Source organism: Pongo abelii, chromosome 9 (genome assembly GCF_028885655.2).
Source record: "Pongo abelii isolate AG06213 chromosome 9, NHGRI_mPonAbe1-v2.0_pri, whole genome shotgun sequence".
NCBI classification, from domain to species: Eukaryota; Metazoa; Chordata; class Mammalia; order Primates; family Hominidae; genus Pongo; species Pongo abelii.
The window spans coordinates 11705387-11761831 of record NC_071994.2 but is presented as its reverse complement, the minus strand read 5'-3'; the positions used below and the strand labels follow the sequence as shown (position 1 = coordinate 11761831).

Genomic DNA, 56445 nt, shown 5'->3' with positions numbered 1-56445 from the left:
TTTATGATTCAACATAATACAAATAAAAATCACAGAAGTTTTCTTGGTAGAAATGTACAAGTTGATTTTAAAATTTATATGGAAATGCAAAGCATCCAGACTAGCCAAAACAACTTTGAAAAAGTTGAACAAAGTTAGAGAATCTACACCATCTGAGTTCAAGGCTAATTACAAAGTTACGTCAATTATGACAGTGTGGGATTTATGTAAAGACAAATAGATCAATGGAACAAAATAGAGTCTGGAAATAGAGCCACACATACGTAGCCAATTGATCTCCAACCAAGATGTTTAGACAATTCAATGAGGAAAAGAAAATCTTTCAACAAATGGTGCTGGAACAATTGGATATCCATATGCAAAAAGCAATGAACCACAATCTGTTTACCTCGTATCATTTACAGAAATAACTCAAATTGGATCATAGACCCTAAATATAAAAGTTAAAACTATAAAACTTCTATTAAAAAAAGGAGAAAAATTTCGTGTCCTTGGGTTTGGCAAAGATTAAAAAAAAATAAGACTCAAAAAGCATTAACTATAAAATCAGTAAACTGGACTTCATCACAGTTTAAAAACTTTTGTTCTTCAGAAGTCACTGTTATAAAACTGAAAAGGCAAGCTGTAAACATGGAGAAAACATTTGCAAAACACATATCTGGCAAGGGGCTTGTTTTTGAAATATATAAAAAGTTTCCAACTCAACAATATGAAACAAACAATCAAAATTTTAAAATGTGCAAATTTTTTAACAGACACCTCACCAAAGAAGAGGTCTAGATGGAAATAAGCAAGTGAACAGTTGCTTTAGATCATTAGTCTTCAGAGAAATGTAAATTAAAACTACAATAAAATACCAGTACACATTCACTAGAATGGCTTAAGTTAAAAACAGCAATCAGACCAGGCATGGTGACTCATGCCTGTAATCCCAGCACTTTGAGAGGCCGAGGCAGGTGGATCACTTGAGGTCAGGAGTTCGAGATCAGCCTGGCCAACATGGCAAAACCTCATCTGTACTAAAAATACAAAAAAATTAGCTGGGTGTGGTGGTGTGCACCTGTAATCCCAGCTACTCAGGAGGCTGAGGCAGGAGAATTGCTTGAACCCAAGAGGTGGAGGTTGCAGTGAGCAGAGATCACACCACTGCACTCCAGCCTGGGCTACAGAGAGAGACTCCATCTCAAAAAACAACAAAAAAAGCAATCATACCAAGTTTTGACAAAGATGTGGAACAACTGGATCTTTCATATACTGCTGGTGGGAATATAAAATGTTAAGAAAATTGTTTGGCTTTCTTTTTGTAAAAATTTGGCTGGTGTGATAGCTCATGCCTATAACCCCAGCACTTGGGGCCAGGAGTTTGAGGTTAGCCTGGGTAGCACGGCAAGACCCTGTCTCTACTAAAAACATGGTTTAAAATTATTTATTTATTTTTATTTTTTAGAGACAGGGTCTTGCTATGTTGTCCAGGCTGGTCTTGAACTCTTGGGGTCAAGGGGTCCTCCTGCCTCAGCCTCTTGAGTTACTGGGATTACAGGTGCGAGCCACCACACCTGGCTGTTTGGCTATTTCTTAAAAAGTTAAACATACACCTTACATAGTACTCAGCCATTCCACTCCTTGATATTTAAGGATAATATAATGGAAAAATGAAACTAATCTGGGCAAGAGAATCTGGTTCAAGAGAAGTAGAAACCTATGTCTAGAAGGAGCATGAGAAAACTTTTGGTGGTGCTGGATATGTTCATTGTCTTGATTGTAGTGATGGTTTCATGGATGTATGCATGTGTTGAAATGCACCCGATTTTACACTGTAAATATGAGCAACTCCGCCTGGGCATCATAGGGAGACCCTGTCTCTTCAGAAAAAATACAAACATTAGCTAGGAGTGGTGGCCCTTGCCTGTAGTCCCAGCTATTCAGGAGGCTGATGTGGGATAATTGCTTGAGCCCAGAAGGTTGAGGCTGCAGTGAGCTGTGATCGCACCACTGCACTCCAGCCTGGGGCCAAGAGCAAGAGCCTGTCTCAACAATACCAACCATCACCACCACCACCTGAACAACTAATTGTCTGTCTGTTGTATTTCAATAAAGCTGTAAAAATATAAGATATCTTTGACCACAAATCACAGAAAAATGAACTTACACTGGCTTAAAGTATAAGGAGGACTTAAATTGTTACCCTTAACAATCAGAGTAAAGGTAGATGGTGCCAGTGTTGATTAAATCGGTGGGGTTAAATCATCAAATGCCAGATTAGTTCCATCTTTCCATTATATTATCCCCATTGGTTGCCTTAGTCCATGCTCTGGTTTCCCTCTGGGTTACAAGATGGCTGCCACAGTTCTGGACATCCGTCCAGATTCAACGTTGTCTGCCACCTACATCTAAACCCTGCATTCAGCCCTTACAGGCTGCTTGGTCTCTTCTATGGGTGTGGCTCACATGGCACTTAGTATTGCTACTGGGGTGCAGGATTCTATTGGGGCAGGGGTTTAGGAGGAGCAGACCTCACTAGAATGGGTCAGGGAAGCTGAGCCTCAAGTTCATCTAGCTTATTACTGCAGAATTTTTTTTTTTTTTTTTCTGAGAGGAGTCTCGCTCTTGTTGCCTGGGCTGGAGTGCAGTGGCGCGATCTCAGCTCACTGCAACCTTCACCTCCCAGGTTCAAGCTTCTCCTGTCTCAGCCTCCTGAGTAGCTGGGATTACAGGCAACCACCACCACACCCGGCTAATTTTTCTACTTTTAGTAGAGATGGGGTTTCATCATGTTGGCCAGGCTGGTCTTGAACTTCTGACCTCAGGTGATTTGCTCTCCTCAACTTCCCAAAGTGCTGGGATTACAGGCATGAGCCACTGCACCCGGCCATCACTACAGCATTTTTGCAGTAGAGTCCTCCGCTGTTCTATGACTATGACATGAACCACATGGAGACAGTCACGTCTCAGAGAACATCCAAACGGTTTTCTTGAAAGAGGAGGTGCAGCAGGGCAATGGAGTCTACCCAGTCAGTGTTTTCCTTTTGTTTCCTGCACCTATGACACAATTTTCCTTTCACAATTTTTAAACACAAGGAATGGTAGTGGTGGGAGTGTAGCACAGAGCAGTCTAGGAGTCCCAAACTTAAGTGTCTACAAGGGCTAGTGGCTAATTTAGACTCTGTGAATCTGACAAGCTATAAGACAATAGGGAGAGGTGAGGCCTATGATGATCCAGACATTACAACCCATCCCTACAAAAATTATAGTGCATGGGAAAAAGAAAATCTCCAGGGGCCTCCCTGGAGGAATCTAAGAACAAGGGATGCATATCAGTTTCATATTGCTGTTGTTAACAAACTGCCACAAATTTAGTGGCTTAAAACAGTACAGATTTGTTCTCTTGTAATTCTGGAGGCCAGATGTCTAAAACCAATATGTCAGTGGGGCGTGGTAGCTCACGCCTATAATTCTCGAACTTTGGGAGGGCAAGGCAGGCGGATCACCTGAGGTCAGGAGTTCGAGACCAGCCTGTCCAACATGGTGAAACCCTGTCTCTACTAAAAATACAAAAATTAGCAGGGCATGATGGTGCACGCCTGTAGTCCCAGCTATTTGGGAGGCTGAGGCAGGAGAATCACTTGAACTCGGGAGGCAGCCTGGCCAACATGGCGAAACCCCATTTCTACAAAAAATACAAAAAGTAGCTGGGCATGGTTATACATGCCTGTAATCCCAGTTACTCGGGAGGCTGAGGCAGGAGAATTGCTTGAACCCGGGAGGTGGAAGTTGCAGTGAGCCAAGATCGCGCCCCTGCACTCCAGCCTGGGTGACAGAGAGAGACTCCGCCTCAAAAAAAAAAAAAAGAAAAAAAAATCAATATGTCGACCCAGCTGTGTTTCTTCTGCAGGCTTTAGGGGAGAATCCATTTCCTTGCCTTTTAGAGGCCATTTGCATTCTTTGGCTGGTGGTTCCTTCTTTTTTTTTTTTTTTGACAACACCAAATGCATTTACTTAGTGGTTTGAATGATAAGTTATTCAATGAATTGAGGTTTCTGGTCTCTGTTTTGACTTAAATGTGTTTTTTAAAAATTCTTTTTGGTCCCTTCTTGCTTCACTCCACCCTCTTGCTTCTGTTGTCTCATCTACTACCCACTCTGATCTCCTGCCTTTCTCTTATAAGTACTGTTGTGACCACATCGGGTCCACCCAGATAATCCAGGATAACCCACCCCCGATCTCAAAATCCTTAGTTTAATCACAACTGCAGAATCCCTTTTACCATGTAAGGTAACGTACAGGTTCCAGAGATTAGGATGTGGGCATATTTGGGGACCATTATTCAGCTTCCCACATGATATGAAATTTAGCTATTTGGGCATCTGCTGTATACATGACCCAAATGGGTCATGCAAACTCCTGGGAAAGGGGAGAGGAGAGCCTAAGGGAGGGGCTTGGAGTGGTGTGAAACTGGGGCTGTCAAGGTGGGACCTGGGATGATGGCATGGAGCCCTGAGAATGTGGCTTCTGGTGAGCACTCTACAGGACCAGGCAGTTGAGGATCCTCCTGAGTGTGCCAAGCTGGCCAGGAAACTGAGGGTGGCTACAAGGCCCTGCCAAGCTGGCTGAGGATAGGACCTGTGGTCAAAACTGGAGATAGGCCGGGCACAGTGGCTCATGCCTGTAATCTCAGCACTTTGGGAGGCTGAGGCGAACGGATCACTTGAGGGCAGGAGTTCAAGACCAGCCTGGCTAACATGGTGAAACCCTGTCTCTACTAAAAATAGAAAAATTAGCCAGGTGTGGTGGTGTGCGTTTATAATCCCAGCTACTTGGGAGGCTGACATTGCAGCGAGAATTGCTTGAACCCGGGAGGCGGAGGTTGCAGTGAGCTGAGATTGTGTCACTGCACTCCAGGCTGGGCAACAGAGCAAGACACTGTCTCAGAAAAAAAAAAAAAAAAATGGGGAGAGCATCTGAGGCCGCTCTGGTGGGGCATGACAGTGTCCCAACTCAGCCTCAGGGCCAAGGCTAGAGGATGGGATCTGAGCCTGTGTTTGGGGCTGACTCCTTGGGGAGGCAAGGTCAGAAGTCACTTACTGGTGACTTAGAAGTGGGAGGAAGGTAGGGTTCTCTTTTGTCAAGGGCACAGGATGAGTATAGGAAGTCTCAGGCCAGGAGCTGGGGGAATGGATTCTGTGTGAATGGTCTGAGCTGGCTGAATCAGCACCCAGGACTTGTACCAGTTGGGGTGCAGCTGGGGCAGGCTACAGCTGGCTCTGGGCAGCCTTGCTGAGGCATCTGCAGATACCAGGTGATCTGAGCACAGAGATGAGAGACTTGCAGGAGGAACCAGGGCATGTCAGAGTTACTGGCAGGGTCTGGAGCCAGTGGTAGGCCAAGTCACTGGTCTCAAAACCCTGGATCTGCAGAAGCAGGGTTAAATCCATGTGTTCCGACTCCCAGTCTCAGTCCAGACACTCCACGAGGGTCAGCCATGAGGGCAGTGCTGCCTGAGAAACTGCAGGATGAGTGGGACTGGTAACCCTCAAGCAACCAATGGGAGCATGAGGAGTTTCAGCACCAAGGGGGAACACCAAGGCTCCAGATGTTCCAGGAGGTGAGGTGGGTTGTGGTGATTTCTGCTGTGCCCAGATTTGCCCTGAGAGTCCTGTTGTCTGAGTTGCTGTGAGCTCTCCCTGGGCCGTGTGTTTTTTTTCAGGGGATCTTCAGGCCAACCCCTCTTTCCAGATTACCCTAAGTCAACCCGAGCCCCTGGGGTCCCACCTGGCAGGCAGTGTGTACAGCTCAAGGAATGAATGTGGACTTTCCCCCGGGAGATAAGGGGCTGGCTCGGGGGCCAGGTTGGCTGCTGGGGATACGGTTCCAGGCAGTGTGCCAGCGAGCATTTATGGCAGGGTGCAGCAGGCCTCACTCCTGCCACCTGTAGGTGTGAACAGGGCTGCATTTCTTGGGCTGCCCTTCTCGGGCTGCCCCAGGCTTCCCTGAAGTGAGCTGCTTTGAGGACACAGATGCTGGACATCCTGGTCTTTTCCTGACTGTAACCTTTAAATTGCCTTCCCCCCAACTCCTTTCACGTGGTTCCTCCCATGATCATCTCCCTTTCTCCCCTTCTCATCGTTTTCTTTTCAGCCCAGAAGGAAGGAGGAGAAGCTGGGTCCTGGGGGTGAAAGAGGCTAAAGTTTCAGTGCCTCACAGCTCCTGGCAGCAGAGGGGTCAGGCACACATATCCTGGTGCCAGATTGTCTGGATTCTAATCCTGACTCCACAATTTACCAGCTGTGTGAACTGGACAGGTTACTTAACCTCTCTGTGTCTTGATTTTCATATCTGTAAAATAGGGAATAATTGTAGTAATCTCCAAGGGTTACCGGGAGAAGTAAATGAGTTAATATAGGCAAATGGCTTAGGACAGTGCCTGGCACATACTTACCACTCAGTGCTGGGTCTCACTGGCTATGTTCCCCACTCCCCCTTCCCTCTTCTCTTCCCTCCACCAGCCCAGAGCCCACAGGAGGCAGAACTACCAAGAGAGCTCAGATAGTGCAGCAGGCAGGATTAGGTTAGCTAGCAGGCTAATCTAGAGTGGGTTTTGAGTCCAGACCCTGCTGGAATCTAGAGATTCCATCATCCTGACCATGCTGCAAAAGGGCCAACATCCTGAAGTCACAGCTGTTGTCTTATTTATTTATTTTTTTTAAATAGAGGCAGCATCTCGCTATGTTGCACAGGCTGGTTTTGAACTCCTGGCTCAAGTGATCCACCCGCCTCGGCCTCCCAACATGCTGGGATTACAGGTGTGAGCCACCACACCTCATCAGCTGTTGTCCTTTTTCTTCTCCTTTGCTGTCAGAGGTTCCCACCCGCTCTCACAGAGTGGGAGGAGCTTGAAATAAAGCCTCTGATTGGCTGCTTTCATTTCAGCCTGTCATTTCAGCCCTTGTCAGTTTCTAGCCTGACAGGGAAGGGAGGAGCATTAGATATTTAGCTAAATCTCACAGAAATATTTGAATAGGTTAGAGGATGGGGGAGGGAAGAGGGAGGGATAGAGAGGGGCAAAGGCAAGAGTCTTTTCTAATTTTCTGGGATGGTTTGTAAAGTCCTGGGGATGGAGTGGGTGTGAGGGGACTGTATGGCCTCTTGGGCTGGAAGCTGACTAAAATGGAGTGGCCATTCCATTTGAGACGAGAGACACGGAGAGATGGTGCACAGTCAAACCTTTTAATGATGTGGTTCTGGTGGGGTCTATAAAGGGAGGTGGACCCCTGGGAAGGTGCTTTCCTGAACCACAGCCCCCACACTTGGGTCACCATTTCCTCTTCCTCCTCCTTGTGTGGGTGGCCGGAGACCTGTAGGACCTTCCCTCCCTTTAGGGTTCTGTAAGGCCCCTTCTCAGTCCTCAGAGTCCATTCTTCTCTTGTGCTGAGGCCTGCAGTGGGACCATATACTTCTGGTGCTCTTGTTGCTGTCGCGTCTGTTTCCCTTTCCTGCAGGGCGGCAGAAGAATGGCACTCTGGGTATGCAGCCTCCAGGCCAGGGCCGGGATATGGAGGCTCCCAGGGGGTCTCCGCTCAGCTGTGCCTGGACACCTGCTTTCTGCCCCAAATACCTACTGCTCCCTGGAGCTGGGATCCCCAGGAAGGATTCTAGGAGAAGCTCAGGCAATTGGGGACAAAGGGACACAGAGCTTTGGGCTAGAAGAGGAAGCCTGGGCTTGAGTCTCAATGCCACCCCACCCTGCATGTGTGACCTGGGATATATCCCTGCTTCTTTCTGAGTGGGGGCCCACCTGCTCTCCAGGTCCTGCACCGTGTCCGGCAGTGGCTGGCCCAGGGTCTCTGGCAGGAGGACAGTGACAGCACTGGCGGCCACGGGAACAGCACCATAGATGAAGAGAGGCATGGAGGGGTAGAGCTCGGCAGTCATGCTCACCAGTGGGCTCACGATGCTGCCCACTCGGGCCATGGTGCTGCCCATTCCCATGCCTGTCTGCCTGCAGGGCCCGCAGCAGATGGGTGTTGGTTAGAGTTCCGGCATGAATGCCCACATGCTGGTCCCATTTGGAGGGTGGCAGCTCAGGCTCAGCCCCCAGGACACTCCCGGTACCTCCTCTGTTCCCCATTTGATTAGCAAACCAATTTGGCTTTTTTTTTTTTTTTTTTTTTTTTGTAGAGATACGGTCTCTATGTTACCAGGGCTGGTCTTAAACTCCTGGGCTCAAATTGTCCTCCCCCACCACAGCTGTTGGTGATCTTTTGAAAAAGAGAAGTTGGAAAGGGTTCTGGCCAGAGAATAAGGAGACTTAAGGTTGAATTTTGGCTCTGCCTTTAACTTGCTGTGTGACTTTGGGCAAACCCCTTTCCCTCCCTGGGCTTCAGTTTCTGCAGCTGTAAAATGATTCAGTTGTGTTACACCTGTGGTTCTCAGATCACCTGGAGGAATTGTGTTATAGTTGCAACAAGCCAACATACACCTATTGGATTAGAATCCCTAGGGGGAGGGAGCTGGAATCTGCATGTTAAGAACATTCTTCATGAGAGAAGAGGTTAAAAACATTGACTCAGGAGACATACTGCTTGGGATTCAAATGCATGCTTCACCATTTGTTTGTTAGCTGTGTGATCTTGGAGAAGTCACTTAACCTCTCTTTGCCTCATCTTTCACGTTTGTAAATGGGAATAATGATAGTGCCTACCACAATGGCTTGTTATGCAGATTAAATGAATTAATATTTGTGAAAAGTTTAAGACACTGCCTGGTACATAGTGAGTGCTTCGAATTATTGCTATTTCATCTGAAATCTGGTAAGGGCACAGGACCATGACCCTCAGGGTTCCACTTTGTAGACCTTACAGGCGCACTCCAAGTAGCCCAGGGAAGCCTGACATTTCTTTGTTATCTCATGTAAATTTTGCATCCCATTCTTGTTTATTTTATTTATTTTATTTTTATTTTTTGAGACAGAGTCTCGCTCTCTTGCTGGGGCTGGAGTGCAGTGGCGCGATGTCAGCTTACTGCAACCTCCGCCTCCTGGGTTCAAGCTATTCTCCTGCCTCAGCCTCCTGAGTAGCTGGGACTACAGGTGTGTGCCCCTACGCCAAGCTAATTTTTGTATTTTTAGTACAGACGGAGTTTCACCATGTTGGTTAGCCAGGATGGTCTTGATCTCTTTTTTTTTGTTTTGTTTTTGTTTTTTGAGACGGAGTCTTGCTCTGTTGCCCAGGCTGGAGTGCAGTGGCGCTATCTTGGCTCACTGCAAGCTCCGCCTCCCGGGTTCACACCATTCTCCTGCCTCAGCCTCCCAAGTAGCTGGGACTACAGGTGCCCGCCACCACGCCTAGCTAATTTTTGTATTTTTAGTAGAGATGGGGTTTCACCTGTTAGCCAGGATGGTCTCGATCTCCTGACCTCGTGATCCGCCTGCCTCGGCTCCCAAGGTGCTGGGATTACAGGCATGAGCCACCGTGCAGGGCCCCCATTCTTGTTTCTTAATGCAAAAATACTGCCCCCCATCTTAGGACTCAAATAAGCAATACTATATTTATTCCTATTGCTGAGATATTATCAGGAGTGAATCTTGAGATAGGAAGTTGCTTTCATGTTTGTGGTCTTTGCTTTCAGATATATCACTTGGTTTATAGATGGAATGTAGATTTGGTGGCAGCTTCTAATTTGGGTTTTGGAGATTAAAGGAAGACTTCAATTTGTTGCCTCTGAGATGTGTCTTCTTGGTTCCTTACCCTGCCCCAGTTGGTGGCTACTTTTGAGATCTTCTAGGGTCCCATAAGGGCTTAGAGGACAGTAACACCTGTGTTAGCTAGGCCATGAGGTGTGTACTCAGTGGCTACTATGTGCCTTGCAATGATGAGTGTTGGGAGGGGCCTTTGGGCTGGAATGTACTTGATTTAGCTTTGGGGTCCGACCTGTGCACAGAAGAATGTCTTTCCCCAGGAAAAGCCTGTCATTCTCCCATTAGGCTCCCACTCACCGGATCATTGTGGGATACAGTTCCCCAGTGTACAGGAAGATGCAGTTGAAGGAGGCAGCCAGACAACCCTTCCCCAGCACAGCAAGAGAGGTTCGGACAATGGACTGGTCTAGAAAGAAAGAAGGGGGGATAGCAGGAGCTTGGGAGTGGAGGCTAGGAGGAATTGGCCCCCTCCCTTCTGAGATGTTGGGTTATGTGTGGGGATGGGGCTGAGGAGAAGGGCCAAGGTGCTCGTGGGTGCTCACCCTGGGGTATCACCCCATTGAGCAGGATGCAGATGCCTGCCAGCAGCAGTGCAGCCATCTGGGCAGGCCGGCGACCCAGGGAGTTGATGACAAGGAAGCCCACAAGCTTGGCAGGCAGGTCCACAGCACCAAAGATCACCTGGATTAGGTAGATGCTGACTCCAAAGCCCTGCAGGTCCATGACCAGCCCATAGTATGCAAAGCTAGTGGCAAACCTAGCAGACAGAAGAGAGGGGTATGGAATTTGTTAGGAAGGCTTAAAGTGGGGTACTCTTTCAAAACAGTGGGGGAACTGCATTGGGTACCCTGCTTAAGGAGCTGGAATCTGCCTTGGCTAATATTTCTTCATTTAACCATATAATTAAACTGCAGAGTTTAAGTATTGAGGTAGTCCTCTAATACTCCAAATTTCCCAATCTTGTGATAACTAGGGTTGCAGTTAATTGGGGGAATTTTCACTTAGTTGCTGGGTAGGATTTACATAGGTTTAGTTCTCATCTTATCAATTGATGCTGGACTGAAGGAGGGCAGGTGCATACCCAAGCCATCTTCAGGGCCAAGGCAGCTGGGAGAGTACAGAGCCTTCTGGGACCTGTCCATGGTCCTGGGATGAGTGTTGTGCTTTTTAAGATGTCAAGAGCTCAAAAAACGAAGCTCAAGATTATTGGCTAGAGCCCATGACTGAGAATAAATCCCAAATTGGAAGCAAATAATTCATTGGCAGGATTGTTCCTTCTGATTATGTTTCCCTTAACTGTCACGGGATTGCTATGGAGATGGGAAGGAAGGATAATGGGGAGTGTTGCAAAGGGAAAGGAAGATTTTCTTCGTTCTTGGCCAAAGTGTTCTTTGGAGATGAGTTTTAGTTATCTTGTTGCCTGTGCCTATGTTTCTGGCAGGCACCATCAGGCCAGTAAAATCTATGAATATTTTGCAAACCAGACTGGTCTCTGCCTTCATGATGAAAGTCTATTGACTCTGGAGCCCACTGGTCCTGATGAGGTGTCTCCACATTGGAACAGGGCTAGTGAAAGGACAAGATGGGGAGACTGGTGTCCCGTGTGGAGACTGGGACTGAGTCGAGGCTGGGGGGCATCTGGTTCCTAAGGATGATCCCTAGTGTGGGGTTACTGCTTCTCACAGCAGGTCTGCTGACCTTCCTGCCCTCTTCTCTGGCCTCTTTCACCCATTGTGTCTCCTCCCGCCCCAGCCAGCCTTTTGTCTCAGTCTGTCTGTCTTTCTGGGCCTACCACAGCATGGAGAGGCAGAGGAAGAGGTGGCGGAGGGTGGGGCAGCGCAGCAGCTCCATGGCCGATGCCTGGCCTTTGCCCATGGTCAGCTCCTTCTGCAGACTGGCCCGGAGTACCTGCTGGGACCAGCAGAGCTCAGGGCCTGGGATCCTCCCAAGGAGCTCCTCTCAGCCTAATCCCTTACTCAGAGGAGTTCCCTGGGCCCTGGGTCCTGGGTTTGGGGTTTGGGGGTGAAGCCCTGGGAGGTTATCATGGGAAGTCTCAGGGGATCTCACCTCCATACTCAACTTGGCTCCTTCTTCCCGCTTCCCATTGATCCGGGCGACTCTCTGCAGGGCCCTCAGGGTGAGGTCCAGCCTCCCGGAGGAGGAGTGCCAGCGGGCTGACTCGATGAAAAACCTGGGAGTGGGGGTGGGGGTGGGTGTCAGCATGGCTTCAGTTCCAGTCAGCTGGGTGAGGGGCTGGGGCTGGGCTTTCTAGGGGCCTGCGATGGGATTTTATTTAAGGTTGGGAACCCAGGGGTCTTGCCAAATCCCTCTCTCTAGGACCACGAGGCAGTGCCCAGCTTGGTAATGACATATTCCCCAATCCAGAAGCTCAGCTCTTGGTTGCTGGTAGGGGGAGCAGAGCAGGCAGGCTGGAGAACTGAGTGGGGGAAGCCAGAGAATTTGATATCCTGGGGCAAAGCCTTCTCCCCACAGCCTTGGTTTCCCTATCTGTCACACGGAGGCATTGGACTGGATTTGACCTTCTCTACATTTTTGGGATGGGATGTGTGCTGAGCTCTGGGAGATGTCCTGTCTCTTGCAGCCTCTGGGCTCCTGTGGCAACCACCTCCAACCCTAGGCCCCACGCACCAGGAGTAGATGAAGAAGGCAAAAAAAGGAGCAGAGACCAGTAGCTGCAGGTGGCGCCAGTGGGGCACAGCGTAGGCCACACCGGCCAGGAGGAACTGGCCCAGGCTGTAGACATAGCCAATCAAAGTGCCCACGCAGGCCCGTGTGTGGATGGGCATCCACTCCACATCTGGAAAGAGGGTTAAGACAGGGTGCTGCAACTACCTGGGCTGCTGGGTTAGTAAAGACCCCTCCCTCCATCCAAACCTTGGTCTGTCCCAAGGCTCAGTGGAAAATACATTGAGTAAGTTGAGTGCCAGGGTGATGGGAGTGGGGGAATTTCAGTGGAGGTATGGATGAGGAGCTGGGTTCAGAATATCTGGGAACTGCCCCCTCTACACTCTTGATTTTTTTTTTTCTGCTCCTCCTCAACCTATTCTCCTGGCTAGAGTTCCTTCTCCATTGAGAGCACCTCTGGCCACTCGGTCTGTCTTCAACAGCAACCATTCCTCTGGTCTTCTTCAGCTATGAGATTCTACTCTCACTGGCCAGAGCATCTTGGAGGCAGTGGCTTTTCTCCGTCCTGGAGTCTTGAAGTAGGAGTGGGACCACCTCTCTGGTGTGGTCTGGAGAGGCCTACCTCCTGTCCAGTTGGGCTCCCCATTGGGCTGCTGGGACAGGGACTTGGATACTTAGGCTGGACTTGGGGGTTGGATTTCTTAGGTGTCTTGCCCAGGCTCTAGCCCAGTCCTGGTTAATTCCTCTAGTCCAGAGAATCCCAAATCCCTGGATTCCCTTCTGTGGTTGAGGAATGCCCTTAGGTAAATCCTTTCCCTTCTTCTTGGCCTTGGATTCTTCATTTGGGAAACATGGGGTAAAGGAGGGTTGATCCATCAGAGGATGCACATCAATGGCCCATGGAGAGACCACACTCAGTCCACAAATGTGTCTTGTCTGCATGATGCTGCCTCATCCTATGTTTATTATTAGAGTTAATTGCAAACATGAAAAAAAACTGGGATATTTTACATTAATCAAAGAGGAGGGGGAAGCTATGACAGCCCTAGGATCTCCTGCCTGGAGCAGCTGCATGCCTGTGGTGTCTCTGGATGAAGGTGTCTCTCCTTTGGATACAGTTCTCACCATTCCCTAATGCCTCCTGCACCTGGCCCTCTTACATGATCTGCTGGCTCTAACAATGGAGTTTGCAATCCTGCTTTTTTTTTTTTTGAGATGGAGTCTCGCTCTGTTGCCCAGGCTGGAGTGCAGTGGCACAATCTCCGCTCACTGCAAGCTCCGCCTCCCAGGTTCATGCCATTCTCCTGCCTCAGCCTCCCGAGTAGCTGGGGCTACAGGCGCCCACCACCACACCTGGCTAATTTTTTGTATTTTTAGTACAGATGGGGTTTCACCGTGTTAGCCAGGATGGTCTCCATCTCCTGACTTCATGATCTGCCCACCTTGGCCTCCCAAAGTTCTGGGATTACAGGCATGAGCCACCGCGCCTGGCCCGCAATCCTGTTTTTAAATGAGGGAACAGTGTGGCATGAGCCTGAGAAAAGGTTGTTCTATTGGCAGGAAGGTGAGACCCGAGAGAGGCTGGAGGGCAGGCAGGGCTCAGGAGGGGCAGGCTGGGAGGGGAGGCTGGAAAGGGGTTGCTGGGCTGAGTGGCCGGAGGGGAGTGGGCCGGTAAGCATCTCTCACTCAGTGTCATGCAGTTGAGGGAGATGCCAGCCAGAGACATGCCCGAGAGAAGCCGGAAGGCGCAGTAGATGGAGAAGTTGGGTGCGAAGGCTGTGCAGGTCCCTGACACAGCTGTTTGCAGGTAGTTCAAGATCAGTACCTTCCGGCGGCCTAGCCTGTGGGAGGAGGGGAGACCTGTAGCAGGGCCCTGGAGACTGATGGGGGTCAGGCTGAGCCAGGAGAGGAGGGCTCGCCCTGGACGATGCCTGGGCTGGGGTCTTTTGAGGACCTCTGAAGTATTATGAGGCTGGTGCTGTAGATCCTCAAACCAGCCCCGGCTGGCAATGCCAAGCTCCCACCTAGACACCCTGAGCCCAGCTGAGCCCCTAATCCCAGCCCAGCCCCTTGACCCTACCCAGGACTGACCTGTCTGCAAGGTAGCCGAACACCATGGCTCCGAGCAGCACCCCCACCATGTACAAGGACTGGGCCAGCTGGCGTAAGGCCCTGTGAGAGCACACGAGGTCCCACTGTGGGGAGAGGAGCAAGGGTCAGGCAGAGATGAGCTTGGCTTCAGAGAATCCCCTTCCCCCCCTTCAGCTGGTCCTCTGGGTTCCATGTCACCCTCTTTCTCCGGCACTTTGCCCTTTGCCTCTCTGGTCCTGACAGCTGAGAGCATTTTTCTTTTTTAACTCAGCAGTTAATTTCTCCATGTACATTTTTTTTTTTAACAAAGGCCCCCATCTTCCCATCTTGGCCCCTGGATTGGGAGCCCCAGGTGCTCACCTCAGTCACGATGGTAGATGGGAAGGTGCTGTTGTCATAGATCCAGCCATCGGTGCAGGGCTCTGTGGCCCCTGTGCCATTGGCTTCTGTGCCATTGGGAAAGGGCGGTCCCCACTGCGGGGAGGTGAAGCGGAGGCAGGACTCAGGCTGCCCCTTCCTGTCCCGGGGCAGCCAGACCTCCAGCCCGCCATTCTTGCTGAGGTTGGCATCGGCAGGCGGGCGGCAGTGGTGGGTAGGGATGGCAGCAGTGAAGTTCTGCAGGGTGTTGTGAGAAGCCATCAGGAGCAGAGGGAGGACCACCAGGGTGACCTGGATCTGCTGGAAGCGGCCGACACCCCCCACCTGCTGCAGGAGGTCATTAAAGGCCATTGGACCAGGCCCAGCCCAACGGCTGGGGGCTGAGGCCTTCCAGTCTCAGGACCTCTGTCTCTCTGGCTGCCTGCCGTCCTTTGCTGGAGGAGCAGCACTGCCGTTGCCTCCGCAGCTGGGTTGCTCCGGGAGCTGAGTCCGAGCTGCTCTGTGGGGGGACAGCAGCCTCCTTGGCTGCTCCTCCTTCTTCCCCGGTCTCCCTGATCTGTCCCTCCCTTTTCCCTTGCAGCTTCTCCTCACTTTGGGGGTCAGGGCAGCTCAGCTTTCAGGGTCTGCTGGAGACCTGACCCTTGCATGGGAAGTTTTTAATCCTTGGCCTGGAGGCAATGAGTTAAAGTGTGACTTAGTATCAGAAGGATTAACCCTCCAAGGATTCCTTGTGTCAGTGGAATTTCTCCAAGTGGTTACAAAGGGCAGGAGAGGGTGGACTGAAGTAGGAGAGGGGAGAGGGGTGTATTGGGGGGGCATCTGGGCATCTGGGGGCGGGGGGGCCAGAGTGGGATCTATTGGACCTATTTGTCTTCCTTTTAGGAAGGAGACTGGGCTCTGGGAAGTGTGGTGGCCTCTTGAGGAGTTTCTGCCCTTTTTAGTGGATGAGATCCAAATAGTCTGCCTTTGGGAAGGGTTGCCAGGGAAATTACAGGGTGCCCAGTCAAATTTGCATTTTAGGTCAATGAAGAGTTTTTAAAAGTATGAGTATGTCTCTAATATTGCATGGGACATACTTATACTAAGCAATTCTTCATTGATTTGAAATGCAAATTTGACTGGGCACCCTGTATCCTTATTTGCTAAATGTGACAACCCCAGTCTTTGTTCTTCTGGGGACAGCTCACATCTTATAGAACCATGGGTTTGTTCATTTGGAAGAAACAACAGAAGTCAGAGGCTGCTCTTGGAGTGGGACCTAAGACCAACGTCATACACAATGTCGGGTGATTCTTCCTGTGATTCTTCTGACCCTTCCAAGGGTCAAATTTTTCCCTTAGTCATATTGTCTTCCATCCATAATGTCTTTTTTCTTTTCTTTTCTTCTTTTCTTGTTTTCTTCTCTTCTCCCCTCCCCTCCCTCACCTCCCCTCCTTTTCTTTTCTTCTTTTCTTCTCTTCTTCCCTCCCCTCCCCTCCCCTCCTTTGTCACCTTCCCTTCCCTCCCCTCCTCTCTACTCCTCTCTTCTCCTCTCTACTCCTCTCTTCTCCTCTCTTCTCTTCTCTTTTCTCTTCTCTTTTCTTTCTTTTTGAGACACAGTCTCACTCTGTTGCCCAGGCTGGAGTGCAATGCTGCAATCTCAGCTCACTGCAACCTCTGCCTCAAGTGATTCTCATGCCTCAGCCTCTCAAGTAGCTGGGATTATGGGCATGTGCTACCACGCCTGGCTAATTTTTGTTATTTTTAGTAGAGATGGGGTTTCACCATGTTGGCCAGGCTGGTCTCGAACTCCTGATTTCAGGTGATCTGCCCGTCTCAGCCTCCCAAAGTGCTGGGATTATAGGTGTGAGACACCATGCCTGGCCTCTTTAATTTATTTTTGAGATAGGGTCTCACTCTGTCATCCAGCCTGGAGTGCAGTGGCACAATCTTGGCACACTGCAGCCTTGACCTCCCCGGGCTCAGATGATCTTCCCAGTTCAGCCTCCTGAGTAGGAAGAACTACATGTGTGCACCAGCACACATGTATTTATTTATTTATTTTTAAGAGATGTGGTTTTGCCATGTTGCCTAGGCTGGTCTTGAACTCCTGGGCTCAAGCAATCCACCTGCCTCAGCCTTCCAAATGGCTGAGATTACAGGAGTGACCCACCGCGCCCAGCCATAGTGTTATTTTTTAAAACAATGAGCATGAACAAACTGTGTTTTTAGCCACAACTCTAAGACAATCACGTGAATTCCTCCACCAGAGTTTTGGCTTCTGAGTTACATGTGATCAGGGAAGTGTGGAGCTCTGATTGGATGGGTTTCCATGGGATCCAGTTGGTTGGATCCCAGATTGAGGACACTGAGAGAGAGTAGATGGCAGCTTCTTGTTATTAACTTATGCAATTCATATTATATAAAACATGGACTCAGGAGTCAGTCTACTTGGACCCACACCCTCACTCCACACTTACTGACTGTGGAACCAGGGGCAAGTGACTAAACTCCTCTGTACCTTAGTGTCCTCATTTGCAAGATGGGGATAATAGCTATGTTGGCTGCCTTGAGTTTTTGGAGCATTAAATGAACTAATATAGGTAAGAAGCTTAAAGTAGCTCAGATGCCCTGTAATTCAGTGGTTACGGGCTTTTCTTATTTGTTTCTGGTGAAAAGGTGAGACTATCACATTGATTTTAGAAAGAAAATGTGCCTAAGTATATCTTATCCTAAGAACAGTGATTTTTGACTGGCGGTGATTTTGCCCCCAGGGGACACTTGGCAATGTCTGGAGATATTTTTGGTTGTCACGACTTGGGATGGTGGTGGTGCTACTGGCTTTTAGAGGGTAGAGGTTAGGGATGCTGCTGAATATCCTGCAATGCACAGGACAAGCCCCCACAATGAAGAATTATCTAGACCCCCAAATGTCAGTGGTGCTGAGATTGAGAAACGCTACCTTAAAATATGTTGCAGGCTGGGCGCGCTGGCTCATGCCTGTAATCCCAGCACTTTGGGAGACTGAGGCAGGCATATCACAAGGTCTGGAGTTCGAGACCGTCCTGACTAACATAGTGAAATCCCGTCTGTACTAAAAATACAAAAATTAGGTGGTGTGCGCCTGTAATCCCGGCTGCTCCAAGAGGCTGAGGCAGGAGAATTGCTTGAACCTGGGAGGTGGAGGTTGCAGTGAGCCAAGATCACGCCACTGCACTCCAGCCTGGGCGACAGAGCGAGACTCCATTACAAAAGAAAAAAGATGTTGCAGAGTTTGTGTGTGTAGTAATCAATCCTATACCTGCTTGGCCAAGGAAAGATGACTCCTATCAAAATATTTCCAAGAACCCCCAGGATCTCATTTGAGTGAAGAAAATGTTTTGGAAGGCAAGGAAGAGACATTTTCCTCCTCCTTGTTCTGCTGGAGGACAGCTGGATAGCCTGGCCTCCAAAGACCTGCAGCTCTTTCCCAGCCTGGGCCCACCCAGCCGCTTCCACCACTGGGGTGGCTGAATCAGGAAACTGATCTTCCTGTGTCTGCTCTAACACCCTTCTCCACTATATCCTAATTTGACTGTTGAGCTTGGCTTACCATGCTGGACTCTTCCTTGCCCTTTATGGTGTGTTTCCATTTTGGGTCCCTAACTATCCCTCTAGGTAATCTGGCTCCTGCTGACTGCCCCCCACCTAGCTTCATCATTCTCTTGGCATGTGTCTAAACACGACGGATGATTAGGGTTCCATCATTTTACAGAAAGCACTCCAGGCCCTATACAAATTAGCCGATGCCAAGGGTCATGAGAAGAAAGGATGTTTCTCAATTCTTCTGGGAAGAAATCTCCAAGTCTTGCTGTTGAAGGGATGTAGTTTGATGTCCAACTTCTCTTGTTAGAAGTCGAGATGCCCTGTTAATGTTGTGCAGTTTATTGAAACTACAGCCTTGTGCATGAAGCTGCAAGGGTATTTATCATTCATCAGGACTCTGAGATCCATGAATCTTTGATTGGTTCAAACCCATTCTAACTTCAAAGCTGAGTTCTTAACTGCTGCTGTTGAGGTGTAGACTGCCCAGCCCAAAGGGTTTTGGAAATTATCTGGGCTCATATGTACAAAAGAGAAAAGGGGAGGCCCAGAAAGGTATGTAACTCAGCCCAGCCTTCCCCCTCCCACCCGTTGTTGGTTCTGGGCTGGGACCCAGTGGGTGTCCAGATGCCTGACAACATTCTCCAGGCCAAGATACATAAGAGTCCTGTGGTCTGGGGATGCGAGGACAGCTGGACAAACAGCTTGGGGACTGCGGGGTCAGTCTCCTGCCAGGACCTGGTGCCCTCATGGGGGAGTGGGCGGAGTGCTGAGGGCAGCGGGAGATGGTGGGCCCCTACAAGCACCCTCCCTCTCTAAGCCTGTGCCAACCCCATGTTGGAGAAGAGCTCTCTCCTGACTGCCTGATGAGCTCTGAGCCTGGCTGAGTCTAGAAAAGACTCCATTGCAGACTCTGGGCCTGGAATTGTGTTTGGGTCCTGGGATCATCTGAGTGGCAAGGGATTCCCCAGCAGCCTCCTGGCTCATGGGGAGTTTCTGGATGGGCATACTCTCGTAGCAAGTGATTTTCAGAGCCAGGAACTGTCCCTTAGGGGAGCCTTCTGGGCCACTAAAACCTCACAATGGGACTTCCTTGTGCTGACTGGAATGTAGACTTAAATTCTGGTCATGCTCACTGAGAAAGGGTCAAATATGGGAATCTCTGATTGGCCCAGAACCACAGAACCACATGCCATCTAAGTTGAATGCCATCACTCAGGTAAAAATGTCTCATTGTACACATAAGGAGACCAAGGCCCAGAGCAGGCAAAGGATTTGTCCATGATCACACAGCAAACAAGTCTGGAACTCAACTCTTTGGACTCCATTGTTCTTCCTACCATGCCAGCAGCCGTCATATATCCCAGATTTTCTGGGATAAGTCCTGATTTTGTATAACTTTATTTCATTTTATAATTTGGATTTAAAGTGTGGGACTACCTGTGATTTTTGTTTTTATTCTTTTGTGAGATTTTTCAAATACATAATTTACAGATCATATAAAACACTGTTACTTAGATTACATGTCCTAAGCATGGGTTTGAAATGATTGACTTGGGGAGGAGTCCAGCAGATTCCAAGTGTCTGCCAGGCCCCTCGCAACATTCTGAGTAAGGAATTCTGAGATACACTGTGAGCTTTGTGCCTTGTGGCCTGACTATCCTGGCTGATGGATGGTGCAGAAATTAGAAATTCATCCAGCAGATTCCAAGTGTCTGCCAGGCCCCTTGCAACATTCTGAGTAAGGAATTCTGAGATACACTGTGAGCTTTGTGCCTTGTGGCCTGACTATCCTGGCTGATGGATGGTGGAGAAATTAGAAATTCATCCAAAGACTTCCATATAAAGGCTGGACATGAGGCCAGTGACCTGTGAGTTGACGCAACATGAGGACTCTGCCCAAAAGTGGTGCTCCATATTGGATCTCCATGCACCGAGCCAGGTGGAGTCCCTGCTTAGAGACAGAAGGGAGGGAGTAGAAAAAGCAAGCAGAGCTGGGGTTGTAGAGGAATAAGCAGCAATGGAGAGAAGGAAGAATCCAGAATGGGGATTTGGGGATTGCAAAAAGAATGGGTCTTGTGAGTGGCCAGTTTGTCCTGACCAACATCTCAGTTCACCATGAGTCCTGACCATGTACCTGGAAAGCATTTTCCTGGGTGTCTTTCCTTCATGCGTGTCCTTGCAATAAGCACCCTGAAGCAGCACAGGAATAGTCATGGCCAGGACATCCTGGCAGCCACTCAGAATTCCGGACAACTGAAAGATGGGGGCATGGTGGGGTCAGTATTCCTCCCTGAGCCTAGTCCTTCTCCCTCCAGGTTGAGACCCAGTCAAACCAAGGGGAGGCATTGCTGGCTCTGTTGTCACCTGATCCTAGGCTCCACAGTAGAAACTCTATAGGTAGAAACCAGGTTCCAAGATAGAAACTAGGTGGCTTCTCCCCGTCCAACCCCATTGCACTCTCAGCATAAGGGCCAGATCTCAGGGGGCAGTGTAGCACAAGGCTGGTCCTAGGTGCCAGCCCCAGGTTATCTACAGGTTGGCAAGGGGGGAGTCCTGCATCCAACATGATCATAAATGGCCAGTCCCAGCAGCTTCCCACATGGCTGGGTGACAGATGGGCTGGAATGGGAGACCCTTCTTCCCTTCTCATTCTCTTTCCTCTTGCCTCTTGATTCTCTTCCCTGACTTACTGCCTAACTCCCCTACTTATGCTTTCTAGGATCTCCTGCCAAATAATCTATGGTACTTGGACTCAAATTCTTGTCTTGGAGTCTGCTTCCAGGGAAACACCCACTAAGACACAACTGTGATCACAGTTCATTGTCTGATAAGCAGGGTGCCCAACCCAGGCTCTAGGGCAGTGTGGCGGGTGGGGGGGGTGGGCAGTCACAGAAGGCTTTTCAGAGGAATCCATCCAAGCTAGGCCTTAAGGATGGGTTGGCGTGAGCCAAGTGCTGTGGAGTTGGATGGGGAGAAGCCAAGTGCTGGGCATGGTGAAGAGCAGGGGCAGTCTAGGATCTGAAAAAAATCAGTTGAGGCTGGATTTCTGGGTACAAGGTAGAGAGTGTTAAAAACCAAAGCTGTTGAGGCAGGTTGGGCCTGGTCATGGCAGGCCTTGTGAAAGACTTTAGATTTTATCCCAGTGGGAAGTCACCAGAAGGTTGATGCAGGGGTACAATACCATCCCTTTCACATTTATTAAGCTGTCTCTCAAATATCTAAATACAGATTTGAGAGTAATTAGCTCTGTGGCTGATAATTAAAGCCCTGCAGTATATCTGAGTTGTCCAAGTAGCCAGTGGCCACTACTGAGTGCTTGAATTGAGCTAGTCCAAACTGAAATATGCTGCTAGTGGAACATACACACCAGAATTTGAAGACTTAGTCTGAATTTAAGGTTATAAAATATCTAATTAATAATGTTAATATTGATTAATCCTGAAATGCAATATTTGAATATATTGGGTCAAATATTATTATATTATGTACATAATATATTCAAAATTAATTTCACCTGTTTTCTTTTAGCTTTTTTAAATTTTATTTATTATTATTATTATTATTATACTTTAGGTTTTATGGTACATGTGCGCAATGTGCAGGTAAGTTACATATGTATACATGTGCCATGCTGGTGCGCTGCACCCACTAACTCGTCATCTAGCATTAGGTATATCTCCCAATGCTATCCCTCCCCCCTCCCCCACCCCACAACAGTCCCCAAAGTGTGATGTTCCCCTTCCTGTGTCCGTGTGTTCTCATTGTTCAATTCCCACATATGAGTGAGAATATGCGGTGTTTGGTTTTTTGTTCTTGCGATAGTTTACTGAGAATGACGATTTCCATCTTTTAGCTTTTTAAAAATGGCTACTAGATGATTTGGAGTTACATACGTGGCTTGCTTTCTATTTCCACTGGACAGTGCTGGGGAAGGATGTTACAGGAAGAGTTCCTAGGAAAGCTTCCTGGGGCACATCAGTGTTGAAGAGATGATAGAGCGAGAGGAGCTGCTTTTGGAGCTGTTTGGTTACAAGGAGCAGCCCATCAAGTTAGCTTAAACAGAAAGGGGAATTTATTTGGAGAATTCAGGGATATTTAATAGAACCCCAGGGTAAGAAGTGCATCCAGGGCCGATGAGAACCAAGACCTGGAATTCATTAAGAACCAATGGAAGTCACCTCACCAGCTCTTATTATCTGGACCCATGTGGTCTCTTGTTCTCTTTTTCTCTGTGCATCTGCCTTATTCCCTTGCTGCAACTGGCTTTCTCTGCTCTCTCTGCATCTGGGCCAGCCTAGCCTCATGCTAACTTGCCTTCCCAGGGCAAGGACGAAGAGATGGATAAGAACCTCTAAGACCTCAAATCCTAGCCCAGGAGAGAGTATGTGATGAATGAGATTTGGATCTGGAGTGCCCTTGTGATAAATGAGATTTGGATCTGGAGTGTCCTCTGGTCTAGCTGGTCACCACCAGAGATGGCAGGTCATGGAACTCTTCAGTTGGCAGATTCTGGGGATGCAGATCCTTAGAAAAGGGATGGGGGCAGGATAGGCAAAGTGAACACTCCAGCATTTATAGAATACCCCAGAGGGGCCTGAGAAGGAGTAGCCAGTGTGTGGGAGGGAGCTGCAAACACGTGGCCTCTCAGAAACTAAGGAAGAAGAGAGTGACCAGTAGGACCAAATCTGCCGAAAGGCCAGTAAGAGGAGGGCTGAAGAGTGACTTATGGATTCAGCACAGGGAGGGGATGAGCGTCCTTGGTGAAAGCAGTTCCAGGGAGGGAAGGGGTAGGAGCTGGAGTGCAGTGGGGGAGATGTATGAGGCTAGAAGTTGGATACAGGGGAGGCAGATAGCTCCTTTATGAAGTCTGGCTTCAAAGGGGAGAAAGAGCCAGTGTGGCCCTTGGAAGGAGATACAACATCCTGGCATGTGTTTGTTTTGATTTTTGTTAAGTTGGGAGAAGCCTAAGCTTGCTTAACTGGTGATGGGCAGCAGCCAAGACAGAGGGAGTGGGCAGAGACCCCAGAGAGAAAGGGATGGCTGCTGGTGGAGGGATTGGCTGTTCTGCTGCAGCTGGAGGGAACTGGGAACATGGCAGCAGATATTGACAGCGGTCAGCTACCATTGCGTTTTTCTCAGTTAACACGAGAAAAACTATCTGCTGGGCATGGGGCTGAGACATAGATCAGAGATTTGGGGTGATCAGGGGAAAGGAATCAGGATTGGAGGGGCTCTGGCTTCTGTCTGCAGCCACTCTGGGCTTGGTCAGTCATCTGCTCACATGCATGCTGGGACATGTAGACACACACATGTATTTTCATGCACAGGTGTGGTGTACACACCTCAGAGCACTCACATGTGCTTGCTCATGTTCACGTCAGTCCAGCTTGCATGTAACTGTGCTGCCTGTACACAGGCCTGTCGTACATGAAGTGTGGATGGACAGATGTGCATGCTCACGTGTCCACACAGTGGCCAGCTCCCATCCCACTCCCATTCCTGAACATCATGGCTTGAGTTCTTATCGCTGTTTATTGAAACCTCCCGTCAAAGAAAAGTGTGGGAGGCAAGAAGGGGAGGACTTCTCATCTTGTTAAGACTCAGTCTTGTTAGAACTGAGCCAGGGGATATCAGGGGACCTCAGGGGAAGAGGACCGGGCCAGTGGGGGGAAGGTGGCCAGTGGGGAAGGGCTAGACAGAAGAATGGCAGGGCCTGGGTTGCAGGGAGAACAAGGGCAGGGTTGGGTATGGAAAGGTCGATGGCTGAAACTTTGAACTGGCCAGGGCTGGGCAGGAGGCTCTGGTGGTGGTGGTGGAGACACCTTCACCAAGCTCTCAGAAGGCTTCATCCTATGAGGATGGACCTATCTGGGGCCTCCCTGTACTCCTAAGGTGCCTGGCTAGGATCAGTCTCTGGAGGGCAGGGAAAGGGGGTTCCGTTGTCCTCAGCTGGAGCCCAGGCCTGGTCCGTGAGGCTGCAGAGGGATCCTCTGGGAGGCCTTTTCCACCTCTGGCTCCTGCTTTGGCTTCTTTGCCCGCAGGGACCTAGGGACAGAGAGCTCAGGAAAAGCCCTAGGCCCAGACCTGCTTCCCCAGGGAGGAGCACTGATGGGGCCAGAGGCAGTGACTGACCAGTTTTCCAGGTCTTCGATAGTCTCTGGCAAGGGCTGATTCAGGGTCTCAGGCAGGAAGAGGGCAGCACTGCCCCCGAGGAGGGCGGTGATCCCATAGATGATATTGGGGATGAAGGGCTGTACCTCACCCGTGATTTTCACCAGTGGGGACAACATGCTTCCCACGCGGGTCCACAGGTTACTTACGCCCATACCTGTTTGCCTGCGAGGGTTCAGAGTAGGGATTGGTAGCCTGTGTGTGGGGTTCATAAAGGATGGCTCCCCTGGGCAGAGGACAGGACAATGCCACAGTCCCACCTGACCTGTGTCCTCTGGCTGGGCCTGGCCCCAGGTCCAGCACCTACCTGATGACTGTGGGGTATAATTCACTTGTGTAGAGGAAGAGGCAGCTGAAGGAGCTGGATAGGCATCCCTTCCCAAACACAGCCAATACTGTCCTCACGGTCTGCAAGTCTGCAGAGGGAAGAAAATGTGGTGGGCCTTGGAGTTCAGGAGCACCTAAGAGTTCTCACTCCTTAGCTGATCTTGTCTCCCTTTTCGCTTTGGCTTCCAGGAAGCTCAGATCCAAACTTAAAGCTGAGTAATGCTTTGCATGCCTGTGTCCTGCTATGTTTGTGTTTTTCCCTGCCTCTGATCCTCTATTTCCATTTATATTTTGTTGTATATGTTCTTGTTCTTGTCTTAAAATACCTCAAGTTCTTTTGGAAGGGTATAGGTGTATCAACCAACTAACACCCATATAAAATAAACGTAGCTTTTCCAAGGTCATGATGGAGTAAGTTGTGGGGTCTTTCTTGAGCTTGAGCCCTGTTGTTTTACCATCTCAGCTTATCCTCTACAGTGATGTCACTCAGGGCACTCTCAATACCTCAAAAATTTTCACACTATCCAGATACCACCATACTTTGCCCAGTCCAAGTCAGATCTGGAAAGGAGCTTTGATGTCATCTAGCCCAATTGCGTTATTTTCTAGATGAGAGATCCTGAGCCCCAGAGAGTGCAGGGACCTGCTCAAGGTAACACAGTGACTTAGAGGCAGAGCCAGCAGTGAAGTCCCTGACACCCAACCTGACAGCCTCTTCCAGAGGGTTCTGGGGTAGCCCCAGTCTCTCACCCAAGGGCACAAAGGTGAGAGCCAAGATGGCCCCTCCTGCCAGGAGCAGGGCAGCGGCCTGAGTGGTATGCCGGCCCAGATAGCTTAAGGAGAGGATGGTGATGAACTTGGCTGGGACATCGACCCCACCAAAGATGATCTGGAGGATGTAGAGGTTGACTCCAAATTCTTCCACACCCATAGCCAAACTATAGTAGGCAAAACCGGTAGCAAACCTGAGAGGCAGAGAAGGATTGGTTAGCACCTGCGGCCAGGCAGAGGCCACTCCCCATGCTGGTCATTGGGTCACCAGGATGATGAATAGCTTCACTTCTTGTGCCAACTGCAACTGATGATAGGGGCTGCTTGAGTGTCCTTTTGAGGTTTCTGAGATCGTGTCTGGGCTCAGGGAGAAAGCGCTGTGATTGATTGGTCATGTCTGACATGGACATGGTCCAGAGTGTGGTGGCAAAGACGCCAATAACTGACTCTAGAGAAGATCAGGACTGGAGGGAATCTTGGAGACCAAAGGAGGCAGTAAATGATCTCTCCTGGTTGGGCAGCAGTTTAACATCCAGACTGGCGAGGTGAGCATTGAGCTGTATGCCTGGGTCAGATGTTTCCCTTCCTCTCTCTGAACTGTGGGATCCCTTTGAAGGGTTCCTGGACAAATTGAATCCTATTCACAAAGAAATGGCCAGGATGGGAAGCAGAAACCAGGTCACAGAAAGGGCTTTCAGGGAGCGGGAGAAAGTCAGACAGAGGAGAAAACTTGAGAGAAATAAAATTTTTGTCTTCGAGTCTGAAACCCATTGGTCTAGCCTTGCTCTGTGGGGTTTCAGAGGGCAGAGCTGACCCAGAGGTGGGCAGTGACAGAGAGGGAGAGCACGGGGAAACTGAGCGGCAGGGATGTGAGCTGGGGAAGGGGCCTGGAGCATTTGTCCTGTGGGTGAGGGGTGGGGCATTGTGACCCCAGAGGGAAGCAGACCCTGATGGCTGGACCTGGGTGTGGGGCAGGAATGCAGCAGATTTCTGGGGTTGGGGCTGGGCTGTGGTGGCCCAGGAGAGGGGATTCCCTGACTTCTCTTTCAGATGCCCTAGGCCTTGCCCTTAGGTGAGCCTACTGGAGGCCTTGTCTATCACCCCTTCCTTGGTAGGGTGTGGGCAGGGAGAGGGTGGGTTACCAGGCCAGGGAAAGACAGAAGGTCATGCGGCGCAGCATGGGTATCCGGAACAGGTCACTTGCGGTGTACTTGGCCTTGGCCAAGGCGATCTCCTTCTGCAGGTTGAGTTTGAGCTCCTTGGGGCAGAGGATGGGGAGGGGTGCAATTAATGACCAGCTGGTGGGCCAGAAGAGAGAGGGAGATGCAGGCCTGGTGCCTCTAGAGGAGCTCAGGGAATCAGATGTGGTATAGGCTGTGAGCCAGGGAAACAGAGGCAAGGGGAGGGGCCAGCCCAGGAGTGGAGCACAGGGGTTCTGCGCCCAGACTGTAGTCCTCAGCCCCTACCTCCAAGCTGAGCCTTTCTCCCTCTTCCTTCTTGCCATTGAAGGCAGCCACCCGCCGGAGTATCTTCAGGGCCTTTGAGGACTTTCCAGACAAGACCAACCAGCGTATGGACTCTGGTGTCCACCTGGGGGCCAGAGACCAGTCACAGTGGCTCCTCCCACTCCAGAGCCCCTTTTGAGAGGCTGGAAGAACATCAACAGCCAGGGCCAAGGGGTACGAGGACCAGAAACCTGAGCTATCTCACTGCAGATTTCATGGAATTTAAACTTGGACAAACTCTGCACCTGGGCTGCCTGCAGCCAGCACAAATTCCAGTGTTCTCTTCTTCCCCTTCCAGAAGAGCCTTTCCTCTGCCCCCCACCTGGGCCACTTGTTGTTGTTGGGTGTCTTCCTTAACTAGGAGCACCAAGCTCTAGGCCAAGGCAGGTGGGGCCTGGGGAGGGGACGGCATGTTCAAGGCTGGACTGCTGGAGGGTCCTGCACATCCACCTCCCCAGCCTTCCTCGGGCTGCATTCCCAGTCTCTCTGGAGAAGAGAGGGCAGGGCTGCAGCCACAGGGCAGCTTGGGAGGGGGATGGAGGCTAAGGTGAGGTCAGGGACTAGGCTTTGGGACCTTCAAATTCTCCCTGCAAAGGACTAACTCTGCTGGGGGAGTTGTGGGGAGGGAGTGAGCACAGCATGGGGTCTTGGGATTGGCAAATAGGCAGTCACCCCCACTCTCCCTTGCCCCCAGGCTATGCTTTTGAGGTTGGCTCATTCTGAGCAGTCCCTGAGGGCACCAGGATAACAGGAAAGGAAGAGGCTGAGATGTGGGGAGAAAGGAGTGGCGTTTGGAGAAGTCTGGTCCAAGGCGAGGTCAGCTTTAGCTGTAGCCCCTATGGGTGACCTGGATCCAGTGAGGCCCTCAGGGAGTGGACATTGATTGCCTGGCCTCAGGCCACTGCCCCAGCTGATGGTGGCAGCTTCCTGGGCCCATCACTCCTCCTGCCCTGACAGTCTTCTGAGCCTGCTCTTACCAAGATTATCATTGACTTCCTCCCAAAACCATGGCAAGGGCCTGCACTCTATCCTCCTCTTCCCGAGAATTATGGCAGGAATGGCTTACACTTAGTGAGCCTTCCTGTGTACCAGGCCCATGAAACTCTGGGTGATAGGCAACATTATCTTCATTTTACCTAGAAAAATATTTTTCTTTTTTTTCCTGTGTTTGAAATGGAGCCTCGCACTATCGCCTGGGCTGGAGTGCAATGGCGCGATCTCTGCTCACTGCAACCTCCACCTCCCGGGTTCAAGTGATTCTCCTGCCTCAGCCTCCCGAGTAGCTGGGATTACAGGCATGCGTCACCACACCCGGCTAATTTTTTGTGTTTTTAGTAGAGACGGGGTGTCACTGTGTTGGCCAGGCTGGTCTGAAACTGCTGACCCCGTGATCCGCCTGCCACAGCCTCCCAAAGTCCTGGGATTACAGCCGTGAGCCACTGCACCCAGACACCTAGAAAAATCTTGATGCTCAGAGGGCATGAGACTTACCCCAAGTCACACAGTGAACTGGCCCAAGCTCTTAACTGTGCTCTGCTGATCGCCCACCCTTATTTTGCCTCCTGACTCTGAGTGCTGTCACCCCCAGGTTGCCCATCCCCTCTGGGAGCTGCTATTCTCATTTCCGAGCTGAGGTTCCATCCCAGCTTTGCATCTTTTTGTGTAACTTTGAGGAACTGCTTCACATCTCCGAGCCTCAGTTTCCTCATCTGTCAAATGGGGACAATAATGTCTTCCTCACACAGAGAAGCCATGAGGATCAGAGACGACGTAGGTTGATGCCCAAAACGGGCCGTGCACATAGCAGATGCTCAATAAAAGGTCGCTCCAAGACTTCACTTCTTTTCCTGAGCTCCTGTGGGATTTCCTGCTCTTTGGCTCTGACTACGTTTTATTTTGAGACGAAGTTTTGCTTCTATTGCCCAGGCTGGAGTGCAGTGGCGTGACCTTGGCTCCCTGCAACCTTCACCTCTCAGGTTCAAGCGATTCTCCTGCCTCGGCCTCCTGAGTAGCTGGGATTACAGGCATGCGCCACCATGCCCGGCTAATTTTTGTATTTTTAGTAGAGGTGGGGTTTCACCATGTTGGCCAGGCTGCTCTCAAACTCCTGACCTCAAGTGATCTCCCTGCCTTGGCCTCCCAAAGTGCTAGGATTACAGGTGTGAACCACCGCGCCCAGCCAGCTCTGACTACCTTCTAAAGACCCATTTCCTGTCTTTCAGTGTGGCCTCGGGTTCAACATGTTGGTAATGAGCTCTCTGCCCACTCTGGGTCTTTGACCCAGGCACCTCCATTTTCCCAGGTTCCCAGGCTCAGGCTCCTCTTTGAACTTTCCTTTGTACTTCAACTCCAGCAGTCCCCAATTCTCCAGATTCTTCCTTCAAGGTATATCCCAGATGAGTCTCCCAGAATCCTCCTCCCAGCACCATCCCCTCCCATCTGTCTGTTGTCCCCACTCAGCTGGGTCTGTCCTTCTGGGCTATTATTTCACAAATGGAAACTTGATCAGGCCTGTAGCACCACAGACTCTTTCCGTGGCTTTCTACCTCCTTCCACATGAAGTCCAGGCCCCCCCCAGCTTTCCGTGCTCTCCCAGCCAGTCTCCATCCCGTCCACCTCCACTTACCTTCTTCTTCAGCTGCAGGCAGGCCCTGCTTCCCCACGTGCCCCCATCCCTGCTCTCTCCTGCAGCATGCATTTGTTTATGTAATTACTCCTCCCTGGAGTGCCCTTCCCGGACTCTGGGACTGGGTGCCCGGGGACACAGAGTTGGCCAGCCTGGGCAGGTATGGGCTCCCCTGTTTGGCCCTGGGGCACCTAAGGAAACAGATGAAGAGGAGAGGGCCACATACCAGGATGATAGGAAGAAGATGAAGAAGGGAATGGACACAGTTAACTGCAGCCAACGCCACTGGGGGATGGCGTAGGCCAGGCCGGGCAGAATGAACTGGCCAAAGGTGTAGCAGTACCCGAGTGCTGTCGACATGATGGCCCGCATCCGGGTAGGCACCCATTCCACATCTGTGGGAGGAGTCCAAGCACCAGATTAGTGTTCTGCCAGGTCCCAGGCACCTCCCCATGAAGGGGCACCAGCTTCTGCATCCCCACGGCTACTGACATCCTCCCCACGTACGCTGTTGATATCGCCCTCCGTTGGGGCTTCCTGCTGTTCTGATGCTGACCCTAAGTTCATCATCCCCATTTTACAGATGCCACAGCTGAGGCTCAAGGCGATAGGACTCAAACCTAGGTGTGTCTGTTCCCAAACTCATGCTCTTAACCACTGCTTCTCCAGTGGCAAGTAACTTTCCTTGTTCTGCCTCAGTTTCCTGATCTGTAAAATGGGAATAATAGTGTCACTTACTTGCAAGTGTTATTGAATGAGATTGTGTACCTAGCAGAGTGTCAGGCCCAGGGTAAGTCCTCAGTATTGACAGCTGCCATTACTGTGCTTGTTGTCATTGTTAAGTTTAAGTGAGGCGTCTGAGGTCCTGAGAGGGGGTGGCACCTTGACCAAGGTCACAGGGAGCCTGTGGTTGAGCCAGACCCAGACCCCATTCACTTTTGGCTTCTGGATGGTGCTCCCCAAAGCCCAGCTCCCTGCCCCACTGCAGCTCACTCAAGATGACGGTGCTCAGGGTAATGCCTGAGATGCCAAAGCCACACAGGAAGCGGAAGACCATGTAGATGGGGAAGGTGGGGCTGAAGGCTGCACCGGAGCCGCTGGCTGCCAGCAGCAGGTAGCTGCAGGTCAGGATGGGCCTGCGGCCAAACCTGTGGCTCAAAGGAGAGGAGGGGCCAGATTAGCCACAGTGTGCCTGCCAAGAGGAGTGACTCTGCATGCTGTGGGGCAAAGGGCTGAACCCGACCCCCAACCTTTCCCTGTGGGGCACATAAAGCTCCCTCCCCAGACAGAGCTTTCTTGGTAATTGCTATTTTTGACAAGTTTGCAGTTAGAGGTTTGAGTTAATGAGTGATCTCCTCTGCATCCGCCTCAGCTTAGTTGACTGAGCAGGGGTCAAAGGACTGCCCATCTCTAAGCAGTCCATCTCCTCTGCCTCCACTGCTACACACCCACTATGCTGTGTCCCAAAACCTGGAGGCTTTTTCCCCTGGAAGAAAGGAAGGCTGGAGGCCAGACACAGTGGCTCGTGCCTGTAATCCCAGCACTTTGGGAGGCCAAGATGGGAGGATCACTTGAGGTCAGGAGTTCGAGACCAGCCTGACCAACATGGTGAAACCTTGTCTCTACTAAAAATACAAAAATTAGCCAGGCGTGGTGACACACGCCTGTAATCCCAGCTACTCAGGAGGCTGAGGCAGGAGAATCACTTGAATCTGGGAGGTGGAGGTTGCAGTGAGCCGAGATTGTGCCATTGCACTCCAGCCTGGGCAACAAGAGTGAGACTCCGTCTTAGGAAAAAAAAAAAAAAAAGGAAGGCTGGAAGATTCCAGTTTGTAAGGGCTTTGGGGTGGAGAGAAGGCTGTGGTCCAGAAAGGTAGTGAGGTTTGCCCAAGGCCACACAGCAAGAGCCATCCCACCTTCCCCCAACTCTTTGCCTCTTTGGAGGTGCGTGGGTGGGGCAGAGTAGGGAAGGGTCGTCCCCAAGGGTCATGCTTCCATGGGCTGTGCCCCCATGTCTCACCTGTCAGACAGGTCTCCAAGCACGAGCCCTCCAATCAGTATACCTGCCATGAAGATAGACTGGGCCATCTCCTTCAGTTTGTTGGAGTTGCACACCAAGTCCCACTGCACAAGAGAAAGGTAGGACTAGCCTAATTCAGTGTAGACAGCCTGCTCAGCCTGTGCCCTCATACATGTGGGCTTCCTCTCCCAGCGCCCTGACTTGGCCCCTACCTCCCAAGGACCATTTCCTTTTTCAGCCCGGCTCAGAGCTCCTTGGGTTTGTCTGTGGCTCTTCGGCCCCTGACCTGCATCCCTCAGGCATGTGTGGCCTGTCGTATGGCTCTCAAAGTCTACTCAGCTACCACATCCAGGTCTGGCCTCAACTTCTTCCTCCTCTCCAAGTTGCCTGCTTCCTTGTTTGCCTCCTCCCTGCCCCTCACATAGCCCAGGCCAGTCCCTCTGCCTACCTGCTTGAGCTTGCCTTCTCTCCTCTACAGGGACGTTCCTCTATCCTTGCCACCTCTCTTCATCCTGCAGATCCAATCTCTCTCTCTCTCTGCTCCTCCTCATCAGTATTTAGGTGTGTCCAAATCTCTCCATCTTAAAACCTCTTTCCTTTCCTCATTCACTCCATTTCTCTCTTCCCTTCAAAGCCAAATCCTTTGAACAAGGAGCTCTACTTGCTATCACTCCATCCTCATCTCCTTTTCATGTCTCAATTCTGCCCCAACGCGTCCACTGAATCTGTGCTTATCAAGGTCACCGAAGTTTCATTTTTACGGCGCACAACGGAACGTCCCGAATCCTGGCCTGGCTTGCCCTCGGGCAGATGTGGATGCTGCTGATCTCGCCCTCCGTCAGGCTTCCTGCTGTTCTGCACTCCTCTTCTCCTTCACGTCTCCTTTCTCTCTGCCTAGCCCTTGAAGCTCTCCCAGGGCTCTTCCTGAATCCTCCTCTCTCTCCACTTTCCCCAGGCGATGCCATCTGTTCCTATGGCTTCAATTCCTATTTTATGCTGAAGATTCCAAATCTACACCTCCAGCCCAGCCTCTCTTCTGGCCCACAGAGGAGTAGATTCAGTGGTCCCACTTGAGAACTCCACCTGGATAAAGTCACAGGCACATCCCAGATTCAATGGGACTTATCACCCCACTTCTTATTAAAGTCCCAATCTCAGAGACTGGTAACTTTCTCTTTTTAATTAATTAATTAATTAAATTAATTTTTTTTTGAGACAGGGTCTCACTCTGTCACCCAGGCTGAGTACAGTGGCATGATTGTGGCTCAATGAAGCCTCAATCTCCTGGGCTAAAGCCATCCTCCTAAGTAGCTGGGACTACAGGTGTGCATGACCATACCCAGCTAATTTTGGATTTTCTGTATAGACAGGAGCTCACTATGTTGCCCAGGCTGGTCTCTAACTCCTGGCCTCAAGTGATCTGCCTGCCTTGGCCTCCCAAAGTACTGGGATTACAGATGTGAGTCACCACATCCAGCCTCTTTTTTATTTTTATTTTAAAAAAATTATATTATTTTTAATTGGCAAATCATAATTATATTACATATATGAAAACAATGTGGTGTTTTGATATATGTATGCAATGTGAAGTGATTAAATCAAGCTAATTAACATCACTTCATTTACTTGACATTCTTTGTGGTGATACTTTTGAAAGTCACCCTTCTAGTTATGGTCAAATAAACAATACATCATTATTCTTGACTGTAGCCATCAGGCTGTGCAACAGATCTCAAAACGTATTCCACCCATCTAGCAACTTTGCACCCTTTGATCAGTAACTCCCCATTCCTTTGCCCCAGCCCCTTTCCCCTGAGCTTTTGGTAACCATCATTCTACTCTCTACTTCTGTGAATTGGACTTTTTTTTTTAAGATGCCATATATAAATGAGATCATGCTGATAACCCTCTTGATTCTTTCCTCCTTCTCCTACTCCACAATCACTTGATCTTCAAGATTCTAGCTTTTTGATATTTCTTGAATCTGGATTCTTCTATTTCCACTACTACTGCCTTAGTGTAGGCCTCATCATCTTGCACTTAGATTAATAAGGACAACTGATATTTATTGAGGGCGTTCTAGGTACTGGGCACTGTTCTAAGCTCTTTCCGTGTTTTAACTTTAATCTTCACAATAACCTTATTATGTAGTTGCTAATATCACCCTATTTTACAGATAAAGAAACTGAGGCCCAGACGAGGCTGCTGCAGCAACCTCTTGACAGGTCAACTGGACTTGGGCCTCATCCCTTCCTAGCTATTCTTTCCCTGATAACCTGAAGGGCTAAAACGCCACTCAAATCTGGTGCCTGTCTTGCCTAAAGTGCTCACTGGCTTCTCCTTGCCCTTTGGGTAAAGATAATGCCCCATTAACACGGGTTTATGAGGCCCTCCATGCTCTGGCCCCTGCCTACCTGTCTGGTCTAATCTGCTAATCCCCAACATGCACCCTTTGCCCCAGCCATCTGAATTACTTGTGCAATGAAGTGGAGAATTTAATTTAATAGAAATGCCTCACAAGAATGTTTTGGAAGCAAAACATTCCAAAAGGTAAAGAACCACACATTTCAGGGAGCTCTTTCTCACTTTCCTCAGTTGGAAGTGAGGGAGAATGGTGGTGGATGGAGTCTCCAGGTCCTGCAGCTGTCTTAGAGTGGCCCAGCATGGCCAGCAAGCCTGGTGGTCCGTTTTAGTTGGGAAGGGGGCCAGCATGGTATGTGTGTTGGGAGGAGATGGAGGAGGGACAAAGGTAAAGGAAGAAGCAAGGGGGTGTGAGGTGGAGGAATATGCAAGGGGGTATCTAGAGAGACTTCTGGTACTTTGTGGCATGCTGTGTAAAGTCCCTTTAGGAAAATCTAAAGGAGAGACCTACTGTTCACCTAAATTCATTCACCCCTTCTTCCATAGTAAATAGCACATTTCCCTGATGACCTTGTACTGGGTGGGGCCATGTAGTTCTTGACAATGGAATGTGAGTAGAAGAGATGTATGTTACTTCCACCTCATTTGCTTAAGAGGGATTCCCTAGTCTGGACTTGCATGCTTTCTCCTCTCCTGTTAGTGGGAATGGAGACAAGTAGAACAACTCTGGAGAGTTGCTGTTAGTCTGGGTCCCTGAATGACTCTGTGGAGCAGAAACACCCATTGGCCTAAAATGCTACTCACCTTAGAACTGTTACATGAGAAAGAGAAACACTTCAATATTCTTCAAGCCATGAATTATTGTTGTTATAATAACCTAGCCTATCCTTATACATCCCATAAGAAGTTGCAAATGGAAATTAAATTTTTATCCCAACCTCCGTGATAATTAGTGCCTTAGGAAATCAATAATCTGTTTGGATCATGAGAAGGTCAATTGTCAGACCTTCTTGGAATAGTTTCAGGCTGCTGTCCTGCTCCATCATCTGAGACCAGATCTGCTGGATCTTGGTTTCTACCATGATACTTGTGATCATGTAGGCTTTAGAATAACTGTCATGAGCTGGTTTCTACCAGAAAATTGAGCAATTTACAGAAAATATCATTCCTGGAATAAACTTTTGAGTCCTGTTTAGAATATGCCTGAATCCTTACAATGGCTCATGAGGCCCTCGAAAATCAGCTAACATCTTTATCCGTGTCACCTCTCTGCTCTCACCTGCTATTGCCCTCTCCCTCACATACTCCACTCTTGTTGAATTGTTCGCCTTGCTGCTCCGTAAACATTTCAAGCATGCTCCTACTTCAGAGTCTTGACGTATGTTGTTCTCTTTTTCTAGAATGTTCTCCCAGATAGCTACTTGACTTGCACCTCCTTCAGATCTTTGCTCAAATGTTATCTTCTCAGTGAGACCTCCCTATTTACAATTATAACTCCCAGCAGCCTATACCTCTCTACCCTACTTAATTTTCTCAGTAGTACATGAGAATGCTGAATGATTTTCCATCTTTTTGGTTTATTGCATGTTTCTCTGCCAAGAATATCAGCCTGATGAAGATAAGGCTTTTAGTCTGTTTTGTTTACTACTGTACTTTCATTATCAAGAACAGTATCTAATACATACTAGGCACTCAATACTTGTGGAATTGAATGTGTGAACATTTCACAGAAAGAACAGAGGGATTGAGAGCCTTAGAAGTTAGAGATCTGCCAGTGTCTACATGAAAGGTCATAGGGCCCACACTCCAAATGCTATGTGGAGTACTGCCTCATTTCACCAGAATGAGTGCATGTCAAGATGGATAGTGTCCAGGCTGTATATGCTGAGGATGCAACCACATGCCAGTGAGCAGGAGAGAAGTGTTTTTTCTTCACAGTCAGATTGGAAAACCTACTATGGAAAAATTGTCTACTGGAGGATTATCATCCTTCAATGATGTTTCGAAGTTTGGAAGGAAGAGTGATTTGTGATTAAATATTTTTAAAAAATTGAACTTCAATTGCACTCTAAATTGCTCCCAGAGATTTCATGGTTAATGAAGCACATCCGAACTGATGAGAAAAATATGGCCATGGCTTCCCTAAAGATCAACACAAATCTATTTTCCCTGAAGACCAACACAAATCTTCCCTGAAGATCAGGAGAAAGCTTTGCAAATAATGCCATAATAACCTTATAAAGTAGGTACTCGTGTTATTTCTTTTTATAGACAAAGAATCTGATCTCACAGTGTAAGTGGCTTGCCCAAGCATGGCTTGGTTCATTTCAAGACAGAGATTGAAACTCAGATCTGAGATCTGCAACTGTTATGGGTTGACTTGTGTCCCTCCAAAAAATACATTGAAGTTTTAACTCTTCGTGGATCATATTCCAAATACGACCTCATTTGGAAATAGAGTTGTTGTAGATGTAATTAGCTAAGTTATAATATGATGAGATTATACTGAGGTAGAGTGGATTCTTAATTCACTATGACTCGTGTTCTTATAAGAAGACAAGAGAGAGACACACGGGGATGTTATGATCCACAGAGGCAGAGGTTGGACTGATGCATCTCCAAGCTGGGGAATGCCAAGGGTTGCCAGCAACCACCAGAAGCTGGCAGAGGCAAGGAAGGATTCTTCCCTAGAGCCTTTGGAGAGGACACACCGATACCTTGAGTTTGGATTTCTAGTCTCCAGATCTGTGAGACTATAAAATCTGTTGTTCTGAGCCACCCAATTTGTTGTGCTTTGTTATGGTAACCCTAGGAAACTAATATACGGCACGATTCCTGAATATTTGAAGGAACTGCTGGCTTTATAAGGGGTGATCGGGAGAGGATTGGGACTAGACAAGCATGGTAATGAGGGAACCAGATGTGGAGCAAATGGGAGAGATTTTTAAAGGCATCCTGGAATTTCTGGGAGAGAGGAAGGTATTTAGAGAGAATTTTGGCATGCTTTCTGTGCAAAGACCTAAGAAGGCCCTTTTAAGAAAACTTAGGCTAGGTGTCTTATTACTCAGGGTGTCATGAGTGTGACTTGTGTTTCCCTTGACTGTGTCTCCATGATAGTCTGAGCCATGCAAATCCTTGGATTTAATCCGGTTACACTACAGAAGCTCCATGCTATTGCATTTCTCTTTGCCTTGGTGCTGGTTATGATCCCCTTATTCTAGTAGTGTTGGCAGTCCTTTGAAACTCATGTCAATATCATCTTTTTGGAGAGCCAGGAACTTCTTTTATGGTCGTCTGGCACAAACAGGTGGTCAATAAGTGTTTGTCAGTTCGATAAATGGATAAGAGTGTCTAGCCGCCCAGGGTAGGTAAGGTGCTCCTTATTTCCCTTTCTTGTTCTTACCTCCAACAGGGCACCTATTACATGGCATTCTAGCTGCTTATTCACTTGTTTGCTGTCCTGTATTCTGTAATCTTGCTGAGGACAGAGAATGTCTCATTTGAGTTTTTTTTTTTTTTTTTTTTTGAGACAGAGTCTCGCTCTATCGCCCAGGCTGGAGTACAGTGGTGCAGTCTCAGCTCACTGTAACCTCTACCTCCCAGGTTCAAGCGATTCTCTTGCGTCAGCCTCCTGAGTAGCTGGGATTATAGGCATGCGCCAGCATGCCTGGCTAATTTTTTTTTTTTAGTAGAGACGAGATTTCACCTTGTTAGCTAGCATGGTTTCGACCTCCTGACCTCATGATCTTCCCGCCTAGGCCTCCCAAAGTGCTGGGATTACAGGTGTGAGCCACCGCACCCAGCCTTGAGGTTTTATCTCTAATAGCTAGCAGAATAGTTGCTACATAGTATATGTTAATGTTTCCTCAACAAATAATTAATGAGTGAACAGGGCTGGGAGAATTTTGGCATGCTTTCTGTACAAAGCCCCTGAGGAGGCCCTGTTAAGAAAACCTATAGCAGATGTCTTGATTATTACTCAAAGTGTTGAGTGTGACTTGTGTTTCCCTGGACTGTGTCTCCATGCATAGGCTGTGCCACTTGGAGTCCTTGGATTTAATTATCCTTATTTTACTGAGGAAGCCCAGAGAGGGAAGAAAGGCAACTTGTTGGTTGAACACAGCCAGTTACTCAACTTTCTGGTGGTTCTGTTTAGTCCTCGACATGACCTTGGCTGATCCGTCTCATCAACTTTTGGCAATTCCACATAATGTTCTTGCTCCCAGTATTCTAGTTCAGTGTTCTTTTTTTTGTCACTCTGTCACCCAGGCTGGAGTACAGTGGTGCGATCTCGGCTCACTGCAACCTCTGCCTCCCAGGTTCATGCGATTCTCCTGTCTCAGCCTCCGGAGTAGCTGGGACTGCAGGCACCCACCACCATGCCTGGCTAATTTTTGTATTTTTAGTAGAGATGAGGTTTCACCATGTTGGACTAGGCTGGTCTCAAACTCCTGACCTCAGGTGATCCACCTGCCTCAGGCTCCCAAAATGCTGGGATTACAGGCATGAGCCACTGCGCCTGGCCTAGTTCAGTGTTCTTGACCATCTTTTTCCTTTCTTGGAATGTAGCCGAGCCCCAGGGGAGCTGGGTTCTGGAAGGAAAGGGTAGGAAACTCACTGCCATGCCTTTCTGTGTGGGCTGATGCATCAGGAACATGGTGGGGAAGAAAGAGAAAAGCACGATGCTCAGGAGAAAGCTTTGCAATTAACGCCATAATAACCTTATAAAGTAGGTACTATTGTTATCTCTTTGTATAGACAAAGAACCTGAGGCTCAGAGGCATAGCTTAATTCATTTCAAGAAAGAGACTCAAACTCAGGTCTGCTGGACCCAAGATGCTACCCTTGGCCCTGAGCACAGCTGCTTGATGCCTCCCTGCGTGCCGTGCTCTGAGGCCTGGGCTGCTGAAGGAAAGGCACCATACACGGGAGCTGTTACTGTGAGCCTCTGTAAGACAGCATAACCCAGCATAGGCTGGGATTGTGGTCAAGGAGGCAGTCAAAGTCAGAGCCAGATAAGCTGCTCTGACATCATATCCAAAGTGTGAGCAGCAAGAAGTGAGGCTAGGTGGCCCCTTGCAGAGCATGAGGCAGAAAGTGGGCTGTAGAGAGTCGGGACGAGCCATTTGTGATCAGGACCATGATCAGCAGGATGGGGCCCTGCTGTGTGTGTGGGGAGCTGGCTCTGCCTGGAACCACATACGTGGTTCCTACCCCCTAGAGCAGGAACAAGGAAACAGCCTGCCTTAGTTCAGGGGCCTTTTGGAGCTAGGTCAGATCTAGCTTAGGGGAGAATTGCTGCTGCCCATGTGCATTCCTGGATCCCTGAAGGAACCTGTGCTGGGGCACAAGGACCAGAGAGGATGAGCCAGGTATCTTGGGGACAGTCAAAAAGACATCGGTTTCCAGCTCTGCCACTTAGGAGCCATGTGTTCTGGGGCCAATTACTTAACTTCCATGTGGCTCAGCCTCTTCATCAGTACCCACAGGTACCTAGTACCTGCTTCTCAGGCTTGTGAATGACATAGGAATGAAATGCACCCAGCACTTATACCTGGAAAACAATAGGCACTCAATTCACAATAGCTCTTATTATTATTGTCACTATTAATGTCATTAAGTCATTGTAAGGCCTGTGCTCACAGGGACAGGTAATGCAGTAGAAAGGGCATGGATTCTGTAGTCAGGACCTCCCAACACCCCGCTTCTTCTATAAAAGCTTGACCCACCATCATGTCTGGGAAGGCCACCTTCTGGATCTGAGCCCAGTGTATTCCTCTGTAAAATAGGGACAATAGTGCCTGATTTGCAGGGTCACGAGAGAAGGGATGCAAACACCATCCCAGGGCCCTGCATACAGTGGGTGCTCACTGGTGAGTTCCTGATCCTGGAGAGCTCCCAGAAAGGTCCCACCTCCTCCTGCGCACATAATCAGGGGCTTTCTAGGTCAGGGCTGTCAACAGGGATCAAGCTGGCTTGAAAAGTGGTTTGGGTGGGGCTCTCAGGCCTTTTCCCAGGAGTCAGATTGGAGGCAAGGAAAGAGATGGAGGAGGACGAGCCCCCGGCAGGGGTGAGGGTGGGCAAACGGGGGTGTGAAGCAGAAGTGCTGCTGGAGATGAGAGATGGGCAACTGGGGGACTGGGGACTGGGATGAAGGAGGGTCAGAGGCAGCTGACCAGAGACCCGGCAGGGGACCCTCCCCAGGTGGAAGTCTGTTCCCAGGAGGCCTCACTGGGCAGCCTCTCTGCTTCTCCAGCAGCTGACCTGGGGCGTCGTTGGAGCAGTCTTCCACCCTGGAGAGGGTGGCAGACGAGCTTCTTGCAGCCCTGGAGACAAGACAGGGAGGCTCAAGGCCCAGAGAGGAAGCCCAGGGCCCTTAGAGAGATGGGTCTTGCTCATCCATGGCCAGGCCCAGGCCCTGAGGCCCACAAGCTGAGGTTCAGTGGTGTGGACTATGGGGTACGTGCCTCTCCAGGGAGCCCAGAGTCCAGAATTCGTGTTCCCATGCTTTCTAGACTTAAAGGCCTTTGTTTCTTCTTAATGTCCTAGTAAAGCTCATTCTGAAAAATCCTGACCTTCTCTGCTGCACCAAGAGAAAGGAATTTGTGGTCACCCCTGCCAGGAAAGCTTAGGGGATCAGAAGGGGGAGGGAGACCGCCTCCACTCCTGTCCAGACCCAGTGCTGGGCTTGCGCACTCCACCAGCTCGGCCCTCCAGCCCTCTTGCCCCCTCCAAGAGGGAGGCTCCTTAAAATCCCCATTCTACAGATGAGGGGACTGAAGCTGGAGTGGCGAGGTCACTTGCCAGGTTGCTGACTGTGGGGGAGGAGCTGGATCTGAGCAGAAGAGGAGGGTCAGGCTGAGGAGGGAGGCAAAGTCAGGGCCTGGGTGAGCTAGAAACAACCGTGAGAGCTGGCTCCCCTTTTTGCTGGGGGATCCCCCTCTCTTCTGATGGGGATAAACCCTCTAGTTCTCAGACATCCCTATAAATAACAACAGCAAAAAAGCATGGCACCAGCAAAGAGTGCAGCTAACATGAAAATGGAATGCTGTGTGCCAGGCCCTGGGCTCAGTACATGAAAATGGAATGCTGTGTGCCAGGCCCTGGGCTCAGTACATGAAAATGGAATCCTGTGTGCCAGGCCCTGGGCTCAGTACTGTGCTTGCGTTATCCCCGTTAACCCTCACACTTGCTTTCTTAGCCCTTTTTACGGATGAGGAATCCAAGACTTCTAGGGATCATGACATTCCTGATCATTGGCAGAGGCAGGTTGTGAGCTCTGGTTCACGATCCCACACTGTTTGCGAGATGGCCCCTTGCTTCTACTAACAGGTGTCACCTGGACTGATCTCGCTCTTCACCAAATACCCTGCCTTCCTCATTACCACCCTCCTCACCTGGAGCCAACACATCGGTTCTCCACCTCTGCGTCAGAGACCTACTTCTAGGTAAGGTCCAGCTACTGCTCTGTCTCTAGCTGAAGGGCACCAGAACCTGACCCAAGCACATGGAACTGGACTTGTTATGGCTGAACCACAAACAGAAAGATGAAAGGGCTCTGCCCTTGCTGTGCCGGTACCAGTGTGGCTGGCTGGGTCCAGCCACTAATGCATTAATGGCTGGGCAGGGACGCTTCCTAAGGGCTCTCACAGCTGAGAGTTCTAGGGATCCGGCGCCTGATGAATGCCTGGGCCAGACCTGACCCAGAGAAGGGTGCAGTGCCCTGAGGCCTGGCGACCCCTGGCGTCCTGCTGGGATGGCGGTTCACACTGTCTCAGCTGCTGAAATTGTGACTGGGAACTGGCTCAAGCGTAAACTGATGCTTGACTGGGTACAAGGCCTGCAACCTCTCTCTCTGTCTGGCCTTTCTAGAGGCTTCTCGAGGGGTTTTCTGGAAAGGAAGCCACTTCCTTCTTCTGGGAAGCAGTGAGCGGTGTCTGCATCCCTCCCGTCTGTCTCTCCCACCAGGCTCTGAGGGGGCAAGTCCTTCATTCAGTGTTGATTGAGCACTTGCCATGCATCTAGTCCTGTGATGACAGGGATGGGTGAGAGAGGCACAGTCTCTGCCCCGGAGAAGCTACTAAAGGCAGGGAAGGAGGATCTGTGATGCCCCGGGCAGCAGGGTGCCCAGTCAGCCTCACGGATTGTGGGTTGGGGGTTGTGCATTCCTGAGGAGCATAGGCTCTGGAGCCTGACTCCTGACTTTGACTCCCCACTCCATCCTGTATGAAACGTGAGGCCTTGGGCCAATGACCTGTCCCTCAGTTTCCTCATCTTTGAAATGGGATAATAAAGGTGCTAACCTTAGAGGGTTATTGTGAGGATGAAATGAGTTTATGTGGCCGAAGTGATTAGAACCATCTGGCACAGTGTGAGCGTGCAGTAAATGTTATTGTGACGGTGATTTAATTGTTCCCTGTGAGATTTTTGTTTCTTTGGCTAGGTTCTGTGTTTTTGGAGGACATGGACAGTGGGTTTTAATCCTCTTTGTCTTCCCAGGTCTCAGGTGCACGGCAAGTCACCTGTACATTTGGAAACTTAATTATGGCTGTTGAGGCATCTTTGACTCCCTCTCTGTCCCTCACTCCCTACATCATTCAGTTGCATTCAGTTACCAGGTCCCGGAGATTCCAACTTCCTGGCCTTCCTGGTATCTATTCCGACTGTCCCTTCTATCTGTTGTCTCTGTCCTGGATCCCTGTGTAGCTTGCTAACAGGTCTCCCTGCTGCTGGACTAAAAGACTCCACAAACTACCCTCTAAGGGGCAGTCAGAGTGACGAGCCTTCGAAGGTGACCTGTGGTGTCACTCTCCTCCTTAACACCACCACAGTCACTGGCTCCCCATTGCCCTTAGGACAGAGGCCACACCTTCACCTCTGTAGCATCCAAGCTGGGCCCTCTTGCTGTCCTCTCCAGCTCCATGTCTGGGGACCTCCATATCCTACTGCTCACTCCTCCAGCCTTCCCCTGGAACCTGCAATCTTGACTTTTTGCTCTCTTCTCTTTTTTTTTTTGAGATGGGGTTGTCTCACTCTGTTCCCAGGCTGGAGTGCAGTTGTGTCATCTTGGCTCACTGCAACCTCTGCCTCCTAGGTTCAAGCAATTCTCCTGTCTCAGCCACCTGAGTAACTGGGACTACAGGTATGCACCACCACATCTGGCTAATTTTTATGTTTTTAGTAGAGACGGGGTTTCACCATATTGGCCAGGCTGGTCTCGAACTCCTGACCTCAGGTGATCTGCCTGCCTTGGCCTCCCAAAGTAGCTGGGATTACAGGTGTGAGCCACTGCACCAGGCCTTTCTTCTTGCTTCTGTGCCTTTGCATTTGACCCTCCTTCCCCGCCACTCTTCCTTTTGCCTGGGGTTCACTGCTCACTAACTCTCACCTCCCAAAGTGCTGGGATTACAGGCATGAGCTACTGCGCTGGGCCTTTCTTCTTGCCTCTGTGCCTTTGTGTTTGACCCTTCTCCCCCCACCATCCTTCCTTTTGCCTTCCTTTTAGCAGCGCAGCTCACTAACTCCCACCTCTCCATGCCCAGTGTGGGCATTACTGACTCCAGCAAGCCCGCCTCGATCCTCACTCCAGGCTGGTTAGATAACCCTCCCCTGGGCCTCAGAGCACTCTGAGTGTACAAAGCGCACATTCATTCATTCCACAGAGCACTTCCTCTGTACCAGGCACTATTCTAGCTGCTGCAGATAGAGTAGTAAACAAAGCAGCAGAAAATCCCTGCCTTGGGAAACGTGTATTCCACCAAACTGCCCATGATCCTTGAGAGCGGGTCTGCGTCTCACTAGTGGTGTGCTCTTGGAGGGAAGGCAGGGCTAGAGGCTCTTCGACTTTATGTCCTCAGTATTATGCACTGGGAGTCAATAAATGGATACTTGATGGGTTTCAGGCATTATGCTTGGTGCTGGGGGGAGAAAGTAGCAAACATGACAGGGAGGAGATATAATCTAGGGATATGACAGCAGCAAATGTCATGGTGTGGAGTGCAGGTGTGTGTGATTGGGTCCTGAATCTGCCACTTATTAGCTGTGTGACCTCGAGCAAGCTACTTAACCTCTCTGTGCTGTAGTTCCCCCATCTGAGAGAGAGAATTACAATATGAACTATCTTACAGTGTGCTCAGGAAGGTTAAAAGTGTTAATATCTGTGAAGCTCTTAGAACAATGCCTGGCACATAGTAAGCACTTTATACAAAAATATTTGTTAAACAAATGAATAACAATCACACAGACTCTGAACATAGCCCTAAATTCAAATCCTGCCTCTGCCAGGTTCTAGCCATGTATAACATGGGAAGGTCATGGAATCAAGCTGAGCCTCAGTTTCCTCATCTGTGAACTGGTGATAATACTTCTCTTCAAGAGATTACATCTCCTGGGCCTCCAGGAACCCACAGATGTATAGGGCTTGGCACCAGGTAAGGGCTTTGCAACGAACGCATCTCTTCTCATGAGGCAAAAACAGGCTCCTGCCCTTGAGGGGTTCATGGTACCTGAGGGAGGATGAAAACACTGGTCTCTGCTCACTGCTCAGACGCCACCTCCTCCATGAAGCCTCCCTTGAATCCAACAGTTTCTCCCTCTTTTGGACCCCCATAAACATTTGTCTCCCTGTACTTCTTATGGGCTTTAGCTCTAAATCCCAGTTCTGAAACTGACCAGCCATGTGGCACTGGACAATCATTTCCCTTCTCTGGGTCTTAGGTTTTTTATTTTTAAAAATTCTGTAAGGGGAGATAGAAATCACCTTCAATGGAGCATCACATTGGAATCAAACAAGACTGTGTCTACAAAGCCCCCAAATGTGCCTGGCAGTTAGTGATGCCCAATACATGCCAATCCCCAATTTCTCATCTTCATCCTATCATAGGCTCCTGACTGGCCTGTCAGTTCATTGAAGAGTCTGATTTAACTCTGGATTTCCCCGAGGCGGCAGGTGAGAGGGTCAATGAAAAAGTGAAGGGCTGTGGGAATGAGAGGTGAACCCACGAGTGACTGTGTGTGTGTGGATGAGACATTTTCTGGGTCTGCTGTGGAGTGTTTCGAGCCTCCCCTCTGTGCGGTCCCTCCTCCACCTTGGGGCCTTTGCACAAGACAGAATTTTCCTCCTTTCTCTCACTGCCTGTTTGGCCCTTGGCTGATGTTTGTGTCTCAGTTCCAGGGGCATTTCTGTAGGGAGGATTCCTTCAACGCGCATTCCCCACGCCCTCACTCCCACACCCACCCCAGGGGAAGGTCATAGTGCGAGGTCACTTTGAAGATGCAATTTTGCACTTCTTTGTGTGGTATTTTCCTTAATGGGTGCTATCCCCACCAGGCTGTAGACCCCCTGGGAGCAGGCATGGTGCATTTTTGTATTCCCAGAGCTTAGCTCTGTGCCTGTCACAGAACGGGCCCTCAGTAGCAGTTTGTTGAAGCATTGCTTGGATTCTGAGTGGGAAGAAGCCAAGGGTCTTTGTGCATGAGCTTCTGCACTCAGGTCCTTCCTCGTTGCCTGCCCAGTGGCCTGTCCTCAGTTCCTGGGAACACCAGACCCCAGCCTCCTCTGCTGCCCACCAGCGGTGCAGGGTATGGGGGTACGTGGGTAAGTGGAGGGAGAGGGTTTGCCCAGGCATACCTCTGTCACAATGGAGTCCTTGGTGCTGTTGTAGACCCAGCCATCCAGGCATGGCTCCGTGGCCCTCTGGGTTTCATTGGGCAGGCTGGCATTGGGTGGATGTACAAAACGGAGGCACCGCTCAGGCTTCCCATTTGGGCCCATGGGGAGCACCCAAGGCCCTGTGGAGGCATTGGGGGGCGGGCGGCAGTGGTGGACAGGGGTGGCAGCTGTGAAGATCTGCAGCAGGTTGTGGTTGGCCATGTTGAGGATCGGGAGGCCCAGTATGGCTACATGCAGGAACTGGAAACGGCCCATGCTTCCCACACGGTCCAGGATCTCCGAGAAGGTCATGGCACTGGGGCAAGATGAGCCAGAGCTGTGGGCAGGGCCGAGGCCAGGGAGAGGTATATGTGTGCCTGGTGGTGCGTGGGTCTATGGAACCATATGTGGGAGGGTGAACTGGGTGGATATGCGAGCACAGCTGTGTGGAGCGGAGCATGTGTAAGTGTGTAAAGATGTGGAAGCTCAGGCATGTGGAGCCGCAGATTCTTGTGTGGATGCCTGAGGAAGAGCCCAGCTGCACAGAGGGCTGTGGGATCAAAGGTGGAAGTGTGTGTCCAGGTGTGTGGACACAAAGGTGTCTACGGGTATGTGCTCATTTAGGCTGCAGCATAAGGACACAGCTGTGTGAGCTCGGGTGTGTGTTGTGTGCGTGTGCACCTGCGGGTACGAGCATGTGTGTGCTCAGCTAGGCTGGTCGCACGTGCTGCATGCATGGAGCAGTGCAGGACACATAGCAGGGACCAAGGGGCCCAGCCTTGGATGTTGGCTGCAAAGGACGGATTGCGGGGTGGGTGGTGAATGTCCCCAGTTGCTCCAGGCAGATACACAGGGTTAGCAGAGTTCAGGCTGCCTGCTGGGAAAGGCCTCCCCAAGCCCAGAGCCTCCTGGCTTCTGGCAGTTCCCTGGGGCTGGGCCCACCATGCTGGAGTATCTGTAAGAGCCTGAAGCGGGTCTCAGAGGGCACTAGGGGCTTGGCCAGTTGCAATTGGAGCCTGGCCTTGGGAGATTCCCGGGATTCCTAGGTGCCTGGGCTAGGGGGGCCCTCCATCCCTTCTCACCTGGTGGCTGGGTCTGGATCCGATGGAGCTGGTGATCAGTGTAGTTGAGGTCCCTGCTCTGTCCTAGGGGCCGGCAGCTGCTGCAGTTGGGCAGCTCAGCTCTAACAAGCTGTGTTTGTGCCTCCCCCAGGGGGGCTTATATAAGGCATAAGCTGTTTCCCGGGCTAATGTTTGACTTTCTTTTGCGGATTAACATCACTGGCAGGGAGAGTGCTGTGGACCCACCAAGCCCAGCTCTCCTCAAAGGGCTGCCTCAGCGAAGGCCAGTGGGGGTGGGGCAGCGTGGCTGACCCTAGCAGGGCTGCTCGCTGGACACCATGGGCCCAAATGGGAAGTCTGAGACGTGCCTCCGTTTTGTACATCCGCCCAATGCGAGCAGCCCAGGCAGGCTCACCGAGGGGAGATTCTGGGAAGGAATCTGGCCTGACCTCTGAGGGTTCAAGGTCCCTCTCAACTGATGTTCAGAGGACTTGGAGCTGAGGACAACCAACGGGAAAGGCACTGGTGCCCGTAAGCAGGCAGCATTCTCCTGTGTGCTACCTCCCCTGCCTGGCATCTCCTGAGTAGGGGAAGGGGATTTGCCTCTCAAGAAGTATTAGGGCACACCCAGACAGAAAATGTCACTTTCATCTATCCCTGAGGACGCAGGGCTGCCATCTCCTGGGCCCCTGGGACAGCCAGGACCTCCCTGTCTGTGTCTCTGACATAGGTGAACTGCCCCCTTCCATCCCACCCTCAATGGACAGGCTTCTCTCCTGATCAGCCGCTTCCCCCCTGATCAGCCGCTTCCCCCTGGGGACCAAATGCAGTCCCTGCTGTTTTATTTTCACTCTGAATATTATTTTAATTATATAATAATGTGTGTTTCCTGCATAAAACATGGGAAATACAGACAAGCCAAACAAAACAAATCAAAACAAAGCAAAATGTCCAGTCTCACCTGAAAGCCTATCTGTTCTTCTGGTCTTTTCCTCAGTAGAGACTTCGGTCTAAGACCCTGACTTCTAGCCACCAACATTAGGCTCTTTTAACCCTCACGGCAGCCCTGTGACTAGTCCAGCATTAATAATTAGGGGACTGAGGCAAAGAGAGATTAAGTGACCTCCTCACCATCCCCCAGCCAGGAAGCACAGGGCGGGGGCAGGGTGGCCCTAAGCCCATTTCCTCCCTTAGAACCAACATTCTCTACGAAGCCTATGGGGGCACTGTACTATTAATATCTTGCCTCTCCCTTAAAGAGTCACCTAGAGGTCTGGGCGGGGTGGCTCAAGCCTGTAATCCCAGCACTCTGGGAGGCCAAGGCGGGTGGGTCACGAGGTCAGGAGTTCGAGACCAGCCTGGCCAATATAGTGAAACCCCGTCTCTACTAAAAATAAAAAAATTAGCCAGGCATGGTGGCGTGCGCCTATAGTACCAGCTACTTGGGAAGTGAAGTCAAGAGAATCACTGGAACCTGGGAGGTAGAGGTTGCAGTGAGCCAAGATCATGCCACTGCACTCCAGCCTGGGTGACAGAGCGAGACTATGTCTCAAAAAAAAAAAAAAAAGTCACCTAGGCTGGTCTTCAACATCACTCCTGCCTGCATTTACCTCTCTGTTCCTACCTCCAGAAACCCCTGGGAGGTGCCCCTTCACACCTGCTCTGGGGGCTAGGGAGGGGCCCCCTTAGGGCTCCCCTTCTTGGTTGGGGAGGGCTTTCCATTCTCCTCCTGGGCCCCCCTCTCCACCAAGGCAGCATCCAGCCCCAGGGTCCAGACTGAGCTTCCCTCCTACCGCAGGGCAGGGTCAGCTGGTCAACCTGGGTCTAGCCCCGCCCCTCGGCTTCCCACCTGGGCCCAGCAGTTATTGATGTTCTCAGAGTGGCCTGAGGCAGGGCGAGATCTGGAGTCATCAAAGGAAGATTAAATTATGCTCCAAGGCAGCCAAGGGGTTGTTTTAGGAAGGTTTTCGACTGTGAGGCTTGTAGTGAGCTGGGCTGCCGCCCTGAGCTCCCCCTGTTCTGGGCATTTGCCCTCTTGGAGATTTTCTGATTCCTAATTGGCTTGGGTTATCCATCTGTTCCTGTCCTGGTGGAATGTTGTTTAAAGGAGCCTGGTGACTCCCCACTGAGGCTGCTGGAGTCAAGCCAGAGTATACATATCTGAACTGCCCAGCCAGGGGCAGCTGCATCCAGGCAGCGCCCTCCAACCCCTAATGGATGTGATTGGATTAGTGATATCAGGAATTGTGTGATGCACTTGTTATATGACCTTGGACAAATCACTCTCTCTGTGCCTCTTCTTTCTCTTCATTAGTTAAGTGGCTTTTTAAAAAAAAGCACTAGAAACCTTTTATTCAAACAATATATTGGGTTCATAAGATCAATGTATAAAGCAGACAATAGAGGTGCTCTGGCTAAAGTGGGGACTGTGGGTGTGGGGGGATGCTCCAGCTAAAGTGGGAGAGAAAGTGACCAGAAGAGCCCTGCCTCTGTCACCCTACCTCTCCCTCCATCACCCTACCTCTCCCTCCATCACCCTATCTCTCCCTCCATCACCCTTCCTCTCCCACCCCACATGCCTCATCCTTCCCTTTGGGATTCTCTGCCCCAGGCAGTCCCTCCCCAAGTCAAATCCACCTTATTGGGGGATCTATCACTTTTTGTATGCTGTGATCCTAAATTCAACATGTTCAAATTAACTTTTTTTTTAAAGACACTATACATTTGGGAAATCTTACATGCTAGATGCATTTTTAATTTGGGATATGGAAATAGATTTTCTTTCTCTTTTTCTCCTTCCGTCTCTCCCTGCTCCCTCCCTTCCTCCTCCCACCTTCTCTCTTTTCATCTTTTGTTTGAACTCTTCCAGGGGCCCCTTTAAGCTGACCTGGGTTCAGTCAGTCTCCCCTGTTCTCTGCTGGGTCCTGGCACGGACCTGTGTTTTGAGCTGGAAGGGCCCATGAAATCATCTAGTCCGACGTTCTCATCTTATCTATGGGAAACTGAGGTGCAGGGAGGGGAGCAGCACTGGTCTGAGTCCCCGCTTCCCTGGCACCTCCACACAGTGGACACTCTTTGAAGTCTTAAATTCACTCAGGCAGGGGAGAAGCTATGACAAGTCTTATCTTCAGGAGCAGTAGCTGAGTCTGGGCATTCTGGACAATTCCAGGTGGCCTCATGGAACTTTCTGTGGGCCATCAACCCTCCTAGCTGCTCACTCATTTGTCTGTCCATCTGCCCATTCATCTGTCCATCCATTCATTCATCCATCCATCCCTCCCTCCATCCAGTGTGTGTCATGGGCTTGTACATCTGAGGCCCCATTCTAGGAGCTATGGCACCTGCCCTACCCTCCGGCCTCAGAGGAGGCAGCAGCCCAGAAACAATCATAGCATGAAGGAGATGAACTCAATGTCATGGGAGAAGTCCACACATTCCAGGGGTCAAAGGAGAGGGTGATAATGACCAGGTTTGGGGAATGGGATCAGGGTGGGCTGCCTGGAGAAGGTGGCCTTTACACTGAACTTGGATGTCGAGGGTGGGGATCAAAAGATAAAACCGGAGAGGGACCTGCCAACCCAGGGATGTGAGTGTAAGCTGTGTTGGGGGGAAATGGGAGGTAAAATGGATGAAGCAGCTTGGGCAGTATTTCTCTTCCATCGAGGGTGATGGCCTTGGTCTCAGGGGCTGGGACATCTCTGTGATAGTCTCAGAGGGGCCAATAATCCCCTGGGCTTCTCTGTCCTCCTAGGGATGGGAGTGGGGAAGCTCCTGAGGCTTGTGACCGATAAGGCTGTAGGAGCTCACTGAGTCACATTCAGTGGTGCCTAGCCTTACTTTGTGCAGATTCTGGGTCTCTCACCCCTCATGAAACTTCCATGGGGCCATTTGTGCCCCTGCTCCTGCTCTGGCTGCTGCCTGCTGGCTGCCCACTCACCACCCTCTCCAGGGTGATTCCAGGCAGTTCTGCAGCATGTGTGGGCCCCTGTCCTACTCCCCAGATTGCGGCCCCTGGCAGGGATGGCGAGACATTCTGTAAATTCCCAAGGGCCAGGAGCTATTCCTCTCTGGTGGCTGATTGGGGGCCTCTCAGCCCGTGGCTTCGTCAGTGACTTATTAGGGACCCCAGATTCAGCCCCTGTGCTTGGGTGGTTCTAACAGATTTGGTGGCCTCTGTATGGTGGTTTCAGGCTTGACCTGCCATGGGATGTCCTCTGCCCTCAAACCCCAATCTCTCTCTCCCTTCACAGGCTGATTCTAAAGTTTCCTTTATGGGAGTGAGACAGTTCAGGGAATGGGGATTCCGCAGGCCTGAATTTTTTTTTTTTTTTTTTTTTTTTGAGGTGGAGTTTTGCTCTTGTTGCCCAGGCTGGAGTGCAATGGCTCAATCTCGGCTCACCGCAACCTCCATCTCCCAGGTTGCAGTGATTCTCCTGCCTCAGCCTCCCGAGTAGCTAGGATTACAGGTATGCGCCACCATGCCCAGCTAATTTTGTATTTTTAGTAGAGACGGGGGTTTCTCCGTGTTGGTCAGGCTGGTCTCGAACTCCTGACCTCAGGTGATCCACCTGCCTCGGTCTCCCAGAGTGCTGGGATTACAGGCATGAGCCACCGTGCCCAGCCCTGCAGGCCTGAATTTGAATCTCGACTCTATGTCTTGTTAGCTGCGTGGACTTGGCCTGGTGATGCCCGCCTAAGCCTCAGTTTCATCACTCGTAACTGCAAAATGGGGAATAAAACCTACCTATGGGATTGTTGGGGTTTTAAATAAAAGTGTGTAAAGCCTGAGCCCAGTGCCAAGCACACAGTATTTAGTTACAGGGTCAGCCCTGAGGGCACAGGCCTCAGTAAGGCCCGACACTCCCAGAAGAAGAGGAGGAAGAGAGGCCAGAACAGGAGGAGTGCTCTCCAGCTCCTGGGGCATAGGCCGAAAGCCCTTCCAGGTAAGTGGGCTTCTCGAGGCCCTCCCTGGGCCCCTGGAGGCGGCCCCGGCCCAACTAATTCTGGTCGAGCCCATCATGTTGCCAGGCAGCCTGGGTCTCAGCTGCCACCCTAAGTGGCACAGTGCAGGGACACAGGACGCTCTGAAGGCTGTGCTTCAGCTGCCAGGGCAAGGCTAGGAAAGGCCCTCATGGGCAGCTCTGAAGGCACAGCCCGGAGAGTCACCCCCTTCTGGTGTGCAGCGGAACGGCACCTCTTTCCTTGAGAGGGTGTGGCTGCATTTTGGAGCCCTCGCGCCACCTGGCAAAGAACCCAGCGCAGGGAACGGATTATGTGGATCCCGGAGCTCCCTCACACCGGACACCTGCCTAAGAACTCGAGGGCGGGACCCCAGGCTGACGCTCCTTAGCAGCAGGCAGAGGGGACACATGCCACTGTCCCCATGTCCCAGCACGGCTTTCTGTTCATCCGATGTCTTAAGCCAGGGTTGGCCAACTCAACTCAGGGGGCCAGGTGATGTGGCCAAGTGAGGTGGGCCAAGTGCCAGTGAAAGGGAGCGCGGGGCCGCGGGGAGTTGCAGAGCGCATGTCCAGTCTGAAGGGGGCAGCGGCCCGCTCAGCACCAGCTGGTGTTGCCATGGGGATATACAGGCTTCGGTTGCCAGATCTTCAGATATTTTAAAAATAGCTTGAAATCTGGACTTCTGTGTGAAATTTTCCAATTGTGTAGGCAACCCCTCCTCCCACCTTCTGGAATCCCTTTGTCTTTTCTGTTTGAACCACCTAGAGGGGTCATCAACTCCCTCAAGTGATTCCTTGCAGACGAAGGTAGGATCTCCTCTGATTCGTCCTCACAGTTCCTCCTTGCTGGCCTTCAGGAGTTTATTCACCGAGCAAACATTTATCCAGCACCTGCTCTGGGCTAGGCCTTGTGCAGAAATGGATTTTGAAGATGGGAGGAAATGGAGAAGACACAGAGCATTGCTTTGGAGAATGAAAGAAGAGTGGAGGGGACAGGTGTTAGGCTCCCTGGGACACCTTCCCACCGCTTCCCAATTGGGATCTCCTATCTGAGCTATGAGGTCTCCTCTCTGTTACGCCATCCGTGCTTTGGGTGGAGAGCCTCGTTCCCACTCAGCATCTCTTTTCTCATTGTTTCCAAGGCTGGGTCTTTCTTGGCTCCTCAAATCACACCTCCTCTGAGAGGCTTTCCTGGACCATGCTAGCTAAAGCAGCTTTCTCTATACTGCCGTACACTCTTTATAGCACTCATCACTGTCTGAAATGACACACTTGCTTATTATCTATCTGCCCTCTCCCCACCCAACTGTAAGGCCACAAAGGCAGGGCCTTCCTGAAGGATGTATTTGCTGCTGTCTGAACCCTTGGCAGGAGTTGGTGAGTTTATATTCCCCAGATGCTCTTCAGGCACAAAAAGCTAGACTAGAAGTTTTCAACAATGTCCAAAGGGTCTTTAAAACTCTGGAGTTACCGCCATCATCGGTAGTCCTTTTATCTCCACTGGTGTGTCCATGGCAGGGCCCTGCTTTCTGCTGTCCTTTGGGGCCCTGGAAATCCCAGATCTGTTTTCAGGAAACATTCTTAGCAGAGGTAGTGCTCTGTCCCAGACCACACTTGCTGGGCCTCAGTTTTCTCGCCTGCAAAAATGGGCAGAATGATAATCGTTGCAAGCTCATAGGGGTGCGAGGAGGGGAGTACACGTTGTCCTGTGAGGTGGTAACCCCAAATTCTGTCATGGAGTATGGTGTTCCCTGGGTCCTGGCTGGGAGCTTGGAGCCCATTTTATACCTACCCCCACCAAGCAGCGCATGTATTCTGCCTGCCTTATTTCCTGCCCACAGCCCTTGCGCAGGCCTGCTCTGCAGTTGGTCTCCCTCAGCATGGCAGAAGAGCTTAATGATAAAGATGGGCTGAGCTTCCAGGAGCAGACGGCATGGGAGAGAAGTCACAGATGCCAGGGAAGATACTCAGAGCCTGTGAAATCCCCTCAACTGCTCCCCTCCCCCACCAACCCTGTCCCTGGACTTGCTTGTCCCTCCTGGGGAGGGGGATTGGCAGATGAAACTCTATCATGATGAAGGCAAGGGCCAGTCACAGCTGAGCTCCTGCATGTAGAGGACTCGGCAGCAGGGACCAGTTTGATGATAAAAATGACAGCAACCATATACATAGCTGCTTGTCAGGGGAGGGAACCTGGTGTGCTGGGGGTGAGGGCAGGAGTTCACTGTTGCGTGCATTTGTATCTGCTGAACCCACAGCGTTCAGAATCATAGATGGCTGTTTATCTTGGGCAGGGGGGCACTGGTGGCCCACCCCAGAGCTCTGATCTCATCTTAGCTTCATTGGTGCTGTTGATGAAATTCAGAGAAGTAAAGTTTATAGGTTTGCAGAGAACCCAAAGCTGGGATACAAGGTGTCTAAGTAGGAGAGCAGAATCAAGATCCAAAGCAATTGGAAGGTTGAATACTGGGCCTGCTTCCTTCTGGCAATGTAATTTCAGACAAGGCTCATAAAGTTTTTGAGCCCTGGTTTTCCCATCTGCAAAATGGGGACAATGCCACCGACACTGCAGTGCTGTAAGGGTTAGGAAGACAACCTACATAGAGCACCCAGCAGAGGCTGTATGCCTGGCACACAGTAGCCCCTCACTCACTGGTGGTTACTGCTGTGATGAATACCAGTGTGAGCTCCTTAGGCCGGGAGCCTTGTCTTTCGTTCCTGTATTCCTGGTGCCTGGTATGGCGTGGGCACTGAACAAATGTTTGTCAGATGAATGAACAAGATGAATTTGACAGGGATAAATGTCAGTTCCTGGACTCGGATCCAAAGACCCAGCTGCACAAGGATGCAGTGGGGGAGAAATGGCTTAGCAACAGCACATGTGAGAAAAGCCGAGGGATTGAAACTGACAGAAAATCAGTCAACATGAGGTGGCTGCCAAAACCAGCCAGGGCAAACTTGGGTGGCATTATTAGAGGCTGGGTGCTCAGAGGAGGGAGGCCACAGTGGTCAGACCAGCCTCAAGAGCCACAGACCGTTGTACATTTCACCTGTAGGGAGGCTGGCCAACCAGATGAGGTGGGGAAGAGTCCTAAAGACCACATATCATGAGATACGGCTGAAGAAACCAGGGCGCTGAGCTTGGAGAAGAGAATCACAAGGCACGTGGCGGCATTCAGATCTTGCCTCTTCCACTTGCTCTGGACAATCAACAGCTCCAAGTCCCAGTTTTCTCATCCGTAAAATGTGCAAGCCACAGGTTGGAGGTCACGCCGCTGCTGGAGAAGGGCAGAAATGGGAACCCGAGCCTTACTGGACCCAGCCCCCCTCCGCCTCCCTCCTGAGCTCTTCAGCACGGAGGTTGTTCACGCTGAGGACAGCTGGCAGGGAAACTGTGGGTGGCCAGAGGCGTCTGTTTCCATTTTAGGGGTTGGACCAGGATCACAGGGGCAGCTCCTTCCAGCCCTAACCCTTCCTTCTCCTTTCCTCCACTTGTGGCCGATTCTATAGTCTGGGTGCTTTCCTGGCGGCCAGCTTCCCTCTATTTGCATGGTTTCTGCGTGTAAGATTTTGTGTGCAAAAGGCTGGATCTATTCCTCTTCTTCCCAGAAATCGCCCGGTGCCTGCAGTGCGCCCGCCTGGCGTTCCCTCTGCTCCTTCTGGTGGCTACAGCGGGTACTGCACAGAGCTCAACAGAGCCAACCAGAATAGCGGGGGAATCAGACATCTTGGTAAAAGTCCCTGCCCTCCATCAACAGATGAATGGATAAGCACAATGTGGTATAACATACAATGGAATATTATTCAGCCTTAAAATGGAAGAAAACGATGACAACTGGATGAGTCTCAAAAACATTAAGTGAGAATAAGTTGGCACAGAAGGACAAATATTTTATGATTCCATTTATAGGAGGTATATAGAACAGGTAGATTCAGAGACAGAAAGTAGAACAGAAGTTACCAGGGGCTCACAGAGGGGGAAAAGGGGAGTTATGGTTTAATGGGTACTGAGTTTCAATTTGAGATGATGAAAAAGTTCTGGAAATGGATAATAGTCGTGGTCACACGACATCGTGAATATACTTAATGCCACTTATTGTCCCCTTAAAAATGGTTAAAATGGTATAAATTTTGTGTTATGTATATTTCATTACAATAAAAGGTAATAAAATATACATAACACAAAATTTACCATTTTAACCATCTTGCTACCTAAGGGCTTCATGAGCTTCATCAAGTCACTTAGCTTCTCTGGGCCTCTGCTTCCTCATCTATAAAGTGGGGAGAGCGATAATGCTTACCTCACTGCAACCACCCTGGTCCAAGCCACCGTACTTTCTCACCTGGAGGATTGCAAACTGTCTCCTTGATCTCCCGGCTTCACTTTGGCCCTCCCCAATAAGTCTTTTTCTACTAAGCAGCCATAACATCTAGAAACCTAGGTCAGATCAGTCACAGTCCTGCTTAAAATTCTCCCCACACTCCTCTTTTTGACCAACAAGATCTGGTCTGTGATCACCTTTCCTCCCTCAGTACTTTCTGCCACCTCTCCCTCACCAAGATATTACTCCATGCTCCTTTTGCCTCCAGGCCTTTGGCCTCATTGGTTACCCGGACTT

General features: G+C 50.3%; 2 protein-coding genes across 2 annotated transcripts; both read right to left on the bottom strand.

Moving 5' to 3' along the window:
* Positions 1-7210: 7210 nt before the first annotated feature.
* On the bottom strand, positions 7211-15431 carry SLC22A6 (solute carrier family 22 member 6). The gene is made up of 10 exons (XM_002821629.4): positions 14792-15431; positions 14432-14535; positions 14027-14181; positions 12344-12512; positions 11762-11885; positions 11487-11602; positions 10237-10451; positions 9992-10100; positions 7754-7996; positions 7211-7490 (listed from the first exon to the last, which is right to left on the bottom strand). Exons 1-10 carry the CDS (start codon positions 15158-15160, stop codon positions 7403-7405), a joined length of 1692 nt encoding a protein of 563 aa, XP_002821675.1. The 5' UTR covers positions 15161-15431; the 3' UTR covers positions 7211-7402.
* An 8455-nt stretch (positions 15432-23886) lies between these two features.
* On the bottom strand, positions 23887-46999 carry SLC22A8 (solute carrier family 22 member 8). Its single transcript, NM_001132489.1, is given in 11 exon segments — positions 23887-24418; positions 24506-24709; positions 24852-24960; positions 25622-25836; positions 26785-26900; positions 27109-27232; positions 30000-30168; positions 30767-30921; positions 31794-31897; positions 45784-46120; positions 46887-46999. Coding segments are annotated over 10 exon segments (1629 nt in total). The 5' UTR covers positions 46117-46120; positions 46887-46999; the 3' UTR covers positions 23887-24318.
* Between the last annotated feature and the right edge of the window lie 9446 nt (positions 47000-56445).

Bases quoted from the DNA above. Each gene is read 5' to 3' on its own strand.
- SLC22A6 (XM_002821629.4), bottom strand. From the start codon at position 15,160: ATGGCCTTTAATGACCTCCTGCAGCAGGTGGGGGGTGTCGGCCGCTTC. The intron at 14,536-14,791 runs GTGAGCACCTGG...CTCTCCCCACAG, and splicing joins CATCTACCATCGTGACTGAG to TGGGACCTCGTGTGCTCTCA. The intron at 12,513-14,026 runs GTGAGAGATGCT...CCCTCTTTCCAG, and splicing joins CCTCAACTGCATGACACTGA to ATGTGGAGTGGATGCCCATC.